The sequence below is a fragment of the Mixophyes fleayi genome, chromosome 6 (assembly GCF_038048845.1).
Source record: "Mixophyes fleayi isolate aMixFle1 chromosome 6, aMixFle1.hap1, whole genome shotgun sequence".
NCBI lineage: Eukaryota > Metazoa > Chordata > Amphibia > Anura > Limnodynastidae > Mixophyes > Mixophyes fleayi.
In genome coordinates this window covers 187,002,965-187,075,053 of record NC_134407.1, presented here as the reverse complement: position 1 = coordinate 187,075,053, position 72,089 = coordinate 187,002,965, and the positions used below count along the sequence as shown (strand labels likewise).

General features: G+C 40.7%; 2 protein-coding genes across 2 annotated transcripts in view; both read left to right on the top strand.

The window, feature by feature from the left end:
* The window catches only part of FAM83D (family with sequence similarity 83 member D), a 9,046-nt gene extending 3,537 nt beyond the window's left edge, over positions 1-5,509 (top strand). The window contains exons 2-4 of the mRNA XM_075177581.1: positions 1,995-2,162; positions 2,430-2,554; positions 3,239-5,509. Coding sequence (XP_075033682.1) covers positions 1,995-2,162; positions 2,430-2,554; positions 3,239-4,175 — 1,230 coding nt within the window. The 3' untranslated portion in view covers positions 4,176-5,509. The remainder of the gene's footprint in view (positions 1-1,994; positions 2,163-2,429; positions 2,555-3,238) is intronic.
* A 17,444-nt stretch (positions 5,510-22,953) lies between these two features.
* DHX35 (DEAH-box helicase 35) lies at positions 22,954-47,727 on the top strand. The gene is made up of 22 exons (XM_075177580.1): positions 22,954-23,225; positions 24,718-24,845; positions 25,051-25,143; positions 26,056-26,133; positions 28,494-28,598; positions 28,831-28,892; positions 30,039-30,108; positions 30,710-30,769; positions 31,534-31,646; positions 31,789-31,885; positions 32,430-32,588; positions 32,684-32,894; positions 35,928-36,052; positions 36,469-36,523; positions 36,979-37,074; positions 39,917-40,011; positions 41,398-41,475; positions 44,102-44,231; positions 44,439-44,520; positions 44,886-44,957; positions 45,595-45,706; positions 47,040-47,727. The coding sequence occupies exons 1-22, from the start codon at positions 23,030-23,032 to the stop codon at positions 47,082-47,084; spliced, it is 2,262 nt and encodes a 753-aa protein (XP_075033681.1). The 5' UTR covers positions 22,954-23,029; the 3' UTR covers positions 47,085-47,727.
* The last annotated feature ends 24,362 nt before the right edge of the window (positions 47,728-72,089 follow it).

Here is a 72,089-nt window from a genome sequence, read left to right as displayed (position 1 = left end):
CTTTGTATTCCAGCAAGCAATTTCAGACGTTGACTGAGAGGGCATGCTCTTTCAGTTACGGCCTGCAGTGCATCGTGGAACATGTAGATCCACAGCATGTGAGCTAAATGCAACTGAGAATCAGTACTACTCACAATTAGACACACAATTTAAAATTTATATCTAAGTGTCATGCTTGGCAAACGCTACACTTGTCATGTGAGGTCTGTAAAGCAGGCATTTCGATTGAGTCGGGTTACTTTGGGCATGAAAGGGTGCTGTGTTTTCAAGTGAGCGAAGAGTTCCCCTATTGCGCTTAAGGTGATGTACTGGACAAGAATACCCACAAAGGAACGGTTTAATAAGATGTATTCTGATATCTGTATTATGTGCTGGAGTCTGTCATCACTTTAATATTCATATAGGAACACTCGAGCATTAAAAGAATACCCCCAAGAGATTATTTGGATAAGTGTCATCCCTGACGAGTTCCATGCACCCAGCTTACAGTTGTGACTTCATATGGTCATGGAACAGCTCTGTGATTTATAACTTGTTGAAGTTTACAGCAGGGTACATTATAACAAATATTACTTGAACTAGAGAAATCCTCCATGGGAGGAAAAAAGCTTCATATCTTTGTTACCCGAGCCAGCATGTACCACACTCACAAACCTTAGAGGGCTTTCGGAGCATTGATATCGTTGGACTCCACAGATGCAGTCTTGCATGTTCAAAATCTTCACCAATCTCTTTAGGTTGGGTTTCAATGAAACTCTTTACTGTAATTAATTGTAGGAGGAACTTTCAATTTACCAGTCTACTGCAGTGATGTGCCAAGATCCTTTATTTTATTGTTTTGCATTTAGCCTTATTTTAAGCTAGTAATTTAATCGGACACTATGGCACATATTTTCTATTTCATATTTTTTCATGGTGCAATACTCTCTGGTCTAACTTTACAACATCTGTACACCCGTATGTTCTGGCTCAGGGAGTGGAGACTTGAAATGTGTAGATCCAATACCATTGTTAAGCTTCTGGTTTCTCAAAAAAACCAAACCATTGCTCAAAGCTGACTCCCCCTGTTAATGTAGGTCCGCTCTTTAAAACCCTGCATCGCGGCTCATTCTACTTCAGTTCTTTCTCAGGGTAATAGTTGAACCCTTGAGGCTGTTGAGTGTTTTGGTATCCTGCACATGGCTAACATAGCACAAACCTTAGTAGACAGACCCCCTGGGGGTCTGCTGAATCAGCTAGGAATTCACCCCTCAAACAACAAGATTCCTTCTCCTGTGTCTCGGCTTGCTTTTGTGTGTGACAACATACATTCTTTCTGCTCACCTGTTGCCTTCAATATCTGGTTTGAAGGATGAATATTTTCTGGTTGGGGAGTTATATGTTCCTTCTGAATGGACAATTCATTGTGCTGACATGACAAAAATCCTGTTTCATAGAGTAATTATGGCATGTATCAAAACATGTCTGGACCAGTTTTAAAGTCTTTGTCAGTCTAGATGTAGTTATATAGTTAAATATATGTAATCTTTAATGTTGGGTGCGTCGTTAATGTCTCCTGGTGTTTGATAACCGATTCGATGCTTACCGGAAAGCAGAATTAATGGAAAGGGATTTTTTTTTTTTTTTTTTTTTCTAGTATACAAACGTTATTTCTTGGACTGTCTTTTATTTAAGACCGACTTCTGGACACACCACATTGCTGTCCTTATGTTGTTTGGTGAGAAAAGCTTCAAATTTATCCTCACTGGGAATTAGGTGTTCAGTTTGACAAATGTATTCCTGCTCATCTGGATGCAAACCAGTGCAATTTATCATCTGTTGATCAGGGAAGAAGTTGGTAAAATTAAAATGCACTGAAAGTATAGCTGGAGATGTGTGCTGAGCCCCGGGCAGTAATGTTTGGTTCTTCTGGAATTGCTTCAAGAAATAGCAGTGGGGGAGATGGCTGTTGACCTTGTAGCATGTAATCGATATTTCTGTTTCTCTTTCCACAGGTGATCGCAGTGGTCATGGATTGCTTTACAGACAACGACTTGTTTCGTGATATTCATGAAGTCTGCAGAAAGCGCAAGGTCCCAGTGTACATCTTGCTGGACGAGTCACAGCTGCCGCACTTTCTCACTATGTGCCGACACCTTGGCATTTCCATAGAAACTGAACAGGTACGTAAAAGGAAGACCAATCTTGTCATCCATGTTTTTCGGAGGAACATGAGAATTCATGGCCTACTTTCAATGTGTAATGTTCTATACTGTACGACTGAGATATTGTGTGTTGAGTGTTTCATTATATATGTGTTATACTTTCAAATGTTTGTTTTTGGTGGGTTCATTTTTGTTTTTTTTTGTTTTTTTTTTAACTATTACTTTAGCATATCTTTTGTAGTTTTGCTTGGCATATCTTTAATACTTTATGTGTTGTCTTACCAGCTTATGAGGGTCCGAACATTAACTGGCAACAATTACTACACCAGATCTGGTGCCAAGATTGTTGGGAAGGTCCGTGAGAAGTTTCTGCTTGTAGATGGGGTGAAGGTTGCTACAGGAAGTTACAGGTGCGGTATTGGCATATGTACCATAACAAGACTCTGTTTTTGCCCTGTCCATACCCTCTATTTACAGTGTCTGCATTGTACTGTCATGGCCATGACCATGTTCTTAAAACCGATCCGTAGATTTTAGGCTTTATTGAAAATCATCCTGCATGGTATCATTTTGTTGATGGTTGCCATAATGAATAGACTATTTATACTTCTTGCTAAAACTCAACCTATGAAGGGGTATATACTTTTTTTTCTTCTAACCTAAATTACAGGCTATAAGAATGTTTGCATGTACAATTTTTCCTTGGTTTGTTCCTTTATACTGCTAAAAATGGCTTATAATTGTGCACCGTGACATGGACTATCTTGGCAACCGCTCATTTTCAGTTGCACCTCTATGGGATACGAGGGAAAACGAGCAGAGATTTTAATGAGCACATCTGGACGATGCGTCTCCTGAACAGTCCACGGAGACGCATCATGGCCCCTTGTGTTGAATTAAATCTGCCCGAATGTTTCAGAAGAGTGTGGTCCTTTCAGGTGCTTGGCGTTCATTTTTGCCATGGATCCTTGTTGCTTGGATCAATTGTCCTTTTGTCGCCAGCCTTTTTGTTTTACATGAGACAGTTGTATATTGTCTGGATGGAATTGTCAGTCACTGTCCCACAATAACTATGTTCCTTCATATCTCCACAGTTTCACCTGGATGGATGGGAAGCTCAATAGTAGTAATATGCTTGTACTATCTGGTCAAGTAGTGGAGAAATTTGACCTTCAGTTTAGGATCCTCTATGCTCAGTCCAAGCCAATTAGTTCAAAGCTTCTGTCCAGCATACGAAACCGTGTGGATAAGGTACCATGTAGTTCAGCACTACAGAAAAAGCCATTATTGAACAATCTTCTGCAGCTGGAGATGGCAAAAGTGTCCAGTACCCCGAAGAGAATGGCTGTAGAACCCAGAAAACCTTGGGACAAGGACTTTGGAACTGGTGCAAAGGAAGAGGACTGGTTGCAGATGTGTGACGTAATATCTGGCCTCAAGGAGACTGAGAGCATGGCCACTCAGACTGATCCATGGGATGGAAAGTGGAATGTGAGGGGAAAGGATGCAGCCACTCAGACAAATGTCTCTACCTCAACTGCTGGCACTCAAACATTTGTTCCTTTAAAGATGGCTTCTACCCAAACTGTGATGTTCTCGCGATCCAATTCAACACAAACAAGTCATGTTCCAGAGACTGCAGCAGGTCTTAGTCAAAGTAAACCTGTTTCTTCTGTGGCAAGAATGTCCTCCTCATCCACCTCCACCTCCACATCTTCATCCTCCTCCTCCTCCTCTTCTGTTTCTACCACTAGCACTGGCTCAAATACCTCCATCCGCTCATCTGACATCAAAGGCTCTGGTCAGCGCAATATGGACTGTCTGCAGAAACTGACCAAGGAACGTCAATATCATTACACTACTATTCGTTCTAAACTGGATCATATGGTGTCTATACTTTCCAGAAAGAACCGTTTGGCCAACTCTTACTTCAGCTGTGAGCCGCTTGGCTATGGCTTGCAGCGTAGAGATGTAATGCACAGCAGTCTCTTCAATCTTCGTGATGGTGTCCGCTTTATTCCTAATATGTGATGTAGGATAGGAGTGGGTTTTTGAAATACAGTAAATGTCTTTATAGTCAGTGAAGCCTGGGAGCTTGACTTCTTATGGTGAACTATAAGCATTTCGTTTTCTTGGAATGATCTTCTCTGAATTTGCTCCAAAAAAATCTCTACTCTAGCACTTGACGTCTTCTACAAGTAAATTTGCTATTAGTTGACAGTGTACTGAAAAAGGGGTATAATATTTAATTTTAGCTCAACAGATGTAACACTATTGTCTCAGTTTACCATGCCCTTTTTAATTCCTTTTAACTTAATGTTACTGAATTCAGCCACAGCCCATGATATCTTCAAAGCACCGTGTTTATATATTGAGCTGGGTATGCGTTAAATAAAATGAGAGGGATCAAACGTAAAGATGCTTTACAGCTTTCGCCTGCAGCAATGGATGGCTGACGCTTGTCCTTCAACAGAAATGGGAGGAGGGATGTGGATACCATCAACTATGAGACATTTGGAATCTGCTGAGGCAGAGTGATGAACAGGTTCGAACTCCTACCGGTTCCAGAATGCAGTTGAAGAAAAACACTACATTTTGTCACCCGCTGGGCGTTTTAACGCTTCAGGAAAACTGCTTAACACTTTTACCTTTTACCTTTTTTATTTTTATTAAATGTCTTGTACATATTTTTACGTGCTAATTTAATGTGTCTACTACTGTGTAATGCAATGCTGTGCTGTTTCCATAGATTAAACAAGCAGTTGGCGAGGGAGCAATGTATTCCTTTAATCTGATACTTCCCAAGGAAGTTTGGTTGGAATTTGGCTGTTATGAGTCTTCAGTCACTTACTACAAAAGGGTATATTTGCTAAACTGCATGTATGCCGGAGTGGAGATGTTGCCTGTAGCAACCAATCAGATTCTAGCTGTCATTTTGTAGCATGTACTAAATAAATAATAACTAGAATCTGATTGGTTGCTATAGGTAACATGTCCACTCTTTCAAACCCGCAGTTTAGTAAATAAACCGCCAAGACTCTATTGAGGTAGCGCTAATGCACTTGTGCTCAAATGCTTGTGGGAAGTCTTGGCTATAAAATTACACCCTTGCCATATAAATGTTATGTTGGAAACAAAATTGTAAATATTTAATATCTGCCTAAAGAAGATAGTTCCAAATTGATTTAGTTCGCATTCCTCGCAACAAAATGTGTAGGCTGAGTTTGTGCTGTTCTACAGATCTTCTAGATTAATCAACTGATTCTGAAAATAAAGTGGAGATCTAATTAACGCTTCAAACTGCATGCATACTTGGCTTTTCAGACTTTTACACTAGAGGATGGGTAAAATAAAAAATAGTGTTTTTAGAAAATAGGTAAATATTTAGGCTTTGGACCAAGATGGGACTGACTTGATTTAGTGATAGTTTGCATTTAAGTATAAACATATTTAAATACACATTGTTCTGTTTGTTAAAACAAACTCCTAATATGGTTAACACATACTTTGCATTCTTAAGTCTTTCTGTTATTAATCTGATTATGGCTGTATTTTATTACCATACGGGTGATGGGGATATGTTTTAGTTTTATAATATAAAGAAGCTGTTCCTCCTTGAACAGATTAGTGTACAATAATATGCACTTTGGGTGATGGTACTACTGCAGCACTGTATCTTGTGTTGACTGAATAAATGTCTTTTTGTGACTGAGTTGTAATAATATAATAAAGTGAGTGTGAACTGTCAGATGCTGAAAAGGTAACAATACCTATACTGATATCATATTTGTACCAGTATGCACAATTAAAACAAGTTGGATGTGTGATCTGTTTGTTTTTATGACACTGCCCCTGTCCTGGTTAACCTTATCACATGACTAGGCAGGTTCATGGCCCACATAATATTTATCGGACCCTGTATCTTGTTCTCTTGAAACTCTTATTATTGACAATTCCGGTGTTTACAACCTGTCAGACAAGTGACACAGTCACCAAATGGATGTAATTAGTGTAAGTAACCTGACACATCATTTCCAAAGCTTTTATGGAGCTTTTCTTACAAATGGCCATCGTGACAGTGGTTGTTTGGAAAAAATAACCTTTTCTTCACCGTTGATTGCTGTGGGCAACTGGCTTGAGTAAGCTGATCTTACTAGACTATGGAACGTTACCAATTTTTATTTTTTCTTCCTCATTAAATGAACAAAGTGTTTCACGGTCTGTGGAAGCTGGAAGCTTGCTGCTACACCTTGAATTTCTTAACATAAATCGCACAAACAAATACTCAGAATGCAGCCTGAGCCAATGCAAACAAATTTGTATTTTGTCCTTGTACGATGTATCGCTACAGACTACATCTAATAATATGATGCAATGTGCACACAAATAGCAACCTGGAGCCACATTATTTGTTTTGCCTTTCTAATAGTTTAGAAAATGAAAGCTAAAGTATAATTGGTGATAAATAAAATTTATGCTAAATCCCCATTCTAGGTACAGATTTAAAGTGGTTGGGCTCCTTGTCAGGAATCTGTACCACATGACAAGTGGCATGCAGATAGTACTACAAAGCATAATTACTTGCTGCTATCCTGTAATACTGACTATAGGCTTTGATATATAAAGTACACAGGAGCACCTACCTAGCTGTAAACTAGTGATGATGCTGCTTTTATATATTTTTTAGCTAAAACAATATCATAAATACTGTCCTATGTTCTTATTTAAGCCAGTTTCTAACCTGTTACGTACAAGTTGATGGCTAGGGCCTATGCCGGTGGAAAAACGAAATACAATGGGAGTTTTTATTTCCACCTGTAGTCATCCCACTACTGTACAATTGTTCATATGTGGAAATTGCATACATAAAGCCGTTTGGGTGGACTATTTAAGAATAAGCCAACATATATATGTTACAGGAGCATCTCATTATTGTAGAATTTTAGATACAGGGAAATAAAGTCTGATTTTGAATATTTTGTACTATGCGGGGGAGGTGGGTGAATTCATCATCATCATTTATTTATATAGGGCCAGTAAATTCCGTAGCGCTTTACAATTGGGAACAAATATTAATAAGACAATACTGGGTAATACATACAGACAGAGAGGTAAGAGAACACTGCTCGAAAGCTTACAATCTATAGGACAATGGGAGTTAGAAACACAAGGGCATGTGCTACATCATATTGCACAATGGACCAGTCAGACTGCAAAGGTAAAAGTACTGAGTGGGCTGTGTGTGTTGCAATGTTGGTCAGAAGGTTGTTGTCTTGCGTTAGCAGTGTAGAGGATGGCAATAGGGTAATCTAGGGAAATTAAGATGATGGTTGAGGAATATCATAACCTTGTCTGAAGAGGTGGGTTTTCAGTAAAAGCTTGAAGGTTTGAAGACTAGAGGAAAGTTACTGTGCGAGGGAGGGAATTCCACAAAGTAGGTGCAGCCCGGAAAAAATCCTGTAACCGAGAATGGGAGGATGTGATGAGAGTGGAAGAGAGACGCAGATCTTGTGCAGAACGGAGGTGTCGAGTAGGGAGATATTTCGAGACAAGTGAGGAAATGTATGTCGGTGCATTTTGTGCTGTACGCACATCCGAATGTAAAAATTAGACTTTGTTTTGCAACATGATATTCGAGGAGCGGCAACACATTTAGAGGAGCAGAGCATTTTCACCCTACAAATGGGTACTTAACCGATGACAATTGTAGCTTTTGGGTTTTTTTTTTTGGAGTTACAAAAGGCCAAACCCCCATTAATACAGCCAGAATTAACATTTTTAAAAACTACCGCTTAACAGATTGCCATCCCAATTTTGACAATGTTGAACATACAAACAGCCGGATTTACTAAGCTGGTGTTTGCAAAACCGCCACCCAAATGGCCAAAAGAAAAGAGGTGGCTGTGAAAGTCGAGATTGATCAAACTGCTGCTGTGTGAGCTCTCTGGTCATTCAGAACATAAGAGAAGCACCACTGATATGTAAATTATGGGGGTTGTTATTATTTATTGATTAAGGGGCAAAATGTATTTTTTTTATATTGTGGGGACAATATTAAGTGTATTATATTATTGTAAATATGAACATATATGTATATTAACTGGGCAATACTATTTGATTGCTAATGGGGGCAATATTTATGATGCACACATGTGGCACTACATAGTGCCCCCATGATATAATAATACAATATTGCCCCCTTATTATAATCGTTATAACAGTAAAATGGTTTATTTCCCTGTGCTACTCTTGATCACCTTGCCCTAAAAAATTTCTTTCACATTTAAAACCAATGAAATAAAATTGACTATTTAATCACCTTTCGCTACTGAAACATTTTCTGCATGTAATATTCCTATGTAGCTGTCATTATTTATAAATGGCTTAAGTGATTACTATGTCCTTTAAACAGCATTTTGAGTCACTTTAAGCTTTTCTTTACTGGAGGATTGATTAATTCAAGATCTTGTATGGTTTTGACCAAACTAATATTCTAATAAATCCCTTTGTATTGTATTGGTCACACCAAACTGTCTACACCAGAAGTCCCAAGTATACATCCTCACAGGAGATTTTTGCCCCACTTTTGTTCATGTGCAGTGTGTAGCTTCCTCTACTTTTGTCCATGTTATCAATAGACCATATTATAACTAGACAGTGGAGCAAGTGACCTCCACAGCCATCAGGTCTCCCTTATACAATATGGCACTCATATAATGGCCTGACTTCAATTAGCCGCGAAGTGTCTCACGTATGTTCCTTAGACACTTCACGGGGGAGATTTCACAGAAATCCATAGAGGTGCGCGGAAAAGTGAACAGATATTTCTACCGTACGTAATTGCCGGTAATATGCACGGCGCAATATCCGCACGCTACATCGCTGGCAATTGAATTTCCCCTAAAGGTTAATGAAAATTGAATCAGCACTTCGTATATAAATCAAATGTATTTTTATTAAAACCTCATTAAAATCATCCAATAAATAAAACCACAAGAACAATACACAACCCCACGAACAATGACAACATTAAAAATGTTTTTTTAAAAAAATAAAAAAAATAAATCATATATTATAATCTACATATAGAGAAGTATCAGCTCAACAATATGAATTAAATATCTACATAATTGTCCAAAACATATTGGGGCTTATGTAGAGTTGGAAGCAGGCATCTTTTCATTTGGCATAAATTACGTATTACCATACCGCACTTGAGCACAAAAAAGACTTAAGCATAAGGGACAATAATGCATCGACTATGAGCTACCTTCTGTGTGCTGTATTCATTGAGAAATACAGCACAAGCTCTGTGGCATACCTCTGCTCTATATCTTCATACAACCGTATCTTGCGCTGGCTGTATATCAGAAATGGACGCAAGTACGTTTAATATACGCCTGACATCAACCTGGCACATAACGTTGGAGACCTGGATGCATCTTGAGATAGGTCCCACTAAGCATGTGTGCGTCATTGCGTCTATTTTCAGGACCTATTTCACGTCTGCCCTTTTTTATGTAAAATACTTTCTAACTCTACACAAGGCCCATAATCTATTTCAAGTCCTCCTTAATTTTTAAGTGACTGATTGATCCAATATTTCTCAGACACAGATTTCTAAGTATAAGCAGTTGCCCAAATTAATTTAAGAGTATTTCAGGTTCTCCTCTCCTTACCGATCAGAATGACGGACGTAAGCGGAGGATTCCAATGCACTATACTTAACAATAATATTTAAGTTACTCACACAGTTGTCTGCAATGTAGCAATGCGTTATATCACTCTCTGAACATCACAATTGCATCTTGCGCTCCTCACCAGTGCACAGTCGTGCTCTGTGTTAATTGTATCACCCTCTTATTACCAGTGCATATGCTGGATGGTCCATCAGAGGTCCCAGGCACGTGTATAATCAGATGGAATGTGCAATATAAACAGTATATAGTGTTGATACAAAGAGCCCCAACTGGTGGCTGAATTTAAAAAAAACAAGAACTATTATAATGTGAAATAAGTGCTATAGTCCAACTATCGCAATGAATTTCATGAGCTCCCTGACAATGTTTTCTGTAGGCATGAGCAGGAAGCTCACAAAATGCGTTGAAATATTTGGAGTGCAGCACTTATTGCAATAGTATTATCATCCTCCTTATATTAATATATTGGTAATTATTAGACTTCCGGACACAAAATTATATATGTTTTTTTCATTTTATATTGTAACAGCTATGTCTCCGGCAGAGTGACATGGGCAAGAGTTTAGGGGAGGGAGGAACAAATGTTTACTGTGACCTGAATCTGTCAGAGACAATCGGTTGCAGAAATCTGACTGGACGCCGCAGTGTAAGAGCCTATATAAGGCAGTAGGAAATAAAACCCAGTCATGCTGGTTGTATATGTACAGTGCTGGGCGCAATGGATTAAGAAATGGTCCTAATTATGTCATAGAAATTAATAAAATAATATATGCATTTTCAAATGATTGGTCCCAATGATATGATATATTTTATCATGCCCCTGTATGCACATCAAGGGTTAACTATGGTAAAATCTACTTCAAAGGCCTATGGACTGTTTATATTGTGAGAAGTATGTTTTTAAAGTGGCTGTGTCTTGTCACTTAAGTAGGTTGTGTAAAGCTTGTAGAGGCCTAAGATCCAGTACAAACGCTAAAGATAAGCTACGTCTGTCACCTAAATGCCTTCAAATGGATAATGGTTGAGGGACTGTCCCGGGACATTATAAATGTATATAGGAACTAATATGAGAGGACTGTTGGGTATATTCATAATCAGAGGAATGATAAACATCAAATATGCCAAATATAACTATAACTAGCCTGCTAGCAAACAAAATGAAAGAACAAATTTTCACAAGACATTTATACTTGATAATGATCTCTTGTGAAAAGATATTTAATTTTTAAGAATTCACCACTAAAGGTGTGTGTGAATACAGGATTGTAAAACCTACTAGCATACACACAGCCTTCTCTTAGTGACCTCACAAGGTAGGCTTTCTCAAAATTTGTGGTTTGGCACCAAATATTGGTGGTAGCAGATCCTATTACTTAAATAGTGAACGTGAGCAGGGGCTGGCCGGAAAAATTTAGCCATGGGGGCGAGACTCGGCTCAGCAGCCTATTAGGAACATTTGAAAGGGAAAAAAATGTAGATAGCGCAGTGATTTAGCCCAAGGTAGCTCACTATGGGACCGGCCCGATGGGAAGATGTCTCCTGCTCCCTAGCCCAGCCTGCCCCTGAGCGTGAGATAGCATTTTGGGGGACTTTTATTATATGACTAGTTATTTGTAGGCAGACTAGGTGGTTTTGGCTTGATTAACCTTTTAACACATACATGTCACATAGGCTCAGGTGAGTGCTGTATGTGACCTTCATTTATAGAACTTTTTTTTTCATTATTCTTTAGAACTGCAGAAAAGTGTTCAGCACGTTTGTAAATAAAACAGCTATATTATAGCAAAGCTGTATTATATAAAAGCTGTACTTAGCATTGACACCTGCCTTTGAGGAAGTTCAAAGGCTTGCACTTTGGTTTATCAGCAGCAACTGAAACAGAACAGAGGTTTTTTTTTCTGCAGATGGCATGGAGCAGTGGTGAAATCCAAGCCTGTAAGTAATTTAGTAAAAATAGATGAACAATCTCCTCATGAGGGGAAGGTAAATTATCAATGGAGTTGAGAGAGTTTTGGTTTCTTTTTGTAAACCCCAATATTCCACCAGGGCCGGCACTGACATTTCCAGCCCCCCTGCTGGAGTTTTGGCATGATCAGTATAGAGTGTGGCCTCCGAGAGACCCACTTTTTTTCACTGCGCATGCGGCCCTCTCGCATACCCAGGCGCTTATTCCGATCCCTGCTCTGTTCAGATCTAAGGGCTTTCGCGTCCACACCAAAAAAATAGATTTTTTTTTCGTCGCTGGCGGAGCACCCTACTGCCACACTTACTGGGCTTACCAAGTTCAGCTGGCCCTGCCCTCCCACTACATAAAATGTAGTATAATGGTGAATTTTTACTGAATCAAAAATTGTGTTCTTCACATAGCACTGACTGCTGCACACTGAATGTAAAGTTCAACATTACAATTCAGTATGAATACACAAATGAAGAATGTTACCGCTACACATAGGTTGCTGTGAGCTGGAAATGCCATAGGGTTGGGTACACTTGATCGATGAGGAAAAATCCGACATCGACAAGCCCTCCAACTAAAATCCGAATTTCTGCCAAACCGATTTGAAAATTAACAGACTAACCTTGAATCCGACCCTGAAGATCTCTATTGGATCACAATTCTGAAAGCTAGTTATCTGTATTGGAGAAGTCTTTGCCACTGCAGCTTGATGTAATCGCGACGTCTGTCAAAAGAAATTTAAAGCGGCAATGTCTGGTTAAGTGTTTAAACACTTAACCTTAGGGGTCCCCGACATTGCCGTTGCAATGACGTCAAGCCGCAGTGCCGTACACTTCTTCAATCGCGATAACTTGCTGTCAGCATGGTGATCCAATCGGAGGTCTCCAGCATCGGCTTCAAGGTACTTCTGTTTATTTTCCCATCGGATTGGCAGAAATTCGGATTTTAGTTGGAGGGCTTGTCTATGTCAAATTGGTGGTAATCGTGAAAACGATTACCACCGATAGGAATATCACTAACGGCTGAGATATTACAGGATGGCAGAAGTACCACCTGAAAGAAGGATTAGATACAAAGTGACAGTTTGCCTGTGGTGTGATCAGATTGAGAAATACATGCCTTTCTGAGCAATCATAATACAAGCATTATGGTTTCGCTCATCAACATGCTTCATATTTGAAATTTGAATCATACAACCATGAGCCATGCCAGAGGGGAAAACTACAGATATGTTCATATATCATGTACAACAGTAATGTTGTAAATATGTGATTAATGCATAGCTACTTAGGTATGGAACTGACCAGTATGTAAAAGCTTTGGGAACCTCCTCTTTTAATACAACAGTTTTTTAATGTCTATTTCCCCCCTGCTTCACTTGCTCTAACACGCCTCGTCTTTACAATGTTGCTACTGAATTCCATTCATTGTAAGCAATCTCCTTAACTGTTTTCTCATCCCCTCGCCTCTTATGTTACTGACATTCTTTGGATATCAAAGTCACAATATTGTAAATGAGTGCCACACAATAGATTGTTGATGAGCTTTCTGTGTACGGCACTGTTTGCTCCTACAAAATTGATATGTGCAATGTGCTAGGTATAGCAGGGTGCATAGAACGGTAAAAACTGTATATTTTATGTGCATGGTTTGGCAAAAGAGGGCATTTTATGTCATAAAACTGAATACAGGACCTGTTTTTGCAAAGTAAAAAGAATATACTTAATATGGTATGTACATCAGACCCAACTGTGCTTATATGTACAGCCGTGGCTGGATTAAGGGGAGGGCACAGGGGCACTGTGCCCCGGGCTCCTATCTCGCAAGGGGTCCCTCGGCCAGGGGCAAGCGGGCTTAACAGATGTTGGACCAGTGCAGGGACCGGCCCAAGTCTCTATTACTTGGTGTATGGCACCTCCTCCGGGACCAGCCATCTTCCATCACTGGCTGTCCTTCCGATCTGTCCCCCCTCCCGTCTTTCCCTACGTGTGGCCTCCGAGAAACCCACTGTCACATGGCATGCGCACCACGTTACAGGTGCCATCCTATGTGTGAAGAGCAGTAAGGCCACACAGCACACGTGGATGGAACAAGGTGAAGGGGGGGGGGGGTATGTTAATATAATGTGTGTGTGGAGTATGTTAATATAAAGTGTGTGTGTGTTTGAGGCTATTTAATGGTGAAGTTCAGGTGTGGGGCAGATGATTTAATGGGTGCTATTTTATTTGTGGTGTGATGGTGTGGAAATTTATTTTATTGCGGGGGCTATTTAATTTAATAGTAGAGCCTATCATTTTAAGATGGGGTGATTGGACCTTTTAATTTAATACTGGGGTGGTTTGGGGCTATTAATTGAATATGCCCATCGGTATGGAAAGGGCCCTAGTGCTGTCAGCACAGGGCTGGGTAACGGGGTAACGCTAGGGAGGGGGCCCCGCATTTTTTTTTTTGTGACTCCAACACCCTAAGGAATTCAGCTCTGTGGTGACCAGCCTGGGGCTGTGTGTCACTATGGCAGGGGGACCCCCTGCTGGGGTTTCACCTACTACAGTGACACCAGCCCCAGCTGGCGAAACCTAGGGAGGTGGTTGGAGAAGAATCGGGGGGGACCCCATGCTGTTTGTCCCCCTGATTTTCCTACTACCATAACTAGGCTGGCAGCACTAGGTGAATACGATCGGGAGAGGGGGTACGGTGGTAATCGGTGTCCTGATTCTTGGGATACAGACACCGAATACACCTACAAAACAAACCCGAAACCTTAAATCAACGACCACTTAAAATCCACACTTACCTTCTCACCGATAGAGGACATTACCGGAACAACTGATATGCGACTGCTGCAAAATCCAAACATGCTGGATGCCGGCGCTTCATTGTGACGTCACTGAAGATAGCGACAGCTACATTTAAACAGGTATGTTAATATTAAGGGTTAGGGTTAGGGATTAGGGGTTAGGGTTAGGTTGCGGCTGCGGAAAACATCAGTGATGTCACAATGAAGCGTCGGACTCCAGCATCTTCGCATTTTGCACCAGTCGCATGCCACTTGTTTCGCTCATTGCCTCGGTCGGTGACAAGGAAAGTGTAGATATTAATAGATAGTTGATTTCAGCCTTCGGATATTTTTTTGTAGGTGTATTGGGTGTCGGTATCCCAAGCATCGTACCCAACTCGAGGGAAACACACTTTTTTAAAAAAAATGCATTTATTCATTTTTCACACTGTTTACCCCTGGCGGCTCCAGTGGCTGTATAACCACTGGACCCACAGGCATTGCTGATTGCATATCGGCATTTTGACTGTCGGTAATCACAATGTCAGACTTTTATTTAAAATACCGGCATTTACCCTATCAGCATTTTCAAATCGGCCGGATAAATTTTGGTATTTCTTCCATCGGAAGTATGACTATCAACCCCCTAAAGAGGCTCCAACACTTTCTCTTTGGTCATAAGTTTTCAGTGGTCACTGATCATCATCCATTTAGCTGACTTGACCAGATTGCTTAGGACAATGTGCTACTGTTTAGGTGGGGTTTGGACTTGTAAGTTTTTTTACTCGTTACCTTGCATAAAAAGGACCAATGCAACACAGATGGCAAGCAGAATTAAATCCTCCACCCAGGCTCAAGACTGGGCTACACCTCACCACTTATTTGGAGCGAGGTCAAATGGACTGTTATAACAATATGGTACTAGGCACAATTTATATAGTGTAACCCTGCCTGGGACATCTTTCATCAGGAAGAATGACTGTGGTATTTCTCCTTTGTTCTTAAATATTGTCATGTGGCACTTACAGTATGTGTGTTACACCTGGAATTGTGTAAATGTTTATATATGTCAAGAAGAAGCTGTAGAGATCAGACTGCTTCATAGGTCAAGTTTAGGAAGCACTGTGGCTTAACAAACAGAATCAAAAACTTTTAAGATCAAAGGAGGGTATACATTTTTATGGTAATTTTATTTAATACTCTGTAGTCAATGCATAGTCTTAGACAATACTATTTTCTTTCTCGAAGAAGCCAGCTCCAGCAGGCGAAGTTGGTTTGTAGAAGAAGTTCTCTCTAATATTTCAGTTGTGAGTACAAAAAGGGTGATGGATAATTCAATGCAAGATAGAGGCATGAGATAAGTTAAAAAATAATGAATTAATTTTGGATATGAAGAAAACATCCAGAGTAACCGATGATCAGATACAGAGAAAACATAGTTTACAACTAATTAATGAGTCTCATGCTGTCTCAAACAGCTGTAGTAATTAAACATTTTCAGAGACACTGGCAGTCTGCAGTTCTTCAAACAGTATAAAAACAGTTTTGATAGTAGACAATAGAACTCACAGATGCATTCTTGGGATTGTTCCTGATCACATGAAGGCAGCAAAAGTCCAAATGCAACAGAGATGAGCCCAGATCCCTTCAGTGCAATATCAGCAGGCAGAGTGATGTAGAGAAATTTCTTTCCTAGTCAGCAGATAATTGTTTCATATAAGCAGTTCTATGTTCAAGCTACTGTACTCACAGAAGAATTTAAAGTAAGCTTGATGACTAAAAGCTTGGAGTAGAGGTGCTGCCAAAGTACAGAGTTGAAGCAGAAACCGGTAACTGAAGAATCTCAGAGAGCAGGCTGTTCAGGTGTCCAGAGTAACAAAGAATGCATAGAACAGGAGGTGGTTTTAAACTCGAAAAGGTTCAATCAGGCCAGGAGAGAAACACATCTTAAATTAATGAGACAGGTGTGCACTGACTCCTGCTCGCCACAGCTGAAGAGGTAATGAAAACATACACAGTCAGTGATTTATGCTCACCAGAGTTATAAAGGCAGTCAGAATATCATAACAAATGAAATAAACTCAACCTCCAGGAGGATTAGTGCTAGGGATCATATTAAGATTACAATCAGGAGGATAGTGTGATAGCAAGGTTATAGCCTTGTACTTATAGAACATATCTGTCCTATAGATTGTAAGCTTGCGAGCAGGGTTCTCTTACCTCTCTGTCTGTATGTATTACCCAGTATTGTTTTATTAATGTTTGTTCCCAATTGTAAATTGCTATGGAATTTGCGGGCGCTATATAAATAAATGTTGATGATGATGATGATGATATCTGCAAATTGTGAATATTCTCAAGAAAGAGAGAAATGCAGATCTGAGACTGCCATAGGAATGGACTGAGCAGGTCTGATTTTATCCAGGCAAGTATAAAGACATGGAGATCCCAAGAAATGACTTGATTGACCTTCCAGTAGATGACTATGAAGATTTGGACCTACAGTAGCTGTAGAATATAAGGAAATTCGGTGCAGAATTTCTGAATTGACCAGAACAGTTTTAAATGAATGGAGGTCCCTGGAATCACAGTTTCATCAATCGCTGTAATGTAGAGTAATGTAGAGTTTTCAAGAGGAAACACAGTAATTTAATATTTCGGAACCTCCAGGAATGATTCAGAAATGACTGAAACATTAGAGTGCAAGATCAGTATGGGAACAGCCATTGTTGCAGTTGGAGAGCTGTTAACAATGTCTAGGATGTCCTCTCTGGAACACATTAGGCTTTGCACTTCCTGGCTCAAGGGAACATTGGCTAACATAATAGCTCTTGATGCCACAGTGCATACACAGACCCAACGACATCCTGTGGGTTACTCTTTGGATGGATCTACCACCTACATGTGTTCTTTGACATAAGAAAGTAGTGGTTTCTTGAAATTTGGAGCAATCTAGGTACATTTTCTTTCCTGAGAATGTCTCTGCTTTCTAAAGTAGATATCAATTTTGATACAAAGAGTAATCATCTAATCAAAAGATGCTTGAACATTGTGGCCTGCCAGAAAATCTCCAGCAGAAAGTGTCTCAGAAATCAGCTTTCAAAATAGAACAGTATATTGACCTATGGTCATAGTACCGACACAGGAAACAAAAGAATCCCAATTGGGCTCATTAAAAACTTTGTGAATTGTTTCATTTGAGTTTTAAACCAGACTAAAAATGTCATTCAACAATGGAACAATGTTGTTCCAATCCTGCAGTGTGTATGCACTAAGGACCGGCCGTTTACATAGATCTCTATGGAGTGTGCAGAGTTATAATCATTTCAGCCGATGGTTATGACAGATGGAGAGCACAGATCTGAAGGTAAATCGTGTAAAACATGTTCAGTGTGTACACATGAATCAGCTGCTGATCGATACTTTTTTTTTTTAATCATTGGTAAAATCGTTAACTATATCGCATCGGGAGAAATTTTGTATAATGTGTACCCAGTCTTATTCTCCCATAGTTGATTAAACAGTGGTTCAATTCAAGACACTATCAATTTTCGCTTTTTTTTTTTTTTAGACGTAACCCAGCAACTCTGTAGGGCACAGTCAGACAAGGGTTATTATTTGGTTTACACAGCAGCTCCTGTCAAGTCAATTTAATAGCGAAAGATGAGAGTGCCATAGTTTGCCACTTCCCTAAAACACTCACACTGTCATTCAGAAGAGTGTTGCAGCTTGATACTACCAACATTAATACGTGCCCCCCTGCCACTTGGACTTTCTAAAAGAAGTTGCTTTGGCAGCAGCAGGTGGCCAAGTGCATAATAATTAAAGGAAAATGTGTTTTTGGTGTTCTACAAGTCTGCATGCATGCACATGTAAGCCTGAAATGAACCCAAGTGGGTAAACAGACTGAAGAAACTGGATAATAATGTTTTCCTTTGCCTGCCGCTTCTCCATTCGCTCAGAGAGGTCTTGTATAGTCACAGTAGAAAACAGAATATTAGCGGAGTGCATTACCTGAGCAATCTTTTACAGACTCTGGGAGATGTCACAGAATGTGGGATTTTAGAGCTAGCACTGACTCAAGTGAGAGGCAGAGTCTTACTGATATCTGGTCTTCATGAGGGGACATGGACTTCACACTGGGACATGACAGGGCATGGACTCCAGTTGTACTATGCTAGGCAGCTGCTGTCACATGAAGGACCAGAAATAAAGGGACAAGGCAAAACCATAGTTGGGGCAGCACCAGGGGAGGGCTGGCAAGTTGTAGCCCGGGGGGCAAGACTCGACTCAGCAGCCTATTAGGAACATTTTAAAGGAAAAAATGCAGGTGGCCCAGTGACCCAGCCCAAGGTAGCTCACTATGGGACCGGCCTGGGGGGCAGATGCCGAGTGCCTGGAACCCCCCTCCAAGCCTGGGGCACTGTATAATTTAGTTGGCTGGAGCCTGCCCCTGCATCACACGGCTCTGCTCGAAAAGAGAGAGCTGCGTGCACCTAACAGTAGTGCACACAGCATTGCCCATGTATATTATGGGGATAGAAAGAGTTGGAGAGCAGCCAAGCACTGTCTAAAATTATAGCCACGCCCCCATGCATGCTGGCCACGCCCACTGGCGGCGTGGTGTGGAAACCCCCCCTCTGCAAATCCTGCGTTTGCCCCTGCTGCCCCCCAACCCAGCCTGCGACTGGAAGCACAGGTTTAATGTCAGGAAATAAGACAAAGGTCACTAGCATACAATATCCAAAATGACCTGTTGCTCAGGCACAGTGATGTGCAAAAAGTGACATTTTAAACCTGGACGCTGCTTACATCATGAGTTGCAAACTGGACCAAAGATAGAAGACAGGTGCTCACTTAAGAACATGAGAGTGCGTCCAGCACTGGTGAGAGAATGACGATTTGGGGCACTCTGCTGTGCATGGCACCTGACATTAATCTCTGGTCCTTCAAAGTCCATGTAAGTGTTCTTCAAGCCACTTGTTTCTAATTGATTGGTATAACTGATTGGGAAAACAGCTTTCCTCCCATGGCCATGACATCTGCTAGATGATCAGTATAATAAGTTATAATGGTCAGATGAAACATTATTTCTAAAAATTGTCTCAGCTTTCAAAATCAATTGAGATGTTTGTCTTTGCCTAATTTTCCCCCTTTCCTCTACATTAGAATGAAGAGAAATGGCAAAACTTGGATGTATCCAGATGTCTAAACATTTATGTATAGTCTGCTCAAGCAGTCAGAGAAAATAGACCCTCCGATCAATCGATCAAGTTTAATGCATAAAATAAAATGATAAAAATTGCACACACCGAAGCAGAGCCATAAATCCGTATGAATGGCGGTGTAGCTGTCCTGACAATCTACATGTGGATTTGTTGAATTTATCTATTGAGACTTATAAGTTCTTTCTTATGTTATTGAGATTGTTGGAGCGACAATTTCTTTGGTCCTATTATTAAGGTTCATATACCCAGGGTCATAAGGAGGGTGGTGCGAACAGTTCATCCACCAACGGCGCAAGGCCGAAAGGGCGCCATGTCCTGTCGTTTTCCGCAGGCTCATCATACCGCAGTATACAAACAGTGTCACAGGGCAGAACGTACCTAGCTCCTAGACAGAGAGCCGCGACCATGGAAAGAGGGGCCCAGCACCCTGGTCCCTGCAGCATCACTGATGTGCACTGATGTAGTAAGTGAGAGGAGCTAAGAGGCACCAGCAAGATGAAGAGGCAGATGAAAGAATCAGAGAGAAGAGAAGCCGAGAGGTATGTAAACTACTGGGGGTTGGGATCTGGAGAGAAATTGGGGTTTGGGGGGGGGGGGGGGAGTCTAGACAGAAACAGGGGTGGGAGGGTATGGAGAGAATGGGAAGAGGAGTTGAAGAGATAAAGGGGCTATTCTGGGAATTGGAAAAGATTTTTTTCTTTGTGGTAAATAAATATGTGCTGCATAATATGCTAGAAAATATAATAAAAGATAATAAAGCAATAATAGTCTCTATTAAATGTGTGTGGGGGAGAATTTAGATGCCAGTAACTTGATATTGAGGCTATGCCTTTATATCATACTTGCCTACTTTTGCAGACAGCTTTCCTGGGAGGGGGTCCGTCGAGGGGGGCGTGGTCACGCGCGGGGCACCGTTATGACGCGTTTAGCCCCGCCCCCGCCATCTTCAACAACGCCGAAATCTGAATCCAGGATTTTTGCCTGCTCTCTTGGGAGTCCGGGAGAACTCCTAAAAATTCAGGGAGAGTAGGCAACTATGCTTTATATTAAATGACAATGCTATTAATTGAATGTCCGGCAGGTGGGGAACAAACAGGTATATAAAATGGAAATGCTATTAATTTAATTTTGGGGCTGGTGGGAGGGTAAATTATTAAACATGGGTGCTGCCACCTTAATGTTGGGGCTGGTTGGTGGTAAACAGGCATATTTGCAAATGTGAATGCTATTAATTTAATTTAAGGCTGGTTGGTGGAAGGAGGCCTATTTGTTAAACAAAAAACACTATTAATTTAATTTGAGGTTGGTTCTGGGTATGGTGTCCTAGAGTGTTCATTCACTGCTCAGCTTTCCATGAGGTGAATAGTTTTGCAAACAGCAACTGAGCTTAAGACATAAGCAGCAGTGCCAAATAGTGAAAGCTGCAACGCCAGGTAGGAGAGCAGCACAGGGTTGAAAGCTACGTGGCATTTAAACCACCAGATAGGTGAAATTGTTACTAATTAGGGGTCTGAGTCATTAAGAAAACTTAAGTCCTGTTACGTGCCGTATTTTGTGGTAAATTGCTCTGAAACGGATTACACGCCAGTAAACACAAATCCATGCAATTCATCTTCGAACACAAATGACACTTCCGACAGCCTACATTATGAAGGGCAAAACGGCGGAGGAAAAGGACGTATGCTCACAGGCACATAGGCAGGGGCGGGCGGCTATTAGGGCCGGGGGATAGGCCGGCCGGCCGCCCCCCGGATGCAAAAAACATAGTTTTCCCCCCGCTGCCGCATCTGATGACATCAGATGCGACCGTGTCAGCGCACAGGCGGGTGCATCACATGACAGGGGAAGCGGCCGCGTCATCAATGACGCGGCCGCATCCCCTGTCATATGATGCGGCCGCCTTTGTGCCCCCCGGCCATCCCTCTTCCAGCCCGCACCTGCACATAGGCAATGTACAGTAAGCGTGCAGCACAGTGGCCTAGTGGTTAACACTTCTGCCTCACAGCACTGGGGTCATGAGTTCAATTGCCGACCATGGCCTTATCTGTGTGGAGTTTGTATGTTCTCCCTGTGTTTGCGTGGGTTTCCTCGGGGTGCTCCGGTTTCCTCCCACACTCCAAAAACATACTAGTAGGTTAATTGGCTGCTATCAAAATTGACCCTAGTCTCTCCCTCTCTGTCTGTGAGTGTGTGTATATTAGGGAATTTAGACTGTAAGCTCCAATGGGGCAGGGACTGATGTGAATGAGTTCTCTGCACAGCGCTGCGGAATTAGTGGCGCTTTATAAATAAATGATGATGATGATGATGATAAGGGCTTGCCAAGGTACAGCGCACACACGTTAGTCTGATTCAAGCTCTGGGCAACTTGCACCAGCTACAGGTCAGGTGTAAGCGCTGATTGATAGTGATGAAGGTGGAATATGTACGCCAGAACACGTATTTGCTAGTAAGAGCAATTGTAAAAATGCATTTAATGTACAGTAGGAATTAATTACATCCTGATATATGTATTTCAGGTAAAAAAAAAATATAGATTTTTTTTAAATGCATTTTTATTAATGACTATATTATTAACAGGTGTTAATGCATTTCATTTTTTTCTATGCATTTTGATGGGACTTTATACTGCACATATGCATTGTGCATATCCTGCAGTGTTGTATCTTATCTGCGTATGTACTGTACAGCCAGAGTGTACTTATACCCGTATTCAAATGTAAACGTAACTTCAGATCCGCTTGTACTTGAATACGGGCGTATACGTCTGTGCAATTTCCATGCAAGTTGAGTTCACATTAAGTTCCTCAATGAATCAGGCCCTCAGTAATTTAGGCGCCCCCAAAACCATTAGCGCCCTAGGCAACCCCCTAGGTTTATCTAATGGTAGCGCAGCCCTGCTGATACTTTTTGTATGGTAATTTACAATGATGCACCTGCCAAGCAGTGTCCCTGGAAATTATTTTTAAAATGTTGGCATCTATATACTCCTGCTCAACGTAACAAAAATCCTTCTTCATTTCCCAATCCTTCTTCCCCAAAATTGTCTCCCCATTCCTCCTACTACAACGTCGACCTTTCCCCACCCCTTTACATCAGCCTTCAGACCATCACCTCCTCCTGCCTTTCTCTGCAGCCACCACTCTCCCAGCTCATACCCCTCCCTGTCCTCTCACCCTTACACCCATTATTCCCCCACCTCACCAGCTCATACACACACACTTATGTCTCGAACACTCTCTGGGCTGTTGCTAGGTTACTGCATTTGTGATGTTTCCAAGAAGCCGGAAGGAAACCATGGTGATCATAAATCAAGCACATCAACAGTCTCCGCGCATGCTCAGTTTCTCGGCCGTGCTTTCGGGGAGCCCAAAACAAAGATGGCGGCGCCCGTGGGGCCGGTGCGCTTCTGGAAGCCGGGTAAGAGTGACGAGCGTAGCCTTGGCTCGCTGCAGGTTTGTCAATGGTGTGTTAGGAGATAGTAGACTGTGTGTGATGTGCTGAGCGAGATCTAGCCCTCAGGTCTGTATGTGTTATTGCATCAGAGACATCAGGGGTAAATAGGGTCTCGGTTTGTGATGATCTGTTTCAATGTAAGGTTATTGAATGGAGTTTATGAGATGATTATCCGAAAGGGGGTTGTTTAGAGATTAGAATTTATAATAATCAAGTCCTAGACTGTAATATTCATTCATTGTAGAAGCAGTGCTACTCAGTAAGGGGGGGATTTAATATAAGTGATTATGTAACATCTCCTACCTCTCTCTTTCTATCAAAAACATCTCATCATCCCCTTTGGAATAAAAATAATTGCAAATATTGCTATCTTTGTTTTCTTATATTTTGATAGGAGACAGAAATATGTTGCTCTCTATGTCTATTTAATGGTACATGAATATGCAAAACAACAACAAAACTATGGTGGGCAATCATAGCTTTATGGGCAGTTTCCCCAGGTGCAGAGCTAATGTGGTATATAACACAGAACAGGGCCCTCTATTCTCTCTTTCACATCTGCACATTCTTCATCAACCTTGTATGAACATGCTCTCTGTCTTTATGTATCATCATCTCCAGCTATTTATATAGCGCCCCTAATTCTGCAGCGCTGTACAGAAAACTCATTCACATCAGTCCCTGCCCAATTGGAGCTTACAGTCTAAATTCCCTAATATAGACACAAGGTCAATTTGATAGCAGCCAATTAACCTACCAGTATGTTTTTGTAAAGTGGGAGGAAACTGGAGCACCCGGACGAAACCCACGCAAACACGGGGAGAACATACAAACTCCTCACAGATAAGGCCATGGACGGGATTTGACCTCATGATCTCAGTGCTGTGAGGCAGAAGTGCTAACCGTTTAGCCACTGTGCTGCCCGTGTATGTTTTCTTATACCCACTGTCAGTGCTGCAGAGTTCTCTTGGTACTTTTCAAATAGAAGATCACGACAATTAAGGGTTGCGCTGTAATAGTAACGAAGCATATATGATCAATATAATGCAGACAGCGTATTTCACACACCGCTCTTATTTTAGTTTTGCATTTTAATTATATGCCACAAACATTACATAATCAGGAACAGTACTTGTGATGTGACTGGTAATCTCTGTTCCTCCAAACCCATAGTAATAATGTCTCTGGCAATATATGTCCCTATACTATATTTTGAGTGTATCACTTCTATATTAAACTGTATCTTATTCTTATAAAATAAATGTAACTTACTATGTGTAATGTTTCATTCATATAGTTTAACCTTTGGACAAATTCAGGCAAGGTATCAAAATTATATTGGATTGCGGTTTTATTTTGGGACAATGATGTGTGTATGTAGATCATTTTTTTTTTGCACAGCGAATTGTAGAACAGTTTTAATGAAGGCTCCTGTCCACCCATCCTGTGTTTACAGGTACTGAGGGCCCAGGTGCTAGTCTTGCTGAGGAGAGGCAGAGCAATGCTGAAGTTACCTCTGTCATCTATAACCCACATACGTCCCTTTCAATAGAGCAGCAAAGGCAGAAATTGCCAGTGTTTAAGGTAAGTAAATTCCCTGGGATGTCTTGTTCTCTAAAGTGATCTAAATAAAAAGTATTAAGTCTCAGATTGTTGGTACTACTGTAGTTATAAATTGTTTCTCAGTTCTTCTGGTGCTGAAATAAGTTCTGAAAACCTAAACACAGAGTTAAATACAGTTATTGTAAATGTTTTAACTTTTATCTAAGGTTGCTTTTTGTCTACACAGCTCAGAAATCACATCCTTTACCTGGTAGAGAATTACCAGACTGTGGTAATAATTGGAGAAACTGGATGCGGCAAAACTACACAAATTCCACAGGTAATTCATTAACATTTTTTTTTAGTGCTGAACAAGAGTGGATCAGTGCAGTAAATCCAGAGTGGCCATGTTTGCATGCACAGTTTTATTCTGTCTTCTAAAATATCCACAGGAAATATTTAATGGAATAAAAGAGACCCTGAAAACATTGCAAATCAGTAGGGGCAAATGCAATTTATTCTCAAGTAGAATAAATCCTTAGGGGTAAATTTATCAAGCTGCGGGTTTGAAAAAGTGGAGATGTTGCCTATAGTAACCAATCAGATTCTAGTTATCATTTATTTAGTACACTCTACAAAATGACAGCTAGAATCTGATTGGTTGCTACAGGCAATATCTCCACTTTTTCAAACCCGCAGTTTTGTAAATATACCCCTTAGTATTCTACAACTTGGCACTGCCAACATGCAGTTTACATTCTATTGGGACTTTTAACATACCGAATATAAAACCAGTTTTGGCCACTAATTATGGCACCTTTTCAGTTTTTTTTATCTAATACAGCACAATTTCTTCCAGAAAATTGTTGAAATTTAAAAATATTTTGGTATCCGTATATATGTATTTCTTTGGTTTGCAGTGAAATAAAAACACAACAAGCTGACTGTTGCAAGCCACACATATCACCAGCCTTGTCAGTAATAATTTAGATATCATCAAAATGGCAATTTTTAGAAGATATTGAATGTGTGCGGACACTGCAATTCTAAATGGCCTTGTAGCAAGAGAATATGTGAAGTGTGTATTGTGTGGGTTTAGGGGTATGTCGCAGAAGAATTTGCATGGACGTGCCTTTTATGAGAGTGGATGGTGAGAGGTTATTGTGAGTGTATGAGTTCAGAATAATCCAATAATTGTGTATAAAATAAGTGAATCTCTATGTGTTATCTATAATCATTTTGTACAACACAGTACTTAACAGAAGCTGGGTGGACAGCGGAAGGAAGAGTAGTTGGCGTTACCCAGCCCCGCAGGGTGGCAGCAGTTTCGGTAAGAAACACGGTTTAAAAATATACATCATATTCTTTGTTGGCCCTCCTATGTACTTGGGACACAGATACTAAAGTATCTTATTTAGGTGCCTATAAACAATATTCAGATAATGACTGGTAGTGGCGAACAGGGTAGCGGTTTTCTCTCAAATCTGTCTTGCTTTATTTAAAGGCTGGCACTGAGATATGTACTGGGCCTCTGTTAGTATTGCCATTCTTTCACTAAATAATACACAGTCGCTCTATTTATCGGTGGTAGTCACTTTAACGGTGCTGATAACACCGACCATGACTACCACGAACCAAAAAGAAAACCGAAACTCGCTTGACCCACTCTTAATAAATCACTGACCTTAACAATGACAAAACAAGTCCCCGACAGTGTGCTAACAAATCACGAACAGCAGTAAGAACGGCAACCTGTTTTAAATTGCGAATTGTATATCAGTATTTTTAAAGTGGCAATGCCGCTTCTTATCGGACCTAACTCTTAGGCTTAGCGTTAGGAATAGGGTTAGGGTTAGGAACCCGGCATTGCCGCTTTAAAAATGCTGATCTACAGATAACAATTTAAATTGACGTCAAAACAGGCTGCCGTTCTTACTGATGATCGTGATTTGTTGGCACACTGACAAAACAAGTTCCCGACAGTTATCATTCATTAGGAGTCGGACAAGTGAGTTTCGTTTTTTTGTTTGGTTGGTCCAACTGCCTGTTGTTTATAGCACCTCCGTAAATTCGTACCCCACCCCTATTTAACACATATATAATTGCGTGGCCTTTAACTGGGTCTCACTGTCCCACAAAGCAGATTTATCTACAAGTCTTCAGAAAAGAAAACTGGCGTAATCATGATTATCTTGTAGGAGGATATGGCTCTGACTGGTCATGAATCGCGACCTCTGTATTCCTATCTAATTGCAAGTAATAATCAGAATTGTGTCCTGCCTAATTAATGTAAGACTGACGCCTACGGGGACGATATAGAGTAGCAGCCAGGAACCATAAGAACGGCCGTAGTCTTCACAGTACATCATAAAACACAGATTTCAACACTCACAGGTTTGATGTGTGGGTGCTTTCTAACACGGAATAAATTAGTATTCATTGGTTAGTTGAATCTAGTTAGTCTGCCATAGTGTCCTCACAGATTGTAGTTTGCTTGATATCATACTACAATCTTACATTTGTGCATGATGAGTAATGCAAATTATGTTATTATTATTTATGTCACACAAATACCTTAACTGTTTGTAAGATAAAATAAAGCAAAATTTATTACATTACAAATGCTAAATTAAAACATGGTTAGATCTACAATAAACCACAGTATGATATATCAGTCCCAATATCAAAAGCAGGTTTCGTTTGTTATACTTGTGATTGGGACTTACATTGAGTGGCAGACAATGTCCACTATCATTGGCATGTACAAATATGCTGATGCGTTCGATAGACCAAGGACTGTCCATAAACATAGCCGGGATTCTATCCTGATACTTACGTTAAAGTGCCCAACAAAATGGGTGAGATGCGGGAACCAGCGTGCGTTCCTCTTCCGTGTTCGATGTATGTGAGCCTGGATGCCTAATTAACTAGTTCTTATCTGAATTGAGGATGATACGACTGTACCATAGGCGACCTTGTACTGACCTCTGGGCAACCGTTTTTGAAATGTACCTTTGTTTTAAGAGCAATGTTGGTAGAGGCAACCATGGGAGGTCTGAAGCTGCCTTTAGGGCTATCCCTGGACCTCTCGCAAGGATGTATTTCCCTTCTGGAGGGCTGGGGTAACCTCCTGGAAAGATTTTTTTTTTTTTTTTCTTCATTTTTTAAATGCATATGTGACCAAATGTTAGTACTCTCATTGATTAGCATATTTCACACGCATCATAGTTAATTTTCTTTTTAACGCCTCATATGTGGGAAAACTCTGTGGTTACAATTCTATTCATCCTTTGTGTTGTGTTTTATTTAATGTTGCTGTAGTGCACTATCCATGTTTTTGCACCTGTACACTGTCCAAATAAATGGTGATATAACGATAGATAGTTTTTGTTTCAGCTGTGTCCTCTCTCAATTATAATACAATCACCCTCATCAGCTGGGTCCTACCTACCCCTTGTATTCATATCTACGTTTAGTTTACAGTGTATGTCCTGTCTTTCCTACTCTGAGCACTGTGACACTTTACAAATCAATGATAATAATGTAGATAATGTGTCTTCCAGTGGTTAATATATGGGCCTATTAATTTAAGCCTATGTGTGACACTGTAGAGCTATACTGGGGACTGAAGACAGATTATATAATCTACTGCAAACAATGTATTTTCATGACAGTCTGTGCCGTGTTTAGGTGGCAGGACGCGTGGCAGAGGAGCGAGGGGCTTTGCTGGGGCACGAAGTTGGCTACTGCATACGCTTTGATGATTGTACTGACCCCCAGGCCACACGCATCAAGGTGAGATCAGAAGTTTTTAATTCATTATAAACTGCTTCGTGTTTCAGTCCGAGAATTGCCCATTGGATAAATGACCCATATGACTGGTCCCATCCTGACTAGCACTATGCCTTTTGAATAATATTCCCTACCAAACTACCTGCTGCTGTTTTACCTGTTCCGCTGTTTTGATCTATGTAATGCGTATTTAGTTTTATTTATAGCTATGATTGTTGTCTGTTTATTTCAATAGTTTCTGACGGATGGCATGCTTGTCCGAGAAATGATGTCTGATCCCTTGCTCACCAGATACAGGTATGCTTCATTTATAATTTATGGAAACTTTAGCGCTTCAGTCCTATCTGGTCTATTCTTTTTGCCTTTCTTTGTATGTTTAGTGCAGTAATTGGATAATAACTTGGGATCATTATGTTTTACTAGGCATTAAGAGCTATGTAAGTTATAATTGTATTGTGTGAAATGATGTTTCCCTTATCTTTGTGTGCCCATGGTTATTTGAAGTGCTTGATAATGTGGCATAATGCACTCACTGCTATGAAATATAATTATGCTACAAGTTACTTGTGAGTTACGTGAGCTATATAACAGCCTGCTGGCCGAGCAGTAACTTGTGATAACCTTTTATATTTCTAAAGGGTGCATTATTCCTTATAATACCTTAGGAGAGGTTTTCGTTAGAGTATACATTTAGTATTTCTTTTACCTGTGCTATGTGTTTTATTTTGGGATTCTATGGCAGGGAGCCTGTACATGGCGAGCAGTGGGGGGTAGGGGTGAGCAGAGTGTACTTTGGACAGTGGTGTAGCCTCAGGCTGAGGGAACCAATATGATTATGAAGGAAAAGAGAAGAGAACCAGCGGACACTATGGGGGCTATTCAATTGTTAGCGTTAACGCTCTCAAACGAGCGCTCAAAAAATCTTAGCGTTAATACGGTAATTACTCACGTAATTTCAGCTCGCAGCTCCCTGAGTGGCGAGCTGTAATTCCGCGAGTAAACTACCGTATTAACGCTTTTAGCGTTAACGCTAACAATTGAATACCCCCCATGTATGAACATTTCTAAAATGTATAACTTATATGTGTTATCCTCTAGCTCAGACGAGATCTATCTTAAAGTTGACAAAGTAGTGAAAGATCTTGTTATATTTACTAACTAGTGATATCCATACCTCCCAACATTTAGAATCACAAAATTGTGACAAAATACGCCCTGCTCTGTTGCACCCAAACTCTGCCATCTAATCCCTGAATTTAAGAAAAACCCCACCCACTGTTGGTTATGTTCTGCCACGTTTATGACCCGCTAATCGGTATGTCCTGCCAAAATGTTGCCAGTTGGGAGGTATGAGTATCGGACAGCTGTTTATATACGTTTTAATACCACTAATTTATTTCCCATCAGTACCTTGCATAAACCTGCCTCATTTTAAACCCCTAGCGTGCTGATGTTAGATGAAGCCCACGAACGAACGCTGTACACAGACATTGCTATTGGCCTACTTAAAAAGGTAAAGTTGCTGTTCTACGTTGGCGAGACACTTTTCTTTCATTGTGCTGTGTTACCCCCATTTGTTTTCACACTCTACATATATAACCAGATTTAAGGTACTGTCAACTTTTGGACAACCACCATTCTTAAGTTCGCTTCGCTGACTTTGGGTCCACTATACTTTGGACTATTCGGGTGTCATATTTAGTTGCTGGGAGATGAGCTCTGAGTACCATTAAAGAAATGGGCTGGAGGTCTTAATGGAACACCAGAGGATAAATGTATCAAGCTGAGAGTTTTCCGGTGGGTTTGAAGAGTGGCGATGTTGTCTAGAGCAACCAATCAGATTCTAGCTATCATTTTGTAGACTGTACTAAATAAATGATAGCTAGAATCTGATTGGTTTTTCAAACTAGCCGGAAAACTCTCAGCTCGATACATTTACCCCCAGATTGGACAAGGCAGGAATATTGACAATAGTCGTCTGGTACATTCATTCCACACCCCACATGATATCCGAAGTCAGTAATGGGGAACTCTTTAAACTTTTTTCATACATAAATCTCCCAGCACTGTTTACATATAATTCTACCAAACTTATTCTCTTCCCCCATATACAGGTTCAAAAGAAAAGAGGAGATCTAAGGCTGATTGTGGCCTCGGCGACACTTGATGCAGAGGTAGCTCTTGAGACATTCTCGCAGGAATGTTTTGTATGACATCAAACCTTTTGTTCTGTTAGCTGATTTCCTGTTTGGATGTGGTGTGCCAGCCTTCAGCTGTGTTCTTCTTGCATCTTTTATCCATGTTACAGTTCTTTGCTCTATTCCCATGACCCCTCACTTGGCCTTCGAATGCATTTTATCCCCGTATCTCTTGTGCATCATTCTTCTAATACTCTTAAGCTGGTTACATATGGACAGATCCTGCCGATTGCCCGGAGTGACGGGATTAGTGTCTAATTTGGACACTCGCGCGTTTGGCCGAATTAAATGAGATCTGGCTTTTAGCCTCTGGGGTGAGCAGCTTGCGGCAACAGTGGGGGCCTATTAATAAGGACATAGTGCGACTGTGCATATAGAACAAAAGTGATCATCATTGGCATGTTGGTAAATGCAGATGGGAGATGATCAGATTGATATTGAATCGGATTGATTACCAGGCATTTTTGGGTAACGTGCTTTGATATTACAGCATTACTCCGCATTTTTTTTTACCGTACCTTATGATCCCACCACCTCCCCACTTTCCTGTTACAACCATTCTACCATGTCATCCGCACAGACAGACTATCAAAGGATGTATTTTGCATTCGTGCTAATTGTCCATGCTGTAATTTTATATTTGAACTGTCCTTTGGGATAACGTACTGCCTTTGTGTTCTGAAATGCCCTTCTCCTATTCCATGTGAGTAAATATTAAACCTCTGACCTTAATCACACAGAAATTCAAGGCATTCTTCAATCAGAACGACACCAATGACCCCAGCAGAGACACATGTGCTATTCTCACAGTGGAGGGGAGGACGTTCCCTGTAGACGTTTTCTATACGCAAAGGTCAGGATCTCTTATGAACGACCATTGTTAAAGGTTTCCTTTGTTCACCTGCTTGGGATAAAGAGACTGGTTTATCCGTTTCACCTAATTATCTCTATCTTTCTAAATTCTTATTTTGTGGTTCCTACTTTTCCTGTACCAGCCCTGTTCCCGATTATCTGAAGTCCACCGTTCAGACGGTGATGAAGATCCACCAGAGTGAGCTGGAGGGGGACATTCTTGCTTTCCTAACTGGCCAGGTAAAGCAAATAAGACGCACAGTCTAAAAGTGACCTCAAACTCTAATATTCTCACTTTATATTTGTACATAAAGAAAAATCTTTTATTTTCTCAGTTTTCTTGCTTTCATTGTTCAGAAAATTGGGTCAGTCTTCATGTAGTTACAATCTTAAAGTGAGATAATGGCTCTCTGGTTTGTATTGTCCAATGTTTAGGTAGTAAAGAAGAATTACAGCTGCTACTTAAGTCTGTTTGCACACCCAGTTGTTTGGTTGGGTATTTTGGTTGTTTTGGACCAAATTGGGCAAAACTGCTGCTTGAGGACTGCATGAGAACCCTGTTGGCCTGATGGCTGCAATCTGCCAGAGTGAAAGTAACTGGGCCCTACGTGATACAATCACGAAGGTTGTGCACCGAGTGACCAGACCCATCCGTTTTGGTCACCTGTATGTGTGGTCATGTCTGGCTCAGACCTCGTTGGTTCAGTCCACAGAACAGCTGTGTGCAGTGTGTTGATAGGACAACAGCTGTCCAGATCTTGACGATCTTTCCTCCCATCGGCAGGAGGAAGTGGAGAGTGTGGTGTCCATGTTGGTGGAGCAGGCCCGTATTCTTGCTCGATCAGGCATGAAGAAACATCTACGTGTCCTCCCCATGTACGCAGGGCTCCCCGCTTCTGAACAGATGAAGGTGTTTGACAGGGTTTCTCACAGTGTCAGGAAGGTAAGGCTGACATTTTGCTGGTTTATACAGGCTGGTCTAAGGAAGTCGGGTACATGTTTTTATTTGTACACATTCTTTTTCATTTTTCCCCTCAGGTAGTTGTTGCCACTAACATTGCAGAGACGTCCATCACTATAAACGGAATCTCCTTCGTTATAGACTGCGGTTTTGTCAAGTTGCGAGCGTACGACCCCAAACGCGCAGTGGAGTCTCTGCTTTTGGTCCCTGTTTCACAAGCGTCAGCCAATCAAAGAGCCGGGCGCAGTGGAAGGAACCGGTCAGGACAATGCTATCGGCTCTATACAGGTGATATATCTTCTCTGATCCTGTGTTCCTATTGGTCAGATCTTTGTTGCACTAATACCTCGGTGTTCTTAGTTTTGAGTGTGTATTAATGATTCAGGCAGGCATGTGCTCAAATATCTGATTGCTCGCTACTATCTTAACCACTGGCAGATCACCCTATGTCTTTCTTGGATGTCTCTAATTATTGTTCTGTTCAGATGTTGGGCTGAAATGGCGTCTGTATGATCTTTCATGGCTTGTCATTAACAGACTTGGGCAATCCGTGATGCATCCAGGAAACATACACGATCCAACTGATTCAATTTCTGCATTGCCGATTCCTTGAACACAGTGCTCAAATAATGTCCGTGTTACATGCTAGGATGCTCAGTGATGGCAATATAATGTCACTGTAAAGGGTCTTCAAAATAAATTAAAAAAAAAAGTTTAAACTAATCAAATAAAGTTAAAGATCAATAAAACAAATAATTTTCTTACCAAGCACCCCCCATAGCTCAATAAAACCACTCCAGTCACATAGTGTGTGAAAGTCACCCTATCCCAGCTTTTCTTCTACCGGAAGGATTTGTCCACGCTATTGCACTAGATTAAAAAAAAGGGGACAAGGGGGGGAAGTGGCATGTTTTTGTAGGGACTATGCTATACTGAAAGACCGCTGTTATTCCTCCAACTATGATTCTTCTCCTGCCGCTATAGCATGATTAGAGGCTATATATATAAATAGAAAATGTTTAGCTGACGGTGATATTGTTCTGAGTATACTATGAGTGTATAACCAGGGTGTGATCCGTGTCACTTGCTCATTGTCCAGCAGTAAGGGAAGATCACTTGTTCTGTGTTTGTCACCCCAGAAAACTCTCCTTCACAAACACGCTTAAAGGCAATTTCAACACACTCAGCGCGTTTCATCTGTCAGGGAATAAGAGTAATCTACTTCCTGCTTTTAACTTTCAAGTCCTTTAAGGATATTTATAAAATGCATAATAAATAATAAGTAGAGTAGTAATTATTTGTGTGTCTGTATATATTAGGAGGCATATTTGAAGTTCTGAGACAAACAATGAAACACTTACAAAATAACTGTGCTTTGTTTCTGTGCCCCCACCATCAACAAACTTCTGTTTATTTTACTTTTTATTTTTTTTTAAATTGTTCATCCCGCAAGTACATAGCTTCTATCTATATTGTCATGTGCGACAAGCATACACTGGGCTATCTCAGTAATGAGTAGACTACCATACTGGTAATACAGGGTGCCCCTGTGATTTGGTGTGAGTCCGAGATGGAGCTTAGCAACAGATCCTCAGCTTGACAAATATAAAAGTTTAAAATAATAAAAATGATTATGGCAGAAAAAGCAGAGCGTCTCCTATGCCTCATATTTTCTCTTTTCTCGAATAGTTGTTGGGCATTGTTCACATTGACTTTTAGCAACTTTTGAGTGAGGCTTAACGTAGTACCTCATTCTTCCATGATAATCCTTGTGAATTACATCATATTTCAGCCCACAAAACAACTGCCTCCTCCACTGTTTGCAGGTGACGGGTACACATGTAGAACCCTGTCATTTCTCTATCAAATAGTGGCTGTCCAGCAAATTCATACCCTGATTTTGTAGCAAGTGATATAAAGAAACTTGTGTGTGTGTGTGTGGCCAGTCTGGCGTTTTTGAGAAGCCGTGAATGTAGTGTGGATAAGTGTTTTTGGTCATTCTCACTATCATTCCTTTTTTTTGTGCTTCCAATTCTCTCCCTCAATACTTCTGTCTCCCATAAGCCTCCAGGCTGTTGTGTGCGAGTTTCCTGGGATTAGACAATTATTCGCATGCTGTCTCATGCCCCCACGCCCTGTGCACTCACAGGTGTGTGACTGTGCAGCGTTTAAATCCCTGCTGTACTCAACCGTTTCTCCCGCCGTAATTGTTTAATCATTTAAAAAATAACACTTACATACATGGCTCATCTTGAGGTTTTCTGAATTGAGGTTATTGTGCTGCTTTGTAGATATGTCCCAGGATAGAATGCACAGTGGATGTTGATATATGTATTAACCCTTTGTAAATATCTGTATAAACAGTAAATTCTGAGGTCATTGTGCATTAGGAAAAGGTGTGTATTATAAGGAATAATTGCCCCCCTACTGTAAAGTATTACAGATACTAGAAGTCACTTCGTATATCAGCGACCTCTCAGCCTACAGCTTTATGCTTTTATATCGTCCCAGAACTTGTTGACTTCTAATAGCCTTTTCGCACTTGCATCTCCCTTCTCCTATTTACTGCGCTGAGCCTACCATGGCTAACAGAATACATGGCTACTATGCAGGCACCGACCCGTGGCATGTCCCTGCGTTCTATTTGTAGCTTATGGTAGAATGAAGCAGCCGAAAATACCCAACAGGAGTTTATTGCATGACAAGTAGCGGCGCAGGTACGCCTGATTAGTAACCATAGCGGCTGCTGGCTATAACAGCTGCAAAGAGAAGCAGGGGTGCTTTGGGAGACAGGAGCAGAAAAAGTAAAAAGGATTTTTGTTTTCTGTCATTTCACATAGAATTTCACAGCACTCTAGAGCAGACCTGGACGATCTGTGGCTCTCCAGGTGCTGTGAAACTACAAACCCCAGCATGCTTTGCCAGCTGATTGACACCTGATAGCTGGCAGGGCATGCTGGGACCTGTAGTTTCACACCACCTGGAGAGCCACACATTGTCCAGGCCTGATCTAGACCTGTAAAATTAGATGTTACCAGGGTAAAAACTTAACACAATTCCAAGTATATCAAGTTCATTTTGTTCAGGATTGTTTTGTGACATTGTATCTCTAAAACCAAATGAATCTTATTCAGTCCTTTTTTATATTTTGAAAATGGTCTCTAGTCACTTTTCTGTTTGTTGCATGATATCTGCTGTGCATGATTTGTAGTCGTCTGCAGAGTGATTGTTTTGTGCAGCTTTGACCACAGTAAGGCGCTATGAATGAACACCTCTTAAATTTATGTTGCTAAAGGTTTTTCTTTTGATTTTGTGTCCTAGAGGAGGATTTCCAAAAACTTCCCCCTTCCACAGTCCCAGAGATGCAGAGAAGTAACCTCTCTCCTGTGATCTTGCAGCTGAAAGCCCTCGGCATAGACAACGTCCTGCGCTTCCACTTCTTATCGGTTAGTGATAGGACAAGCGATGCTGGTAATGATGTATTATAATAGGGTAGGACTGTGGTGTGTGGAAACTGCCATGTCAGCCAAAGTATGCTTCATGTAAACCCACACATTGGGTGTATTGTGACCCAATATAAGGGGGGACACTGGCAGTAGTTGTATAATTTGTTTTACCCCTGTCCATTGGTAAATATCTTGCACAAGAATCGTTTGTAGCTCCCAATTGTATGGTACCGAAGTGTATTTAGGGTAAATATGGGGAATGTAATTGCAAAATTACATAACTACCACTAGATGGCGCTGCAGAGCACTTCCACTGGGTCTTTTCTCTGTGCTGTATATAGCATCATATATCTATAATACAGGCATATATAATGCTTATTTGTGTGCTGTATTTATCTTCCCATCTCTTTTCACAGCCACCCCCTGCTCAGTCAATGGTTCAGGCCCTGGAGCTGCTGTATGCATTAGGAGGTGAGGGCGTCTTGTTTATGACATTGGTTCCACTTACTGTCTGTATTCCAATTAAAAAACAATTTCACCCCTTCTCCGTACACATTGGAGATTGTTATAGAATTGTGTCCTCATACTTTCTATCTCCTCTGTCTGGTGTGTAATAGTACAGGGCGTTCAGATATCTTCTGCAAATAGCAGTATGACTGATCTGCATATCGCTGTCTCCAATGCGCTGCCCCAATAAATATTATGGTGTGGATACATCTCTCCCATGGGTTTTAGGGCGGAGGAAATAAGAAGTTCTTTACATTTGACCATTACTAGAGTCTATTTGTTGTTAATACATCTCTTTTTAGTCTTCGTTAAATCTGGTTAATCGCGTCAGTGGTTTATGATGCTTTGCGTTTCCAACACAATATCCCACATAACCCGTTCTAGGAATCTTCTGAATATATTTGCGATTTTTCTCTCAGGCTTGGATAAGCATTGTCGTCTGACTGAGCCCCTTGGTGTACGAATGGCAGAGTTCCCCCTTAATCCGATGTTTGCCAAGATGCTGCTGGAGTCTGGTAAGTTTTAGGTGGGCATCTACAGCTACCTGCAAGCTCTTCGGACAAAATAATCAATTATGCAGTATGTTGTTTAGTTTTTTAAATGTGTGGCCAATGTGAACATTGGTTTCTGAATGGTAGCAGAGTTACTACTGGGCCTGGTGATGTCACCCCAGGCTCTCAGGCCAATAATATTCTGAGCATGTGCGGATCTGTACACAGAATCCCCCCCCTGATTGGCATTGCCGGTGCCCCTTCCCCTCCGCAGCAGCTGTACCCCTGCAGTGACACTAATTCCACCAGTGCCTCATTGATTAACACACAGACAGTTCTTGAGAAACTCAATGATATATGTCCTGCTTAAACGCCTTCTTTATTATTAAAATCGGCCGTTGCTGTAGTCTAAACACCAGGGACACTATTCTCAGAGCCAGTGTCTGATAGCTGGTAGCTTCCTGCAGTGTGATGTCTCTGGAGCAGGAGTTACATGCCTCTGCCATAATATAGGATGTTCCCTCATACTCTTGAAAAGAACCAGATTAAGACCCCATGGGGCCACAGACAAGATACTGACTTGCCCCACCACCCCTTCCAATTGGCCATGCCAAAAGGCCTTTCCCATGACACCCCCTTACACCATACCACTCTATTTACTACCCTTGTTGATCTTCACATTCCCGAAGAGGACAACCCTCCTACCAGTCCCACACACTCCAGCTGTGCATAGTAGGCATGCTGGACCTTACAGTACTACCATAACTGGAGGGAACATGTTGCATAATACTGGTCTGCTCCACGTTCTAGCTACATAAGCTGCTCCCCCATCAAGGTTTATTCCTACCAGCCTCCCTGGTCGCTCTGGTTTGAGGTCCCAGTAGATGTAATCGGATGCTGATGCTGAGCGGCTCCCTGTGAGTCACACGGCCTGAGCGCCAGAAGTCAGATAAATGTGTGCTGAGTCCTGAGTAAATGAATTGATTGCCTGAAATTAATTTAGAAGAAGCTATATAGCTGTCACCCACAGCTAATGTAACATATGCTTATTTATATGTTATCTGTCTTCTGTCGTTTTTCTTTACCCTCAATCAGGAGCCATGTCTTCATTTCTTCGGTCAGGCTCTAGAGACTTCATATTTTATTGCTGAAGTTCTGCTCGCTTAGTGTATATAGTTTTACTGGTTAATGAGCGTTAATGTCATTCATTATGTCTCTCCATCTCCATACTGTACGTGGTCTGATAAATATTTCCTGGTATTCCTGTGCATTTGTTTATTGATTGTTGTAAGAGTAGGCTGTGAATTCTCGTTTATGATGCAGACTGGAATGTGCACTCAGCATAGTAGACAATACAGTTTCATCCATCATATTGTAGTCTAGTATCCAAAGGGATGTTTCTTCTTTATTTTTTCCTTTCTGGACAACCCCCCCCCTTCCAAGCACCTGTAGTGAGCCTATAAATTGATGGAGCAACTTCCATTTCTGTATTTTATATATAGATATATATCTCTAATACCAACCCTCGGCCTACACTTCAAATGAACCTTCCAGTAGTAGTTTTGTACAGGAAATAGAATGTACAGGTGCATTTTGACCAATGTGACAAAAACATATATATTTACGATACTGACATTTTATAAAGTCCTGGGTTAACTTATTAAAGAGATTAAGGGTAACGTGCGGCCCTTTTGGAGGTTAGAGGACACAGCCTAAAGCGTATTGGGCTGCAGATTTTTTTCGTAGGATGTACACAGTCCATATGATGCACACTCTACCTTTCTTTCATTCACCTAGGTCAGGGGTAGGCAACCTGCGGCTCTCCAGGTGTTGGGAAACTACAAGTCCCAACATGCTTTGCCAGTAGATAACCAGCAGATAGGTGGCAAGGCTTGCTGGGATTTGTAGTTTCCCAAACACCTGGAGAACCGCAGGTTGCCTACCCCTGACCTAGGGCCTGATTTAAGTCCAAACGCAACAAAACAGCACAGAACTTGTGTGTAATTATAACCATATCTCATGATACAATTTGATTTCAATCTGGGTGGAAGTATGCTCTCATTAAACAGCGCTTGCCGTAAGTAGACACACACCGGACTGCAGTATAAAGACGTGTATACAGTAATAGAACGCAGAAAACATTTGTAAATTAAAAGAACAACTCTTAACAGTATAATAATTTATAAAAATATTTTGTTAGACATTGACCTTGCTGTACGGCCTTCGTTAGTCATTGACCTTGCTGTACGGCCTTCGTTAGTCATTGACCTTGCTGTACGGCCTTCGTTAGTCATTGACCTTGCTGTACGGCCTTCGTTAGTCATTGACCTTGCTGTACGGCCTTCGTTAGTCATTGACCTTGCTGTACGGCCTTCGTTAGTCATTGACCTTGCTGTACTGCCTTCGTTAGTCATTGACCTTGCTGTACGGCCTTCGTTAGTCCGTCCCTTCCCTGATCCACCTCTCAAGTCGTAGGAAGTTTTAAGTGTCATTTCCATTTGGACATGAATTGCATTCATTGATGTAAGGTCGGTGTTTTACTCAAGCTATGCTGCACAAATGAACGTATTTCTGAACATGCCTAGGGCCCATACTGCATTGTTCGTTGTAAATTGACGGTGTTCATCCTCCTGTACACATAGCAGGGACAATTCTCATAATAATCCAATGTGCTGCAAAGGGACATTATTATGTAGAAAAGTGTCTTCTTTCATTCCACGTGACCGTTGTGGAAACGTCAGCAGGCTTCTAGGTCTTCAAATAAAAATGAGTTGTTACAAATATAGTCATGGAAAGCTGATGGATTTGGTGACAGAGGGTAGAACCTTCCTGTTTTTGGATCATCAAGCTGTCTTTTTCTCCCCAGGAAATTTTGGATGTTCCGCTGAGGTTTTAAGCATTGCAGCCATGATGCAAATTCAGAATGTCTTCATCTTCCCTCCAAACCAGAAAGCCCAAGCGGTGAGTGATCTAGAATGAGACTTGGGTGGAGAGGCTCTATTACAAAACACAGTACTACATAGCGTACCATTTATTGTAGTAAAACACATGTATGACACTTAGGGCTAGATTTACTAAGCTGCGGGTTTGAAAAAGTGGGGATGCTGCCTATAGCAACCAATCAGATTCTAGCTGTCATTTTGTAGAAGGTACTAAATAAATGAAAGCTAGAATCTGATTGGTTGCTATAGGCAACATCCCCACTTTTTCAAACCCGCAGCTTAGTAAATCTAGCCCCTAGTATTTTTCAGTGACTTAATCATGGTAGAAATATGGTTGTTACGTATGAGTTGAATCGTTACCGGACCGCACTGTGGATCAATAAAATACTTTGGTTTTCTGCCTGCAGTAAACATTAATGTATTGATTTATACATGACAACTTTTACCAAGTACATTACTTTATCTTTCTTGCTTTTTTTTATCCTGTGTTTTTCATTAAGCATTTTATTATCTCGGTGATGCTGTTTGTTTTTTATTGTCCTTTTGGATGTGGCATAGAACTGCTCTGTGGGTAAAATTCTATACTCTGCACTGTAGTTGATTAGTATTTTATCCTAGATTTTGTAAGACAATCCAGAAACCTAAGAAATGTTTGTTGTTTTAGTAAAAGTTGCAATATAAAAACCTTTCTTTTTGTTTTAAGGTGGAAACTCCATTTAAAAAGGATAACAATATCTGTTATTTTCTTTAAATATTTTGCAAGAAAACTGTAGAGGTCCATAAATAATTATTTTTATTGGACCTACTTAAAGAGGAAGTAATGCTACTATTTGAAATTAATTTATGGCAAGAACAGTGTAGTGTTTAGTTACATACTTATATACATGAAATAAATAGTGCGCTTATACTTAACTAAATCTGTGGCCGTGCCAGGAGAGAGGCGCTTCTAAGGAGACAGCCAGTGACTGGGGGCTCGGATGACTTGTCTGCAGGAATGCACAGTTTGGATTGGTTCATTCATACATGGGGCGGGGCCAGTGACGTCACAGCAGCTCATTCCCTGCTGTTTGACCTATATCCTATCCGATCAGGACACTGTCCTATAGATGTGGGAGGTAATGAAGTGAGGAAGTTATATTTGGCACTAGAATGTCAGGGTAACACTGGGCAAAGTATTTTATCTCAATGTTTTTGTATCTGAAAAGGTTTAATTTTGTGCTTTTCCGGTCCTTTAAGAATAATTAGTAGCTAACTGCTGTTAGTTGTATTGATCACAGTTATGCAAGTTGCACAGATGATATGATCATGAGTGTAAAGTAAATTGGAGCTGACTAGAGTCCCTAATTTGCTGATGGTTTTTCTTGGATCTTCGTCATTGAAACTCCTCCCTAACTATGTCCCACAGACAAGAGAACATCGGAAGTTTGCAGTGGAAGAGGGAGATCATCTGACCATGTTGAATGTGTTTGAGGCTTTTATCAAGGTGAGCGATAACATTCTCACTGACTGACTAACGGGTCAATATATAGTTTATTAAAATGTGGTCATCGAGGGGGAGGAGCTGTGATAGTGCTGAACACAGATGGCCATGTATAGCTTATTCTATCACAAATCTTTCAGCCCTTGCAGTGTGCTGTGCATAGCGGTCTGCATCTTTTTTTTTGTAATCCTTTATTTTACTTCTGTTGTGGGTGTTTTTAAGCCAGGGTGTTGCATAAACTGGAAGCCCTGCGAATATGAGGCTGCTTTGTTATTGATTAGTTTTCTGTTCCGCCCCTTCAGTGCAGACGTTCACAATAAGCAATGGATAAAACAGCAGTGTCGCTCCACACTGACACTAAGAGGAGTAAGCATAGAGGAGTGCGTTCTCGGATGACTACCCCCTATCCAAACCTTCCAATTCAAGAATTATCAGGTGTGGCCAAATACTTTTGTCCATATAGTGTGTGTATGTGTATTTGGCCACACCTGTTAATTATTGAATTGAGGTGTTTCATTCAGACTCGTTGCCAGAGGTGTATAAAATCAAGCACCTAGCCATGCAATCTCCATTTGCAAACATTTGTGATACAAAATGGGTCATTCTGAAGAGCTCAGTGACTTCCAGTGTGGTACTGTGATAGGATGCCATTGTTGCAATTAGACGGTTCGTGAAATTTCATCCCTGCTGGATATTCCACAGTCAACTGTAAGTGATATTATTAGAAAGTGGAAGCGTTTAGGAACAACAGAAGATCGCCACGAAGCAGAAGACCACGTAAAATCACAGAGCAGGGTCAACAACTTCTAAGGTGCATGGTGCGTAAATGTCGCCAACGTTCTGCTGATTCCATAGCTGAAGAGTTCCGAACTTCACTGACACTAATGTAAGCACAAACACTGTGCGGCGAGAGCTTAATGGATTGGGTTTCCATGGCCAAGCAGCTGCATGCAAGCCTCACATCATTAAGATGAATGGCAAGCGTTGGATGGAGTGGTGTAAAGCACACCGACACTGGACTGTGGAGCAGTGGAAACGTGATCTGTGTCGTGACGAATCATGTTTCTCTGTTTGGCAGTTAGATGGGCGATTCTGGGTTTGGTGGATGCTGGGAGAGCGTTACCTGCCTGATTTCATTATGCCAACTGTGAAGTTTGGTGGAGGAGGGATAATGGTATGGGGCTGTTTTTCAGGGTTTTGGCTAGTCCGTATATCTCCAGTGAAGGGCAATCTTAATACTTCAGCATACCAAGTCATTTTGGACAATACTATGCTTCCAACTTTGTGGCCTTTGTCAGCCCTGACCTGAACCCCATCAAACATTCAAAGGTCATATATATATATATATAGTTCCCAATATCACTTTAATTTGCTTGGATGGAGTTCCTTTGTGGACAGTTTATTGTTCTTATTCTGCTGTTGTACTTTGGACAGTTGCTTGCTAGACCCTAGTTTCTACTTAGTAGTCAGCATCCGCTTAATTGTGATGCCTTTAAAGTGTGCTTAATATATTACATGTGATTATCTGCTGTGCACAAGGAAATCCCTTTACAATAACCCTAAGGGATGGCCGGTGTCTTAACTGTAGAATCAATCCAGGCCTTGCTTTAAATGACCTTAGATAATACTTGGTGGATATTGCTCTCTTCAGGAGACGTACTTAACACAAACTTTGTGCAATTGTAAATCATGGGGATTTTAACAGGGTAGCTGACTTGGCATTAAACAGACCCCGAGCCTCAAACTATGATACCTCCTTCTCGTGGAATGTATATACAATTTTTCGCTTACTCCTTTCTGATGACTGTGGTTTACAAACGCCTGCAAATAATAGCATTTTTAAAACCTTCTCTACTACCATCTATAATTAAATGGAAGTATCTAGCTAATTATGCTTTAGGTCTTCATCAAAGTGGCCTACTTGACTTAGAAATGCCCTGACTAGTGTAGCTATGTTGTTCTCTGTTAGGACTGCAGTATGACTGGGTGCCAATGAGTGTGCATGGGGGGGTATTTTATTGTTAAACTGTACTGTTAAGTTTATAAAATAAATAAATATAAATGTGTGCAATGCGGCCAGGTTTCTGTGTATTAATCACTCTGCGGTAGGGAACTATGTCAGGGTAAACAGAGGATTATTTTATCTCCGTCGGAAATGTTCCCTGTAGATTGGTGGGTTCATACCAGGGGTATGGTCAGGTAGAGTGACATCAAGTCTTAATGTGAATAACTATCTGCAGCGTAACTGACCACACTGCACTTTGCACTTTGACCTATCTTAGCAACGATTTAGCTGTTGAGCGCTATGGGGTGTGTCGCTAGCTGTTGTGAAGAGAGGAAATACACCAGTACACTTACTGTTAAGCAGTAGAAGGTTAGGGTAAGATTCATCATTCCTTTTTAACCCCATGCTTCATGTATGGAAATATACTTTTATATTTCATTGTGCTTTAATCTACATAGTTAAAAACTAATTTCGAGCTTACATTTGCTTATTATAGTTGTTGTCCAGTTGGTTATTGTATACCCACAGCCAGCCATAAGGGAAAGACCTGTCCATCACCAGGGCAGTATCTTGTGTATCCAGAATAATAATAATTCCCATTATGTGTCTTATGTCTCTTTTCAGTTTAACAAGAGCTCCCAGTGGTGTCAACAACACTTTCTAAACTACAAGGGGCTGATGAGAGCAGTCACCGTGCGGGAACAACTGAAGAAACTTCTCAGCAAGTTCAAAGTGCCCAAGAATTCCAGTGAAGGTGAGATCAGTGGTGAGCAGGAGATTGTACAGAATGTCACATCTCGTTCATTGTTTGTACCTGTTGTTCTGGTTTGGAGTGGTCAATGGACTTTATGCCACAGTTTTCTATGTCTAGGCTCTTTATGGGCCTATGCAAGTTGATTATACAAGTGTTTGTGTTCTGTATATTTTTACCTGATGATTCACCATCATCTTCTTCCTCTAGGAGATCCAGATCCCATCTTGCGGTGTATTGTGGCTGGATTTTTTGCCAATGCTGCCAAGCTTCATTCCACAGGTGTCTACAGGTAACTTCGCCATGTAAAAATGCAACAAGCATAAATTCATGTTCATGTGCAAGTTCAGTACAGTAGGATGATGGAGAATGAAGTCAGCCCTACCCCTTAGAGATGTGTACAATATTGACTTGCATATATCCTTAAGATAGACCTTTTAGGATACATTTCTTTTCACGTCCCCTATGCTTGGTGTAGTTCTTCGTGTTGATGATGATGACTGCATTTTTGTGATAGACGTATTGATAAGCGAGATTTCAACTTGCACATATCTTAATATAAGTGCAGCTCAAGATTCAGCTGTAAATGCACAGACATGTCTTTGCATGTACACAACAGCTGCATGTACATTCTAAATCATGTCTTCTTTTTCTAAGGACACTTCGGGATGGTCATGAATTACATATACACCCAACATCTGTGCTATATGCAGAGAAACCACCAAACTGGTGAGTTTATGTTTATGTCTCTGTGCAGCATAGATGAATGTTCCGTTTATATGTTGTGTTTATGTACTATGTATAATAATGCACAAATTACATTAATGTAAGTATACATTTATGTAAATTCTGTACAAAAGGTGTTGTCACTTTTGTGTTATAAGGTATAATGTACAGATAACGTGGATATAAGACATTTTCCTTCATGTTCAATGTTCTGCATAAAATGATTGTGGAAGCCTGGCAGCTTCTGAAATTCACATTAGGAAGATATAATCTAACATATCATCTAATTCTTTGGCTAGGTGAGGTTGATTCTTTTCTTTGTAAATGGTAACTACTATATTTATGTAAAAGGCCATACCACGTCTCAAGCCGTTGACTTGAATCAATAAACTGCTCTCTTAACAACATACGTAGCCTATTCAATTAATTAAATATCACACTGTTTGTAATAGAAAGTCTGAAGACAGCGTTTTGGAAATCTCACAATTTGCTTTGTTGCTCACCCATTGTAGAACTTCTGTAATAATGAACCTGTGGTCTTGTCTCCCTTTCACACGTCTCGGTAGAGTGGAATAAACATGGAGTATAAAAAAAGTTCTGCTTTCATTTTAAAGCATAACTGTTGTGTTTCTGTCCTTAGGGTGCTGTTTAGTGAAGTGATCCAAAGCACCAAATACTACATGCGAGATGTGACCGCAGTTGAGTCGACATGGCTGCTGGAGTTGGCACCACACTTTTACCAGCAGGGAACGGTAAGGCATAGGGCACACTTTATGCTTAGTAGGTTATAATTATTGTTTGCACACTTCAGTCCAATTTCTTGCTGATCCCCATTAATGGTAGTGACAGAGGTTAATATCCTACTGAAAATGGAAACACTAGAAAGTTGTGTCTAGATCAGGTGCACATGAACTCCCAAGAGCGGTAGGATATATTTAACAGGATACCATAAACTAGGATATTAAAACATAAACTTTTATTATCTTGCATAAATAAAGTAAAAAAATGATATAAATAAAATAGCGAAATATCAATAAGTGAATAAAGTGAAAGTGATTAAAATTCGCTGGAAGCACTATCTATCCAGGATGATGGGAAACTAAAGGTAGGTTTATCTAAATCACATTCACTTTATTCACTTATTGATATTTCGCTATTTTATTTATATAATTTTTTACCTTATTTAGTCAAGATAATAAAAGTTATGTTTTATCCTAGTTTATGGTATCCTGTTAAATATATTCTACCGCTCTTGGGAGTTCATGTGCACCTGATCTAGACACAACTTTCTAGTCTATCCATCTTTAGTATGTTGTACTTGGAGAAATAAGAGGTGCACCCAAAGAACAACTAATTAGAGGAGACTTGATAAAGCTGGGTACACACTACACGGTTTTCGTCCAATAATCGGCTCAATCAGCCGACATACGACCGCTCGTTCAAAAGTCGGGTCAGTGTGTGCAGTGACGCGATGGTCGAAAGTCTGCTCAAATGGACGATTGTCGCCTCATTTGGTTGGTCGTACAGTTTAATATTTTCGTTCCAATCTCGTTTCCGTTGTGTAGTGTGTATAAGTTTCCGACCGATCCACAACAGTGAGTACGAAATTACAGTCATTGCTCACGACAACATGGCTGTAAAAAGTCGCTAAAGGGACGTACGGTCTTCCCTTTATCGGTCTAAACAAGGCTAGTGTGTATGCAGTCCATGGACCGAGCGATCGGACCATCGATCGCATGTAAAATCGATCGGCATAAAAAGTTGGTGAAAAATTCTGTAGTGTGTACCCAGCTTAAGCGTTAAACACAGGGTAGACTCCCAGTAATCTGTGCAATGGAACTTCTTTTGTTAGAGGTCAACATCCTGTCAGAAAATCTCTTTAGAGGCGTCCAACCCATTTACACAATTTGGTGCATGGTTATAAAGGTTAAAGGGGACAACAACCATTAGATATTCATGTTGTCCAGACAGACTTATTTTCATTGCACTGTGATATTCCAACACGTGCTGTGTAGATCCAATACACACACCTTTGGTGTCTTTGTGCCGTTTCTATAACTCATTATTTTCCTATAATCCACACAGCATCTATCGCGAGCCAGTAAACGGGCCAAGCTGGATAATTTGTGAGCCCATTTGCATTGGTATGTAATCCCTCGGAGAGAGAATTTACTCCAGAGTCACCAACATTTCTACGTCTGACCTCAACTCCCATGGAGATCCGTCCGTCTTCCTCCCTTCAAGGACAGAATTCTGGAACCTCTCCCCCGTCTGGTGGGCGGCTTGTTAGCCGAGCACCGAGCATAATCACGTTCTGAGTCCCGGTTCTGTCACTCTGTGCCATTCTACACAACATCGTACTTGGGCACATAGAATATATATTATATATATACAGAAAGCAGTTTTATTTTTTTAAGTTGTAAATGATGGACGGAAGTGAATAGTAGTTAAGAAATGATTTAGAGGATAATATGCCTTTTGAGCCATTTAAGTGCTGCATTAGTGTTATTAAGACATTTCTATCATCCATTGTATCATGTACATCCTATGCCCTGGTTTGTGAAAGTGTAAAAATTCTCATCTCAGTCAGGTTCACCTGTAACTGGCTTAAGCACTGTTTTTACTGTAAAAAAACTACATTGACACCGCACAGTTACTCTGCAAATCACAAGGAGCTGCAAAACATTTAGAAAATCTGTGTATCTGTCCCATGGCTCTCTATACCTTTTTATAAATGTCTGTACATCGTCACAATAAACCGGAAAGTACCTCATGTCTGTGTTTTATAAACGCCTGAAGGCCAGAACCGAAATGTAGCATCGCCAATTCCTGTGCGCTCACGCCGCCATTTTTATTGGTTCCCTACAGGAAGGAGATCGTTGCTGGAATGTTTTGTAGGTTTAAATTGCTTCTACATATTGCTGAGGATATGACACTATTGTAATCTATGTACAAAGTACATGCAAATCACAATATTAGTTGGAACACTATCACTGCAACAAAGGATGGAACGTTTCGTTATAAACGTCAAGGCGTGTACTATGCCACGGAGACGGTTTGAGATGGATGCTGAATGTGTGTTTGTAAATATAACCAGGATGTAGTTGATCAGTGGTGTGGATGTACCTATGTCAATGAGAGTATAATCATGTATGTGTGGATATAGCTGCTGGGTTGTCAAGACAAGCCTGGCACTAGGTATATCTACCAGAGCAGTCTGGCATTTGACCACAGTGTGCCTATGCCATGGAATGGTAAGGTCAGAGTTTACCCAAGGAAGTGTTTTTTCCATAGGGGAGTGAATTTGTCTTTGCCTTGAATACTGTTTTCTGTGCAATACTCTATGGACCTGGCCAACTAGGTCATTGTGTTTTTAGAGAGTGGGTGGATGGCCCAGTATACCACTAAAAGGAAATTTGGCAGGGTCTTGTAGGATGGATGCCTGTATTAGACAGACATGGCTATTCCCATGGTTCTTTCATTGTCCCCATTTAACCAGTGTGATGTTTCTCAATATATAACCCCACCCTTTCAAGCACCTGCTATGAGCCTATAAATTGATTGAGCAACTTCCACTTCTGTATTTGTCTGAGAGGCATGTTGGTGTCAGTAGCTGAGAGGGAGTACTGGAGCTGAATAGCTGTTTGGAGGCTTCTGGGGTACCTCATGGTAAGTTAGCTCTCAATTTAAAAACACATATATGTATGGCCCAAGTATATGGGATTCTCATTGTTTAGAGTTAGGACCACCCTATTAGCAAAAGCGCCGTGGAGTGGTGGGTGGCTTTAACATACATTTGCAAATGTGTGCAACTAAGACTTTTGCAATTTTATCTACAGTAGAAATGGAAGGTCTTTCGCTGGCTCTAGCAGTGTACTGGGGGAATTCTTTGTGTGTTTGTTCCTTTTAGGATAACTCCACCCTTTCAAGCACCTGCTATGAGCCTATAAATTGATTGAGCAACTTCCACTTTTGTGTTTCTCAATCTGTGGCAAGAGAATAGTTGAGCCATACATCATGTAAGGCTATACTCCATCCCCAGATATTTTGCGTAAGGCACCAAATCAGCTTTCTTTTTTTATTATTATTATTATTATTATTATTATGTAAGTAAATGGGGAAAAGAAACTTACATTTGCAATCTATACATTGAGGAGTTACACCAGACACTGCTAGACAATACACATGATGCATAGGAAACACACCCATCCTTTTCATAAAGAGATGTCTTCTGGGTCTCCCATATTCCTTTAGATTTTAAAGAATAAGGGACCTCTTCATTTTAAGGCATCTGGAGATATCTCAAGATATGTCTAACTGAAAACACAGCAGTATCTATGCATCATGCGTATAAATGTATACACTTAGGACCAATGATAAATTAGATGCGGCTTGATAGTGTTAGTAGTAAATGTGAAAGTCAGGTTACTGTATTCATACACAATATAATGTAATAAAGTGTCCTATACGCAAGAGAGGATAATATCTTGACAGCTTTATTAATAAATACATATGTTGCATTTTCCATATAATATGTAATCAAATAAACGCAGCATTTCCTGTTCTATATCCAATGGGAAACCTCTAGCTTGTAGTAGTCCAAACAGAAATGACAAATAAGAAATGTGAATAGATGGCCGCAACTTGCTATATCTGCGGCACTTATGAAGTACCATCAGCTTCTATCAATACACAAGCAGCCAATCAGAAGCAGCTAGATGGTGCTGCTGGTGTCATGCTGACCATCATGTATCCTTACACCAGGCTTCCAGTGCCTGCAGAAGATATGGCTCAGATGACGCATATCTGGGGATGTGTCCACAACATTACTGTACTAATCGAACACTTGCTCAACCCTGTTTCGTCTTTCCAGGCATAAGGGGCTGGAGGTCTAGGTGCATGAATACTCTAGATGACGCACTTCGGTATGCATGTGTAGTACGGGGAGGCGTATGTTTACATTACACAAAAATGGAAGTATATCCATGTATACTAGCCATATCATACCTTTGTTTTCCTGTTCATACTCCCGAGTATAGACAGGAAAAAAGTTGACACCAGGGGAGGTATACAATGTGACTCCTCCTCCTTTCTTGTTTTTTCCCTGTCTCTTCAAAGCTGAATATGGGAGTTGCAGTGCAGTCACGTTTTTATTTTTGCAGTATGCAGCTTACCTTGTTCCTGGAAAAGATCCGGAATGTCACTCCCACAGGGATTAATAATACAGGACAAGAGGTGGCTCCCCAGGTCTGTTCTCTACTACGAACGGTAGTCTGGTGGTACTGCTAGAGAAAAATAATGGTTATTTAGGTCGCTCTGAGAAATGTGATGGTTTTGGAAGGGGTCAGTACCGACTTTAGGATGTTCACAATGAACCCCAGGTTTGTTAACAGAAAAAGTCCCTGTGTCTCAAAAGAGTTTCATTGTCTGAGTGCACTAATAGCATGTTGTCCAGGTATATGATACATTGGACGGTCTGCTGACAGAGATGTGATACCATTGCTTTTGTAACTCATGTAAAAGTGTAAGGGGCGGTAGACCAAAAACCATAACTGCCTACTGAAATAAGCGGTCTCTCCAATAGAATCTGAGAAGGCGCCTGTGATTGGGATGAATCGATATAGAGTGGAAAGCTTCTTTTAGATCTGTATAAAAAAAAAAAAAAAGAAGCAATCCCTTGTGAGAAGATAAGAAATGTCTGGGATACCTTCCATATGAAACCTCTTTGTTTTCAAATATGGATTCAAATCTTTGACATTCAGGACTGTTCTTATAGAACCGTCTTGCTTTCTTCTAGGAAATAAGTGGCTGATCCAGCCTTTGGCAGTTGGGTCCACCAATTCTATTTTTCCCTGCTGTAGAGCCAGTGCCAGTACTTTGTGTAGCTGAGGACTTCAGTTTTTTGAACAAGGAATATGAAATGCGTGGGGGACTAATTAAAGGGAGATTTAACACGTACTGGATTACCTGTCTGTGGAAATCTGATGCCATTCCGAATATGGTTGAACTTACTGCATCTGTGGCCACTCTTTGTGTTCATTCATGTATTTGTGGCTTTATCCTCTGTAGCATCTTGGGATCTGTGCACACAGCCTCCTCTTTGGGCTCTTCTTGTGCCTTGGAAGTCTCGGGCCGGACCAGTGGCTCTCGAAATCCAACCCCTTTGAAGAAAGGGCCTCTTGAAAGGCTCATTCGCTTTTTTGGGGTCTTAGAAGGATTTTCGAGCTTTATGGCGTGCTTTGACCTCTTCTATAAACTGAGGCCCAGAAAGGTCTGCGTCTATCAGATTTGGGAACTCGAGATTTGGGAGCAAGGTCTGCTCTGGTCAGCCACCTAGATCTACATGTATTGGTGATGTAATTAAGATATTGGCCTATTATAAGAGTTGCTCTGCTAATAACCTTAAGTAGAGTGAGCTTTGATGCCACTAGAGAATAAAGGGAACATCAGGACTCCCCTTCTCTCTGCCTTGTCTAATACAAATAGCAGGGGCCCAGCTGCGTCTGTTATTTTGTATTGAATCTTCCATAATGTGCGGTCTGTAGGGTCATTGCTTCTTTTTTGCCTCCCCAATAGAGGCTAAAGCTGGGTAATTGAACTCCTGTGCTTGCGCCGAGCACTGGAACTCCTGTGCTTGCGCCGAGCACTGGAACTCCTGTGCTTGCGCCGAGCACTGGAACGCCTGTGCTTGCGCCGAGCACTGGAACTCCTGTGCTTGCGCCGAGCACTGGAATGTTGCCTTTTACGGGCGATTCCAGAAAAAGGGGGAATGTCTCCTGAGCAGGCTTTCCTGGGGTTAATTTGTTTTTTATTTTTCTTCAACTTTTTCTTTGGTGTCTGTATATCCCTTGGACAGGAAGATGACATGGCACTCTCTTGAGGAATACAGAACTGTGTCCTTCATCTAAGTGCTGACAGAAAAGTCTGACCAGCAGTGCTCTAGCGCGCTCCCAATTGACTGCAGGCATACCCATGACCTAAAGTGCACGCGATTAGTGGTAGCGCACTCGCACCTCTCTCTGTTTCTGGCATGGGAAGTGAAAATTCTTTCACTTTCCTCTGCGTATTCGGGAGGCTTGCTGTCTAACCCACCTGCTGTTGCTAGGTGACAAGCCTCCCCACGAACAAAAGTGGTAAAGTGCGAACAAATTCTTCACTCTTGCTTAAGGTAGTTTCCAAGTTTCATGTAAACCAAGGAATCGCACTTCCAGTTTTGCATCCAGAGCCAACTAATGGGAAGGAAGAAAAATTGCAAACACTAGATCTGGTCATAGCAATAGCTGTGTATCTCTCCAGAACGAAGCAAGATAGAGAAACAAACCCTATGTTTGGAGTTCCTGAAGGGCCAAGGCAAGGCCAAGTTCCTTCCAAAAACATGCTTGCACGACGGATTACAGAAGTTATTTTACAGGCTTATAAGAGAAAAGGATGTGAGTTGCCAAAAATGATTGAGGGCACAATACGCAAGAGCAGTGATGACTTCTTGAGCAGGTTGTAGGCTTCAGCAGAAGATGTGCAAAGCAGCAGGGTGATCATCACTTCACATTCTACAGATACTATCTCTGGGGAACATGATTAAGTTTTATTCAATAGTGAACTAAACAGAAGATTTATTGAAGTGGCTCAATATGTATAGAATATCAATGCAGATATCACAAAAGCAGGATAGACTTAGCAGGTATGAAAACAGACAAGGCAATATGATATAATCTGGAACAATGATGACTATGCTGTAGGTTGTTAACAGAATAGTAAACCAGGGAGAGGTCCAGTTGTAAGGGAAGGAGCTGTCCTATTTGTCCCAGCCAAGGCCCCTCCAAAGGGGCAGAAGGAAAACAACGAGGCATGGAATTGCCTGTAGAGCAAATGTCCTTTTCACAATGACAAGAGAGGCATTTAAGCCGAACGCAGATAAACGAATACATTTGGGCTTACATACTTTGAACATGTACCTGCAAGGGTTAAGTTTTTAGTGTCCGTTTTGAATTAGCCAATGAGAGTTGGCGGGGGGAGTGGTTAAGGCGAGGCTATATAAACCCTACTTCCCAGTTAATCAGCCTCAGTTTTTCTTCACAAAATCCTCCCCTCCCCCCTAGTATAAGGAGTAGTTATAAGATATGTGTTTGTGTGTCACTAACCTTGTTGTCTCCTTGATACAGAGCAAGCACAGTTAGGTGGGAAAGCACTGTGACCAGCGATTGATACACACAGGGCTGTAGGTGATTGGCCGCAGGTAACTGCCGTCTTCGAGGTAATGGTGACTCTCTGTCCTTTGTGTGAAGGATCCCTTGACTGTTATGTGAACATTGTCATTGTGAGTCTAGAGGCGGTGTACTTACTCTGATGCCAGGTTTAGCTCCCGCCATACAGTAAGGGAGGTTATCCTTGGTTATGGGGATTTAGGGCTCATTTGGCCATCTACTCGCTTGGTTCGGGTCATCGGTTGGAGCTGTTCTGCAGTTGCATTCTCCGCCACCAAAATATTATAATTATAATTATTGTTATCGACACTGGTGAAAAAGTTTCTAGTTAAAATGTGTTCATGCATTAAATGTTTCTAAACTATGGTTTGATCTTTAGAATCTGAAGTTATAATAGTACAATATAAAAATATTCTTATTAAACAAATAACATGCAGAAAATACACAATTTCATATAACTCTGGAGCATCATCATCATCACCATTTATAAAGCGCCACTGATTCTGCAGCTCTGTACAGAGAACTTATTCACATCAGTCCCTGCCCCAACTGTGACCTAATTATGCCAAATTGAATACGTGTCCAAGTCTTTGTTTCTTCTTATATACATGTATGTATTGGTTATTGAAATATTATAATTGAAGGTTTTTGGAAAAAGGGAAGTGAGCATCAATGTTATGTGGTTTGAGTCCTGCAGATACAATTACACACAAAGAAGGCTCACAGCATGATGAGGATATCAGGTACCCCTCCAACCTTTCCTCCTTGTACATAACTGACCCCGCTACTCTGTCCATTTTGGAGCCCCAGATTAAGTGGGAGACCGTCCTTGTGATAGTCTTGCAGACCCCAGCAATGTGTGGCCATACCTGGCCCAAGTTAAGATCCAATCAGGAACTGATCCATCATTACAGGAGAACCTGTCTGCAGGTGACTGTGGTCGGTGTTTGCAGTTATTGTCCCTTGAGATCTATTCGGTTTGACTATAGTGTATGTAAAAAAAAGTGTTATTAGGTTGTGGCAATGGTATTTATTGTGAAATTGGAGAAGAATAATACAAACTATATTAAAGTTTGAAAAGGAGAACAATTATATATAAACTGTTTGTGTACTCAGCGATTGTATCTCAAGACAATTGTATTAATCAGATCAATCTATTCTATAATTTTCACAAGTCTTTTTAAAGCTTGTTTTTAAATATGAGCAAGTAAAGTGTTCCCAAATACAGTAAATAACAGTATAAATACCTAAATCAAAAACTATTTTTTGGGAATAATTCCAGTTTTCTGCCACCGGGTGGTACTATAACACCACATCAAGTGTTATTTTTTTTATTTTTTATTTGTAATCATTAAATTTAAAAGTAAGAGGCTAGCCCTTCCTCCCACCCCAGTACAATACTTCAAATAACCTACTTTTTGTTACCGACACTGGTGAAAAAGTTTCTAGTTAAATGTGTTCATGCATTAAATGTTTCTAAACTTTGGTTTGATCTTTAGAATCTGAAGTTATAATAGTACAATATAAAAATATTCTTATTAAACAAATAACATGCAGAAAATACACAATTTCATATAACTCTGGAGCATCATCATCATCATCATCATCACCATTTATATAGCGCCACTGATTCTGCAGCTCTGTACAGAGAACTCATTCACATCAGTCCCTGCCCCCATTGGTGCTTACAGTCTAAACTCCCTAATATAGACACACACACAGACAGACAGACAGAGACTATGGTCAATTTTGATAGCAGCCAATTAACCAAATAGTATGTTATATGATACATGTACTAGCTGGTCAATCCCTCATATTGATTTGACAGTATTTTGGCCTGTGTCTTTATAGCCATTTTTTCAGCCGTCTTCTTGAAGGTTTGCACGTGCGTTTGGATTGTTGGGCCACATTACCCAGATTCTGCACATAAATTCTCCTGGCACAAATCAGAGTTTGTTCCTGCAATAATTCTGTGCTTTCTGGGTCCTGAGGACAGGGCCTGATTAAGGGTTCAGGCTGCCCTAGGCTAATACGCCCATAGCGCCCCCTTCGCCTTCCGCACCAGGCTAATGTGTGGCAGGTAAAAACAAACTTGTCTTTAATTTAAAATTCATCTTTGTTCACCGATGTTTATGTTCCCCTGTTTTCAAAACTCAGCTCCACTTGACTTTTTAAAAAGGGTCACAGCAATCTTTGTCACTCATTTTAATTTCATTAAAAACAGAACTGTACAGAAGAACGGAGGCATGAACGAGCGCTACTGAGGGTAAAGATATGAAGGCGGAGGGACAGTAATGCCTACGCCTGTCGCCATCCTTGTCTCTCCTACTCACTTATCCTCAAGCGTCTGCCCTAGGAAGACTCATAGTATTCAGCCTTTACCATGAAATACGTTGAGATTAAAATTTTGCTACATTTTAATTTCATGTTTTCTTTTTACTTTGGAGAACAACTATTCTCTTATTTTAAAATTAATTTAAGTTTATACCTCTCTCTGTCGCAATTTTGCATCCCTCCAATTTTTGCGTCCCCCCCTCAAAAGCCTTGTACCCTAGGCTGCAGCCTAGTTAGCCTATTAGATAATAAGTCACTTCCTTGAGGATACAAATCGTCCCCAAGACTCCCAGCACCAAGCCTCACTGTTGGGATGAGGTTCTGTTTGGATACCGTTTTGTTTATTCCAAACACTTCTACTTTTCTCACATCTGACCCATGTTTACAATGATTTTTAATACTGTGTTTTTTTCTAACCATTTTTGGTTGGATAGATTTGTATTTATTACATATGTACCCTATCTGCCTCAACATGCCTTGCTGGAAACCAGGATCCTGTAGCAGTGGTTTTGTAACCCTTTTCTGTCTCGTCATCATCAATAACTCTTTTTCCTGAGGTCCTCAGAGTCTCTTTTTGTACCAGACATTGTTCTCTTCCATGAACCTGTGTTTTTTTTTTTTTAAATGTTACTGCCCTAATATAGCTGGTTATCCTAGAGGTTGACACACGTTTTCCAAGATTGATGGATTAACTTGTAAAGACGTAAAAAATTTAGTTTTTTTCTTTGTGAAATGACTTCACCATATCCTACCGAGTTAATAGACTGCATTCTAATGTCTGTTGGTTGAGCATACAAAATGGCTGCCTTCACCTGGTGTTGACGACAGGCGCACTTTAAGACTGGCATTATAACAGCTATGAGATGTTATTACCGTGAGATTCTCCTGTCTACATTTATAAATGCAAACATCTAGGGTTAGATTTACTAAACTGCGGGTTTGAAAAAGTGGAGATGTTGCCTATAGCAACCAATCAGGTTCTAGTTATCATTTATTTAGTACATTCTACAAAATGACAGCTAGAATCTGATTGGTTGCTACAGGCAACATCTCCACTTTTTCAAGCCCGCAGTTTAGTAAATATGGCCTCTAGAGTTTGTCTACACAGCAAACTATGTTATAGAATACTTATGAACGGACCTCTATGCTTCAGTAAACAGAAAAGGAGAAAACTAAATTTGTGATTTAGATTTTTCTTTTTGCTGTTGTAATTCGCATCAATGCCCATATCTTGTCCCGCAGGTCAGGATCAGTAAATTTACAGGTACAGTTAACAATAAATAATAGATTATCAGGGGACAATAAGCAGCGGTTAAAAGACTGTTTTGGAACAGGAGATAAACGCTGATCCATGTGGCCGTTTATCAGCGAGAGCATTAAAGAGCAGAGAGGCACTTAAAGCAGGAGATATAGGGAACCCCGGTGCTGTATCGATCTTACACAGAGCTGTTCAAGGCCAAAACTACTTATAAAGAAAGAAAGAGCAAGCGCTGAATTATCACTACAGTTAAACTGGAGAGAGAAGAGAGGGGAAGATTAGCTGCAAAGGCGTTACTGGTGTAAGAAATAATTTTGGTCTTTTTTGGCTTTAGTTGCATCATAATTTGCAATGTAATGATTGCAAATTAAAAAAATAAACTGTGACGGCACAGAATACAACTGCTGCAGCTATTTTTGATTTTGTATTGGTAGAGTGATGAGGATTTAAATATTAAGGGGCCGAATCAATGCGGCGCATCGCATTAAGTGAAACTTTTTAACTCGGGTGAAAATAGCAATAGTTCCACTTATAGCACAGCAGGCATCACCCAATGCAATGAAAGTGTCTGCTCACTGGACCCCGTCTGCAAAGTATTTTTGAAATAACGTTTTGTTTTTTTGTTTTTGAATTAATAGAATACTAACTGAAACCTCTTGTTCACCACTTTAAAATAAACAACCAATCAGATTCTAGCTATTTGTTTTATAGAATACACTATATAAATGACAGCTAAAATCTCTTTGCTTTTCACTGCAATCTAATGTGAAAGTCTTCTGTTTTAGTAGCCCATTGGTAAATTCTTCTGTTCTTGTAAACCGATGGGAGAAATGCTCCCCCACCTCTTTAAAAAGCCAATGCAGCTGCTCACTACAAGTGCCTGCAGCTGATTGACTGTGACCTGAATTAACCAGAGCTTCCCTTACCTGCTAGCCAATCACAAGCAAGAAGTGCTTGTGATTGGCTGAGTGGCTAATCGGACCAGCAGGCACTCCAGGCCACAGTCATTCAGAGGCAGGCACTCTTGGCTAGCAGTTATGTTACCTTTTGTTTTGCCCTCCTCCCCATTCAACTACAATGCAGAAGAGTTTCTTAACTCAGCAGCAGATAATGGATAATCGCTGCCTTTAGTAACTCCCTTCATATGTATTGTGAAGCAGAACAAGCCCTATTGTTGACATTGGGGTTTTACATCCGTTCATAAATGAACCCCTTAGGTAGCTTGCCCACTGAGCACCTAGAATGAGGGTGTACCTGATGGATTGACACAGCTGCACCAGGAGGCATGGAGTCTAACACCCCCCGGTGTTCTTCAGCGACCCCTGCAAGCGGGTATGGGGGTCTGCTGCATGGGACCAGCATGTTGTGGCCCTCATGGACAGTTTTAGCAAGGTAGCTGAAGATCAGCTGCATAGGATAGTGAATGAGATGGGTCAATATCAATCACACAGAGCAGGTGCCAAAGGAATAAACGGAGAGTTGTCAGGAATAGCATTTTCCGACACTCGTGTATCCCCATTTCAATCCTATCTAAATGCTGCTGCAAGACTGATCTTCACCGATCCACATCTGCTGCACCACTTTGCAAAGTTCTACACTGACTCCCTGTGTCCTCCAGAATCCAATTCAAATTACTCACCCTTACCTACAGAGACCTCAACAACACGACCCCTGCAAACATCCCAAATCTCATATCAAAATACTCTCCCTCCTGCCCTCTTAGATCTACCTCTGACCTGCACCTTGTCTTGTCTCTGGTAACCACCTCTCACTCCCACCTACAAAACTTCCCCTGTGCTGCTCCACACTTATGGAATTCCCTACCCAGCTCAATCAGACTTTCCCAGTCTTCAAATCTTTAGACGCTATTTGAAAACCCATCTTTTTTTTTGAGCTTACCTTATCCCCGATTATACTATTCACACTAATGGACCCTCACAACTGCCCCAATCTCCACTCTGAGCCAAACTCCCTCCTCTTGTTTCAGCTGTGCCCTCTTCCACTTAGAATGTAAGCTCTCTAATGAGCAGGGTCCTTCATACCCTTTATTTTCATGTCTGCATTTATTTTCCCTACATGTTTTATGTTTGTCCTGTTTTCCCTACTGTAAATCACTGTGGCACCATGCAAATCTACGATAATAATAATATCAATAATAATAGAACAATATATTTTCTTTTAATAAGAAGTGGTTTTTTTTCATATACATTAATTATGAATTACGGTGGGATTCAGGCACATTTATTCTTGAATCCCACTGTCCCTGAATCTTTTCGCCAACAAAGTGTGGCAAGCAGATTCCGGAAACAAGAATTCATTGCACATGAGTGAAAGTATCGAGCACAATGAACTGAAAAAGACTTTTTGCTTCTTTCTATGAAGAGATAACATAGGTGCAATAACTTTTTAGGTTGAGATCGTGGTAAAATGAAAAGAATAGCATGAAGCTAAAAAGCTTTAATAAGCCACTAAGGCACAGATTCAATTCAGCGCGAGGTGATGCGATGTGTCTCCGGAATAGTCTGCAGCGACACAGAATATGCTCCTAAATCTATTTAGTGGGGTGTTTTTTTTTTATTCAAATAGACAAATTAGACCTAAATGGTCTATTTTTAACATGTGATTGATACAGTCTCTGTGTGTGCTCAGAAAGGAAACAAAAGCACCTATGCAGACCAGTGCATATCTGACACTATCTGACACCCGCCTGTGCCTAGAGAGGCAGGAGGGGGGGGGAGGGAATGGCCGTTCTAACACTGGCAGAGTTACAGTAAAGGGGTATTCACGCAAGTGCGACTCACGCAGACCTGCATCAACTTGCATGCATGCCTATTAGCAGAGAACTTATTTTAGGATCCGTTTTTAGAACTGGTATGTGGGTATGTACTTGTATATTCATGAGCCAGACAGATAAGCGCATTGGCACAAAATAAGACAAAACAACTAAGGGTGGAACAGTTAATTGCCCGGGCTCATAGCAAAATTTGTGTAAGAGCCCAGCAATGCCCTTCCAGCCAAAAGAGCAGAGCCGGGTCCTCCTGAGCATGCACATGTCAGGAAGAGTCCTCCACTCTGCTCTCTTGAGAGTAAATCAGTGTCTTGGTGGAGTGGGGGCCTGAGATTTAGGTGAACTCAGCCTTGACAGGCCGCCCTCAGCCCCGGACCCCTCAGCAGTCGCACCCTCTGTAGTGGCGGGAGTTACATAACTGAAAAAAAACTCCATCAGCAATAAATAAATAAATAACACTTGGATCCAAACCCAGATACCTAACCTCCAACATTTTATGCTCTTGCTCAAATGTAAACATCAAAAGCACATTAAATAGTCTCTGGGCATTACTGTAAAGAAAAACCATTGTAATGCAGTCATGCTATATTTGTCTGAGCTTGGCTGTATAGTATGTTTTTCTTACAATCTGGATATATAAAAAGAACATGCAAACACCCTAGCACACTGCAAGACACAATTTACTTTACACATGGAGGCCAAGGAATGACTGCAGCCAGAAAATCTTTATCAGAGACCCAAATTAAGACCCATAACAAGGAATAACACAATGTATTAACAAATGTTGCCTTATCACTGGCTGCAGAGAAGGTAATTATAGCTAACGTGTGGCTTTAGGAAGTTTGGTCTCAGTTTGCAGGACAAGTTAGAGAGCCACAGGTTGCACAAACCAGCAGGATGTTTTCTTTTGTATCCTTCCTCCTGATCGGCTGTTTAGGAGGAATGGGCTCATCATCCGGCAGCGACAGGAGGCAATCTGCGGAACTAATCTAATCCTCAGCATAGGCAAACCGAGGGGGGTTTCCTTGTGCCAGGAAACCCCCCTCCAAGCCTGGGTCACTATATAATTGAGGTGGCTGGACCCCTCCCCCCCTTCCCCCGATTCACACGGCTCTGCTTGAAAAGGGAGAGCTGCATGCACCCAACAGTAGTCCACGTAGCATTGCCCATGTATATTATGGGGATAGGAAGAGTTGGAGAGCAGCCAAGCACTGTCTAATATTATAGCCACGTCCCCATGCCTGCTGGTCATGTCCACTGGTGGCATGGTGTGGAAACCCCCCTCTACAAATCCTGCATTTGCCCCTGCTCAGGAGAGGTCACATGGTTCTTGAGAAGGGATTGCAGACACTGTAAGTGATACAAGGACCCACAAAGAAGTAAAGTGCATGGGGCGTAATGTCCTGTGTTTGTTGCTGTCTATGCTCTAGTAATGGTTTAAGTTAGCTTATTTTCTCAAAAGGGCTAGGACTGTGTGAGTGTGGTTTATCCTACTGTGTAGTTTTCTGTCTCATCTTTTCTCTTTCGCCCACCGGCACAAGCAGAGGGGGACAGTGTCACAACCTTAGTTTTTGTTTAGATAGAACTTTTTTGTTTGTGCTAACAGGTTGAATTGGTGGTGTACATAGAGTAGATTCCATATGGTGACGCATATGGCAAAACTACAGGGTATGAGTACAAGGTGATGTTACATGTTGGCTATTGATATTCTACTGGTCCTGTATCCAATGCCTGTGCTGAACTGATACTAATTACATAACATATTATGGTTTTACATAAGCAGGCTACATTATTTTGCATCTAGCTTCAGGCCTCTGTAGTTGTATACAAGCAAATTACTTCCTACATGCAGCTGCTTTTTGCACAGTCAAATGCATGCAGCCTCCATGTTTCTTTATACATTATGCATAGGTATCCTTTTATTATAAGCACTGTGAGTCCAATTGGGATAAAAGCGCTATATAAATAAAATAATTATCATTATTATGTAAAGTGCTGCAGAGTATGCTTGCTCTATATACATAAATGTTAATAAAAACTTGGTAGGTCTGCTGTCAGTGTACCTTATCTTCTATATACATGCAGGACAAATGTTTATATTGCTGTTTATATAATATATATATATATATATATATATATATATATATATATATATATATATATAAAATGCCAATCATATTAGGTAGCTCTTTCGAGAGGATATGTTGTCGTTCACATCATTCCTTCCCAAATTGGAGTTTACATTCTAAGGGGTGGATTTATTAAACCTTCTAAAAGGTAAAAGTGGAGGTGTTGCCCGCAGCAACCAATCAGATTCTAGCTATTTGTTTTATAGAATACACTATATAAATGACAGCTAGAATCTGATTGGTTGTTATGGGGACGAGTTTTCCTTTTCAGAAGGTTTGATAAATCTGCCTCTAATCCCTACCACACATATACTCTAGGGTCTATTTTGTCAGAATTTAGAAAATATATAGAGAAACTACGCTAGAAATTAGTAGAGATGTTCACTGACCCCTGTGTTTTTGTTTTGGTTTTGGACCTGGATTAAGTTTGTGTTTTGATTTTGGATCTGTATTTTAAAGAAAAAATAGCTAAAATCACATAATTTTGCTCTTTTTTTTGTTCCTACATTATTATTAATTTCAATAACACTATTTTCCAGTCATTTCCAGTCCAGTTTGAACACTTCATAGGTTACAGTAATATTTTCATTCACTTTCGGATAAAGACTGCAGCGGGCTGGCTGGATGCTAAGAGAAAGAGCAACGACACAAACACATGGCAGTTCATAGCACATCTAGGAAACATTGCCGCACAGCAGTGGCAGAAAAGAAAATTGGTGCAACATGGAATTGTCCTTGGGATTATGTAAGATACTGAAAAGGATATGTACAGTTTAACAAGCCAAGCACTCCAGCGACAAGCAGTGCCACTTTTGAGGCTAAAGTGCTTGGTTTGTTTGAAACCACACAAAACAAGCTACCAATAGCTTAGCTGCCTTAAGCCCAACAGTGCTGACAATGAACTCTACATTATTAAACCATGTCTGCTCGTGCTGCATCTTTAATCTCCTTCTCCTCTGTGGATACCTCCCTCTCATCCCTGAAGAACTGCCAAACGTATGTAGACACAGTAATGGATACTACAACTGGAGTGGAATTACATCTGCTTCAGACAGACTGTGACACGGAACATGTGGGCAGCATGGAATCTGTCATGTTGGAATACGCTGCATTAAACAGAGATTTAAACCAATATATAGACGAAGTTGAGGAGACCGTACTTAAGTTAAAACGTGACCCACCGGATGAGATCCTGGGTTTAAGAGAGCTTGTACACGAGAGATACACTGCGCTTCAGAAGAATTATACAGAGGAGGCCCTGAGGCAGGACGATAAATATGTCCAGTTTAAAGAACAGCTAAGAGACCTCAGAAAACAAATGGGTGTGTCACTGGTCCCTGCAGACTAAGCTTTGGAAGATGAAGACGAGGAGATCGCCGTCACCCTGAGCACACAGCCGGTACAGTGAAACTGAGAATGGCTCATGAAATCAGTTTTGGTTCGTTTGATCGCTCCATCTGTTCCTTGGATAACTGTGCTAATTCTACAGCTAATACATGGCGAAGAGCCATGACCCCCCCGGGATGTGTGCATTTATCAGACCAAGACCAATCCAGGGTGCCCCAGCAGGTTTGAGATGGTGAACCCAGTGAAAAACAAAGTACGTGAGAGAGAAGCAAATCCAGCAGGTGTACAAAATTTGGCTGTGATCACTCTGACATGAGTATATCGGATCTTGTTCCAGACAATGCACTAAAAAGAGCCATTGAAATTCGGAGCAAAAAGCAAAGTCATCACTAAACTTCGAATCGGCCCCAATTCCCAAAACATTATAATATATTTAGGTACCTTTGACGTAAAGTGCAGATTACAAACACTTTGTGCAATACTGATGAAACAGCAGCAAAGTGTAAGGTAATACATATACACGTCTGTTTAGACATCCATGCTTACATTACTTCTGCAAGCAAAGTTTTTTTTTGTTAAAAAAACTGTTGTCTTTATACCGTTCAAAAAAATTAATAATAATCCTCCACCATTCTTTGAAGTATCTAGTTGATAGTAGGATCAGGTGGAGTTACAGCAGAGGTATCACTAATTTTGGTCAATTCTTTTACAGTAGACAAGATCAGGGGGTAAATGTATGAAGTTGAGAGTTTTCCGGCTGGTTTAAAAAACCAATCAGATTCTAGCTATCATTTATTTAGTACATTCTACACAATGAAAGCTAGAATCTGATTGGTTGCTATAGGCAAAATCTCCACTTTGCAAATCCGCCGGAAGCTTGATACATTTACCCCCAGATGTCAAAATGTTGTGCTGAGTCATCTGCATCATCAATGGGTGTCTTTGATCTTTGCAAAGCATACAACAGTATATAGCACATGTAGGTAACATTGGCACACAGCGGTAGCTAAAAGGAAAAGTGGTGCAAGATGAATTTTCATTGGAACCTCCCACCCACCCTTATGTTGGATCTTAAAAAGGACATGCACACTTTACCAAACCAAACACTTCAGTGACAAGGAGTGCCACTTTTGTTGCTGATGTGCTTGGTTTGTTTGGCCCCCCAAAAAACAAGGTAACAGTGGGCTTCAGGCACCTAAGATAACAGTGTTGTTAATGAACTCTACTTTGAACTCTATCCTGAGGAGAGTCCAAGCGTCATCCTCAGCCTCATCCTTACCCTCATCAGTGTGTACATTATCCTAACACATTATTAATTCATCACCGCTGGAATCCACAATTACAGAAGTCTCTGTATTTTGATGTAATTGGCGAGAAAGATCTTCCTTGCGGAAATTGTAGTTCATTTTTATGAACATCATCTTTTCCACATTTTGAGGAAGTAGCCTCCTACGCCGATTGCTGACAAGGTTCCCGGCTGTGCTGAAAACTCTTAGACCAGACCAGATGTCAAAATGTTGTGCTGAATCATACCTGGGTCTCTTGGGAAAGCTAAGTTTTTTCCTAGCAGCAGTTGACTGAGAAACTGAAGGAGGAGCCGCCGTCCTGTCACGTAACACTTGAGCTGTCATTTTGCTCACCAGGAACTCCTTGCATCTCTTTAGAGCTGGGTCAGTTGGAAACAAAGAAGACAGAAAGGATCAAGCGAAGTCGCCAAAATGTAGTGATCCGCTTTCAAGATTTTGATAACTCTTATATCCTGGCGAAGCAAATAAAATACTTCATCTACAAGTCCAACATACTTAGCGTAATTGCTTTGTTTAATGTTCTCCTTCAGTTTCTCAAGCTGCTTTTCCAAAAGTCCAATTAAGGGAATCACTTGGCTAAAGCTAACAGTGTCTGAACTCACTTCACAGGTGACTACTTCGAATGGTTTCAGCACCTCGAACAACACGGAAAGTATTCGCCACTGTGCTTGAGTAAAATACATTTCCCCTCCTTTCCCGATGTCATGGCTTGTGGAGTAAGAGTGGATGGCTTTTCGCTGTTCCTCCATCCGCAGAAGCATATACATTGTGGAACTCCACCTTGTTACCACCTCTTGCTTCAGTTGGTGGCAGGGCAAATTAAATTGCTCTTGTAGCTGCTGCAATCTCCTACATGCTATTGCCGAATGCCAGAAATGTCCAGATATTTTACGGGCCACAGACAGCATCTCCCGCACATCCCTTTCATTTTTTAAACAGCTCTGCACCACCAAGTTTATTGTGTGAGCAAAACAGGGAATGTGATGGAATTCACCCAGCTGTAATGCTCTCACAATATTGGTGGCGTTATCAGAAAGGACATATCCCGAGGAGAGCCCAAGCGGGATAAGCCATGTTGCAATGACATCCCTTAGTTTTTGTAACAGATTGTCAGCTGTATGCCTCTTAATGAAGGCGGTGATACACAGAGTAGCCTGCCTCTGAAAAATGTGACGTTCTTGGGTACATGCTGCTGCTGTTCCTGCTGGTGAAGGTGAAATACCAACCCAGTTGGCTATCACAGTCATATAATCTTTAGTTTGCCCAGTCCCGCTTGCCCACATATCTATGGTTAAGTGTACAGTGGGTAGAATGGCATTGTGTAGTCCAATAATTACGTTTTTATGAACCTTGTGGAAGAGGTAAGAAATAGCTTTTCTAGTAAAATGGCGTTGTGGTGGAATTTGGTAACGGGGACACAAGACCTCAAATAACTGTCTAAAACCAGCTGCATTAATAGTGGATATTGGACGCAGATCTAACACTAGCATAGTCACCATGGCATCTGTGGTTTGCTTTGCGACTGGGTGACAGCTTTCATACTTGCTTCCTCTTGCAAAGGATTGTTTAACAGTCAACAATTGTAAACTACTACTAGTCTTCTTCTTGGTCTGCTTCTGGGATGAAGATCCACCCCAGCAGCAGCAGTGGGACTAACGCTCAAGAATTCTTCTGAGGAATCCAGGATAGTGGAGGAGTCATCTAGCCTTAGCAACTTGGATGCAGGAATAACTCTGATCGCTATTGAGGATACTGATAAGGAAGGTGTTGTTGGTGTAGATTGCAGGTGTCAGGATCTAGCTGAGAGAAGGGACCTAGCTGATGCTGGACTGCTTGTTGTTATTTTTTTTAGCATAAGTTTACGATTTTCCCAACAGCTTGCAATGAACTCGCTTCAAATGGCGTAACATGGATGATTTTCCTAGATGGTTAAGGTCCCTACCTCTACTGACTGTGGCTTTACAAGTGTTACAAATGGCTGGACAACTGTTGTCAGGATTTGGGTAGAAAGAATTCCACACATAAGAGGTGGATTTTTTTGGTCTTATGCTCAGGCATGACAATGGCCTCTTCTTATCACATTCAAGAACTGCTTCCACCAGTGCAGGACTTACACAGACAACATCATCCTCATCAACATCCTCATTAGCGCCCTCGTCAGCTACACAATTATCTCCCTCATCCTGTTGAAATTCCAAAGTGGCATCCTCAATTTGTGTATCACTGGCTACACTTGGGCTGCTCATGCACACATATGCAGAAATTCTGAAAAAGCCCTTCTTTATGGATACACTATCAGAAAAGTCAGGCTTACACATAGCACTCATGGATAGACTCTCCTCAGGGATTGGTGTCATTTCTGAATCTGAACATACATTTTCCTCTAATGCCTTACTGTTTTCTTCCAGCTCGGATTTTACACAAAAAAGTATTTGGACACCACTTTTTGAGTCAGAATGACAAGGTCTTGCTTGGTCATGACTGACCTTAGAAGAAGATGCCTAAGTGACAGTTGCAGAACTAGCACTCATAGAGAAAGGTAAAGGCCTAATTCTTTCCTTGCCACTGCGTGTGTAGAATGGCATGTTGGCAATTTTATTTTTCTCTACAGATAACTTTGGATTACAGGTCTTTTTATCTTTACCAAGGTAAAAGGTGTTTTTTTACATTTTTGTTTCCCTGACTTAAAAACACTATGCACTTTAACCTAGGCTTTAGCAGATGAAGTAAAGGGATTACTATCATCATGACTGGTGCCAGCAGCTGCTTGGTGCTCCTGGTCTTCTGTGTACTGCTGTGAATCTATTTTGATAACACAGTAAAATGTGACTGCAGATTTAGAACAAGACTGCCAGAGCTATTATTTCTATCTCAGCAATGAGAATTAGCAATGGAGCAATGGACCTCTCCTGTTTGTGTGTTCGCTATACAACACAGTACAATGTGACTGCAGATTTAGAACAAGACTGCCAGACCTATTATTTTTATTTCAGCAATGACAATTAGCAATGGAGCAACCGAGCAACGGAGCTCTCCTGTTTCTGTGTGAGCTATAACTCAGGAGAATGTCACTGGAGACTTTGAAGAGTACTGCTACCCCTCCTCTTTCTTTTCTACCTATGACACTGCCCAACTGCACTAGAGACTGCCAAGAACCGTGCTACCCCTTCCGTGTCTTTCTGTGAAATGGCGCTGGATCGCCGTGGAGGGCGGTACTTATAGAGTCCAAAACTTGCGAGATCCAACGACGTGACAATGACGTTATGCTCATTTTCAATTCCAAGGGCGCGCAAAAGTACTTAGCCGGCTTGGCTCTGTACGCGGATCTGCTAAGTTCGGGTGAGCATCTCTAGAAATTAGGTATAATATTAAATTAACCCTTAAGTATTTATATTTAATTCATTCTTAGTGTTTTGTATCAATATACTTGGGTGCACACATAGTTAATGGAGTCCTAAGAACAACAAAAAAAAAAAAAGAACTAGTCTCGTATTATCGTTTACATGTTTTACTACAAATAGCACTCTTACTGTGAAATATGATGCTGGTTGGTCCATTTGTTAGCACTATTTTCTTTATGCGTGTTGTCACTTGTGATTGTGTAATAACATTTTCGAGTTACAAAAAAAGAAAAATAACTATTAGTGACACAAATCAAATTATGAGATTCACTGGAATATACCAATAATTCTTTCCAGCCTGTCTCCAATATCAGAGCCATTTTAGTTGTGCCAAGAGCATAGTGTTTAATTGAAATCTTAAAATATTTAAAGGAGTAATCTTACTCCACTTGTTCGCTTTTGTTTTCCAAATACTGAATCTTCATACCAGACTAAATACATTTTGTCAGAGATCTGCCAGTATGTTTTTGGACTTTGGGAGTAAACCAGAGCACCTAGATCAAGCCTGTCCAACCTGCGGCCCTCCAGGTGTTGTGAAACTACAATCCCCAGCATGATTTGCCGGTAGACAACCAGTTGATAACTGGAAGGGCATGCTGGAACTTGTAGTTTCACAACACCTGGAGGGCCGCAGGTTGGACAGGCCTGACCTAGAGGAAACCAATGACCCCAATGCTGACCACTGTGCAGCAGTGTGACTGATGTTATATATATATATATATATATATATATATATATATGTGTGTGTCTCATGTCACATTTCTACATATACAAAAAAAAATGTGCTTGCTGGATCTAGGCTTTTTAATTGCTACACTGGTATTGATTGAGGACATATAAATACTATATATTAATACTTGCTGCAAATCTCTTTACAGCCTGAAGACGGGTTGCCGCTAATCTAAAGTCAACAGATATAAATGCTTCCTAATGATGTAAATGAATGTTGTATGTTTAGCTGCAGCAGTTATGTATTTGTGGAATTATGTCAATGAATTACATGTACCAATTGATGAATTAAAGCACGAGATTCACTTAACAGCTGCTGGTTGAATATAAGTTGCAGTGGGTAGCTGGTGAATGCCTGTGTGCCTCTATAATACTACAGCACAAGCTAATTATAGATTAAAATCTTTTCCTACTTATCTAAATGATACTGCAGACCCCTACACAGGCTACAGACTATGGGATCTATTTATTAAAGGGACAAAATCCCTAAATCTCATTTTTGACGGGTTCAGGGTTTATCCCTATTTATTAAAGGAAGCCTATAAATATGTACTCCTTATCACGATAATCGGGATGGCTAAAAAGAAAAAAATGCTTTATTATTAAAAGAAAGCATTTTTTCATTTATTTTTAAATTTATTTTTATTTGATTTCATTGTCTCATTTTTTCATTTTTTTTTTTACATTATTTTACATTCTTTTTTTAATTTTTTTTTTTTTTTTTAAATTTAGGCTTCCAGTTCCAGTGGGCATTGGCGAGCTGGCAAGCCGACTCACTTATGTGCAGATTGACCCGCCAGGGAGCTGTGCGTCATTTAAGCTGCCCCAGCAAATTTTTATTGATAAATTGTGTGGGCGAAGATCATCTATTGCTGTGATAGGCAGCCATAAGAAACCTTCACTAACACAGGGTCTTGATAAATACACCCCTATCTGTTGCACTGTATAGCTCTGTGCTTAAGAACAGGCTTACTATAGATCTTATGGTACTTCTATAAATGCGGTAAATCCTTACATGGGCAATAAGCCAACTCTATTTTGCAGGGTGCTTCTCTGTATACATAAGCACAGGCTGAGATAGATATGCAGATGCACAGATCATGTGTTATTTATATAATTGCTACAGGTCTCTATGCAGGTTTTAAACGGTACATGTCGAGTTTGTAGCTATCGGCAATATACTGGGTAATTTATATGCACATATCTGCCTGCAGCTGGCATGTCTTGGTGTACATATATATATACATACTCAATGCTTGTTTTGTGCCTAGTTGTTAGTTGGTTATGCACATTCATATGAGGAAAGTGCACAGATTCAGGTTTTGTTGGTAACTTTTAGCATGTGTATTTGGATATACCGGCCCACTTGAGTGGATTCAGGGCTAATTACAGCCCACTTTGGAATATATCCCTAATGCCATAATTAAAATTAGGAAGGCATAAGTGGGGAAACACAGGTTTATTTGTTATTTTAGTGTGTCAGTGTTATTAAACAATATTGTTGATCAAGGTTCTGCAACAAGGTTAGACCATTCTAGATATGTAGTTACTATAGATATAGAGAAACACTGGTGGGAATTAGGGGTTTTGTGATTATTCCATGTGTTGAACTTAAAGTGGAATATAGTCTGATAGGCTTTGTAGCATATTAGTATAGCCCTTTTCTTGACATTCTCTGTGACATTTGTTTCATCTCCTTCCATAACTCATGCCCACATTCTGTAACTGCAGGCTTTATAGGGAGGCTTGACAGCCCATGGTTTTTATATGAAGTAAGGCTGTTATCAATTATTAGATGCTTGGGGTATAGCCAAATAAATACATATAAAAAGGGCAGATTGAGCTTACAATATGGTAAAGCATTTGTGTTATGAAACAGAATCTGTTGCACAAAGTAATTGTGAAATGCAAATATAATTACAAGCGCATACACAGAGACTGTAGAGAACACATGATAGATGATCGTTACTAGAATTTGTTCTTCAACATCGGGGGTAGCGTTTCTTGTCTTATGTATCTGATATATACTTATAAGAAAACAAAAGCAATATTTAAATGGTGATGATGTCTTTGACTAATTCTTTGGCCAGGATAGGCATTTTCTTGATAAATATTAGAGTTATTTATTATTACTATTATTCTTAATTTTCTTCTAAAGATGTGGCAAATGATATAGGGAGGTATATGGATGTCTGTCACAGTGTGGAATGTTGATGGATAAAGTGTAAGATATGTTCACTCCTAAAATCTATTGTGAATGCCGTGGATAGGCTGATTATCATTGTAAAACGTTCTTCTACTGCTGCTCCGCTCTGTCAGTCTATACATTGGTTGCCTGTTTTTTCTGAATCCAATTTAAAATACTTCTACTAACATACAAGACCATAAACAAAACTTACCCAACATACATCTCTTCATTTGTTTCAAAATATCTCCCAACTTGACCATTCTGCTCTTCTCAAGGTGTACGCCTCTTATTACCTGCTCCTATTCCTGATTACAGGACTCTAAAGTTCTCTCTCTCATAAAAGCCTTAACTCTAGCCTCCAAACCTTTAGTGCTACCTGGAAACTCGCTCTTCAGGCAAGCTTATGAAATTCCTGAACAACTCTCTCTAGGCTATTCTACCTGATTACCACCCTTCTGCTCAGTTCACGCAAAACTTAAATTCATTCTGTTTCTATACTCAAACAACCTTCTGACGCCCAAACCAACATTGTTGTGTGACTGGATCATATAGTCCCAATAAGCACTTTTTCCCATTGTAATCTGGCTGGGCCAATAAGCAACCTGTGGCACTAATCCTCATGTAACAAACTCCTATAGATTGTAAGCCTCGGAGCAAGGCCTCTTAACTCTCTGTCTCTCTGATAATACCCAGTCTTATTTTACTACTGTGTTTCTTCCCAATTGTAAAGCGCTGCGGAATCTGCTGGCGCTATATAAGTAAATGTTAATAATAACACTAATGCTCCTAAATTTGCTGTATAGTGATTTGTTTGCTATTTTTGTGGGTAATGCGTGCATGGATAGATGCAGGGGTATTTACACAGGCCAGGGTGGTTATAGATACTGCTACAGGGTGTAAGTGGTCTGAGATTTGCTACACAGTTTTGTGTGAACTTGTGGCACCTCGAAGGACACATGCTTATTATATAGCTATACAAATGGTAAGGTATTATTAAAGTAATTCTATCGTTTTCAAATAAGCATTGCCCAAGTGATTGTACGTGTTTCTAGCGCACAAAGTGATTTATTTTAGCAGATGCAAAGTTTAACAGTTCAATACATGATTATATTATGATACAGTACAGTACAGCCAATATCAAAAGATACATACATACCACTGTGCTACACTGCGCTAACCACGGGCACCAGTGGACAGTAGTTCACCCTTGAATACTGTGATCAGAGTAGACTGAGACTGGTGGGGGTGCAGCTATGATTATATATACAGTCAGTGTTACAGAGTGAACACTAGAGATGACGTGGCTTGCTTCTATAGGTCCAGACTTCAGATGGGTCCAGGGTAAACAGGTCATAGGCTGGTTCAATCTAAGGAATCCAAAGGTGGGGGGGTCATCTCTCCAGGGGATGAGCTCTGTTCTTCCCGCCTGAATCTCCAGTTACAATTAGTCTAT

Bases quoted from the DNA above. Each gene is read 5' to 3' on its own strand.
- DHX35 (XM_075177580.1), top strand. From the start codon at position 23,030: ATGTCTCGAACACTCTCTGGGCTGTTGCTAGGTTACTGCATTTGTGAT. The intron at 36,524-36,978 runs GTGAGGGCGTCT...TTTTTCTCTCAG, and splicing joins GCTGCTGTATGCATTAGGAG to GCTTGGATAAGCATTGTCGT. The intron at 37,075-39,916 runs GTAAGTTTTAGG...TTTTCTCCCCAG, and splicing joins CAAGATGCTGCTGGAGTCTG to GAAATTTTGGATGTTCCGCT.